The sequence below is a fragment of the Triturus cristatus genome, chromosome 11 (assembly GCF_964204655.1).
Source record: "Triturus cristatus chromosome 11, aTriCri1.1, whole genome shotgun sequence".
Classification (NCBI taxonomy): domain Eukaryota; kingdom Metazoa; phylum Chordata; class Amphibia; order Caudata; family Salamandridae; genus Triturus; species Triturus cristatus.
In genome coordinates this window covers 873,315,806-873,387,894 of record NC_140594.1, presented here as the reverse complement: position 1 = coordinate 873,387,894, position 72,089 = coordinate 873,315,806, and positions in this window count along the sequence as shown.

Sequence of the window (72,089 nt, the reverse complement as noted above, 5' to 3'; positions counted from 1 at the left end):
CCCCTAAACCTTAAAACCACCTCACCACCCAATACCCTTACCCACCCCTAGACCATAAAAACACCCTTACCACCCAAAACCCTTACTCACCTCTAAAGCGTAAAATCACCCTATACCCTATACTTCTACCCACCCCTGCACCCTAAAAACACCATTACCATCCAAGGTGTTTTCAAAATTGCATGTACTAAAGCATAGTTTAAAGGGGCAGTTGTTGTTTAAGTATCAAAATAGCCACCACAGACATTTTATGAAGATGTCAGTTTTGGTTCTCTACTCACTCCATGCCTCTTTTCAGATTCATACCGACCCCACTATTGGCTTTTCTGCATATGAACGCGGCCCATGTTACTCTGACTATGCCCTGTGTTGTAGTAATTGTGACTTTGTGGATGTGGTCAGTGGGTCTACCTGATAGCAGGTAGGTGCAGAATGTTAAATGTGTATTTTATGGGTGTATGCACGTATTGAACTGCCATGCAGGTATTTTAATTTTGTTTATTGTTTTTGGTCTGCGCTCACAGTAACCCAAGATCGCTTCTGAGTGCTGTAAGAGAAGAAGGGACAAACTGTGGCTTTTGAAACCGACAAGTAGAGGGACAAGGCCATCGCTAGTCTGAATCTCTGTCTTCGGATGGAGGTCTTTATCTCTCTTCTGTGTTTCATAAAATCTTATTCTAAGGGGCACAGAAGCAGGAATGAGTTCCAAATGATCACCCGATCCGTGTGGCGATCTGCAAAGGACACTTGTTGGCGCCTGGCCTCAGGTGATATTGTCCAGAAATACAATAAGTCCTTGGTGGCTTGGGGTGAAAAAAGGCGAGGCTTGTGAAAGTTATCCTAATGCAGAAAAAACAACTTCTATTTTCCTGCCTAAACTCTACAGATATTAGCAAGCATTGCCGAAGCCAATAGCCTGACTTTAATGTGCCAGCACATGGAAACACACACCAGGCATAAAAACAGTCTGCCTTCAATAGCACATTCAAGCCAGATCTATCTGCTTCGGCAAAAATGTGTGCATTCGTGAGAAAGAGAGAGAGAGCACGGCTTTTTGTGTGCAGGGGCGCCGCTACCAAACATGCAGCAGGTGCAGTGCACTGGGGCCCTTTGAGACCTGGTAATTATTGTATTTTACTACTGCAAAAACAGTGAAAGGGGCCATTTCTCTTGCTTGCACCAGTGCCCGTGGCACCATTGCTGCGGGACTGTGTGCGTGCACGGACGGAAGGACTCAGCAGTATCTCCTTTCACATCCTCTCTGCACATTCCCACGTCCTCCACCTGGACTGTAAACCAACCTCCAGACAGGGGTTTTGAGGTCAGGCAACGTCATGTGGCTGCGGTTACTGTCTCACCAGGAATACAAGTCTGAGCAAACATGAACGGAAAATCTTTGTTGGCCGTTTCTATTTTGATGTTGTTATGTAGACCCGGCCCTGCACCGGCAAGCACCGACACAAATTAAGCACTGGAAGGGCTTGGCTGGATGCAACAGAAGATGGCCGAAGGTCCTTAATGCTACTGAGCAACTCAACTGAATTCTTGGATTTTTAGTGGAGGGCATGCCTTCCCTCCATGTCAGCAAAAGACACACAATTGATGGACGGAATGCAGAATAAATCGAAACATTCACCCGCAGTCAAGAGATCTGGGTTAAATACATCATTCTTTTGCACACCATGCCACCCCAGTTTACACCTGGCCATATGCAAATAAGTCTTGACCCTGTGCCTCATGGGAACAGTCCAGCCCAAACTGCCAAGCCAGGTCCTCCCTGGACCGGAAACAAGCATCCTAGGACCGGTTTCGGGGTTTCACCCCTCTTCAGCCAGGATAGCTTGATTCTAGTGGCAGAGTGAGCCCAGGACCCACGTCTGGGCATACCTGGCGCACTTAGGGCGATAAAGCAAAAGACACACAATTGATTGACGGAATGCAGAACAAATCAAAACATTCACCCCGCAGTCAAGAGATCTGGCTTAAATCCATCATTCTTTAGCTCACCATGCCACCCCAGTTTAGACCTGGCCATATGCAAATCAGTCTTGGCCCTGTGCCTCATGGCATTCCGTCCATCAATTGTGTGTTTTTGCATTCTCGCCCTAAGTGCACCAGGTATGCCCAGACGTGGGCCCTGGGCTCACTCTGCCACTGGAAGCAAGCTATCCTGGCTGAAGAGGGGTGAAACCACGAAACCGGTCCTAGGATGCTTGGGCCCGATTCACAGAACTAACTTAAGACAAAATCCTAAACGTACTACTTTTGGTATTCACAGAAGTTAGGATTTTGTCTTAAGTTTGTCTTAAGACAAACTTAAGACAGACTTAAGACAGACTTAAGACAGACTTAAGACAGACTTAAGACAAACTTAAGACAGACTTAAGACAGACTTAAGACAAACTTAAGACAGACTTAAGACAGACTTAAGACAGACTTAAGACAGACTTAAGACAGACTTAAGACAAACTTAAGACAGACTTAAGACAGACTTAAGACAGACTTAAGACAAACTTAAGACAGACTTAAGACAAACTTAAGACAAACTTAAGACAGACTTAAGACAGACTTAAGACAAACTTAAGACAAACTTAAGACAGACCTAAGACAGAGTTAAGTTAGGATTTTGTCTTAAGTCTGTCTTAAGTCTGTCTTAAGTCTGTCTTAAGTTTGTCTTAAGTCTGTCTTAAGTTTGTCTTAAGTCTGTCTTAAGTCTGTCTTAAGTTTGTCTTAAGACAAACTTAAGACAAAATCCTAACTTCTGTGAATACCAAAAGTAGTAAGTTTAGGATTTTGTCTTAAGTTAGTTCTGTGAATCGGCCCCCTTGTTTCCGGTCCAGGGAGGAACTGGCTTGGCAGTTAGGGCTGGACTGTTACCATCAGGCACAGGGTCAAGACTGATTTGTGTGGTACTTTAAAACATGGAACCACATTGGAGGCAGGCCCCTACCCTGCCGACTTTGGTATTTAACAAACCGCAAATGACAAATGCGGTATGTACAAGTGTTTTTGTCATGTTTAACCAAAGAATTCACCGTATATATATATATATATATATATCATACTACATATTGAACCCTCGGGTTCCATGTTAGGACAGTAGCCATTTTTGTGATTGCCCTCACATAGGCCATGCTTAGGCCTAAAGGACACGTACACCTTCTGTGACTTCTCTGTGACCTGGGCAGCTTGGCTCCGCCACCCCAGGTCAAACTGGTCTCACGAGTTCCCCGTCCTCTGGCCACCTGTGATTAGCATCAGGGCTTGACACACCATAAAGTCTTTTCATCCTACACAAGCCTCCGGCTAATCTCTTTCACACCTGACTGTTCCTGCTTTATGGCTTGTTTCCCAAAACAGGAGATGCTCATGTTTATTGGGGCCTATCGATATCTGATGTGGGATCTGAGCCTTGCTGGGTAAATAATTACGGGCTGGCTTAACTGGAATGTGGGAAGGTCATCATGACTCTGCCTTTTCGTTTGCAATGTATACATGTGAATGACCAACTGCAAGAGAAGGGCGGTGTTGCCCAGAGCGTAACATTCTCCATAAAAGAGGAGACTGGTTTCTGTTCTGGAGACTGCCTCATTCAGTTGCTAAGGCTTCTGTGCGACGTAGTCTCACTCATTTAATGTTTAATAAAGATGTCTTTTTCATATTTCAGCTTCTTCTGCCAGTTTCTTTGTTACATTACCATGAGAGCGTCTTTTATAATACTACAGCAACAGGATAACCCGAAGTCATATGGTGCTATCCCTGGCACCGCTGGGGTCCTAAAATCCCCGGTACTTCATTTGCATATGGCCAGGTCTAAACTGGGGTGGCATGGTGAGCAAAAGAATGATGGATTTAACCCATATCTCTTGACTGGGGGGGAATGTTTTGATTTGTTCTGTATTCTGTCCATCAATTGTGTGTCTTTTGCTTTCTCGCCCTAAGTGCGTCAGGTATGCCCAGACGTGGGTCCTGGGCTCACTGTGCCACTGGAATCCAGCTATCCTGGCTAAAGAGGGGTGAAACCCCGAAACCGGTCCTAGGATGCTTGTTTCCGGTCCAGGGACGACCTGGCTTGGCATTTCGGGCTGGACTGTTCCCATGAGGCACAGGGTCAAGACTGATTTGCATATGGCCAGGTCTAAACTGGGGTGGCATGGTGACTAAAAGAATGATGGATTTCACCCAGATCTCTTGACTGGGGGTGAATGTTTTGATTTGTTCTGCATTCCATCCATCAATTGTGTGTCTTTTGCTTTCTCACCCTAAGTGCGCCCGGTATGCCCAGATGTGGGTCTTGGGCTCACTGTGCCACTGGAATCAGGCTATCCTGGCTGAAGAGGGGTGAAACCCCGAAACCGGTCCTTGGAAGCTTGTTTCCAGTCCACGGAGGACCTGGCTTGGCAGTTCGGGCTGGACTGTTCCCATGAGGCACAGGGTCAAGACTGATTTGCATATGGCCAGGTCTAAACTGGGGTGGCATGGTGAACAAAAGAAAGATGGATTTAACCCAGAACTCTTGACTGGGGGTGAATGTTTTGATTTGTTCTGCATTCTGTCCATCAATTGTGTGTCTTTTGCTTCCCTCCATGTCAAGGCTGTGGCACTTGTTGATGGAGCCACCAGGCTTTGACGAGCTCTTCTACAGACACTTACTTGTCAGACAGATGGGTACTTGTTTCCTGAAGCTAGGCCCATTCTTCAATGCCAGCGGTAAGAAAACACACTGCTACTCAAGAGAGGGCTCTTAGATGTATAGTCAACTTTTAATTTCAAATGATTTTCATCTCAGAATTAAAAAATTTGTCTAACATTATAGCTTTTGCCTAGCAAAGAAATGCTTCTCTATACAGTTACTTGAAAAACAAAAGTAGCAAATGTCATCATATCTTCAAAATAAAAGTATAAATTGCTCTTCATTACTGGTACTTTTGGATATCTCTTCACCGAGATACCACTTTTTCTCAGTGTCTGCAATCCACTTTTTAGCAGGTTTTATTGGTGATGTAATGGAGTCAAAATAGTAAACTAGCCTTTTTATCAAGTGGTTATGCTTCAAATCACACATTTGCTTGTGTATGTTTGCCTCAGAGGAATGTATATTTTTAATCCCTTGTTGTATTCATACAAGGATCTACACAAATTTGATTGCAATACTCCTTATTGCGCTGCAATATGCTAGTGTTTTTCCACAGGAGTGAGTGGATAAATAGCTGGTCCATATCTCCCCCGTAATAAGGTTGTCACGTCATCATAGTGACCTTCAACCTTTTGGCTGCAGACATGATGTCCTGCTGTCTATTTTGACTTTGAGACTGATTTGGAAGATCTTGCAGAATAACAAACCATAATATCTTTTCTCTTAAAACCCCCTATCTATTCTCTTGCAAAAAGATATCTACAGAACCTGCAATTATCAATCCTCTGATTGTTGATAACCCAGATAACAATATAATCTCTAGTGATTGCACTCAACATTGGTTTAGAGAGCAAAGAGAAAATTGACTCTTGAAGATCTTTTACAGGAAATTAAAATGATGAAACCTTTTGTAGTAGAAACTAATAGCTATTTGCGTAGGATAGAGGAAAAATGGTCTGTGCTAGGATTGAGGATTCTTCGATAACAATGATCTGGAATTCTTTCAAGGCAGCTTCAAGGGGATATATATTATCAAATACATCTCTACTAAAGAAAGGAAAAGCAGGATTTGAATCCCTTCAAGTTCTTAAATATATTAAATCATCAGAGCATGCTTACTTCACTCCTAAAAATAACAAAACTACTCTAGTACAATTAATAGTAGCTAAAGTATAATTTAATAAACCCTCAATAAAGAAAATATTGGGATAGCTTCTCAAAGTTAATGCTAGATATTACGGTGGTAAGAGAGATTCTTACTAGCAAATTATCCTACATTTAAAAGAAAAAAGCCTACAGTTAACTCAAAATGTAATGATGGAGGAGATGCATCTTTTACTGATATGGAGATTGCTGTTTTCTATGCCGAATCTATAGTCCCCATAGGATACTCCTCCCGTTTTGCTTTTGTATTCCTATTTATAAAAAGTTACATTGAGATGCCTCTCCCAGTTTAAATTCCTGCACTCTGGAAAACAGTTTGAAAATCGGAGCTTTACATCAAGCTCCTAAAATAACTTCCAAAAGGGAAATTCCTAGGTCCAGATGGGTTTAACGTGGAATTTTTTCTCCAAGTTTCAAAGTTATTTATTCCCAAGCTCTTTACTATTACTAACCACTTGATCTTAGTTAATAAGCCTGAGGGATCTTTTACTGCAGCCATGTTATGTCTGAATACCAAAATGGATAGAGACCTCTCTTCCTGTGAAAATTGCAGGCCAGTCTCACTAATTAATATTGACTATAAATGTTATGCTAAAGTTTTGGCTTTTTGGTTGGAAAACCTATTACCAGAGCTCATAGGACCTGAACAATCTGGTTTTATTAAAGGGCATAATCTTGCAGATAATTTCAGAACTTCTCTAAACATTAATAAATCCAATGGCAGCCATCACTCTGGATGCTGAAAAAGCCTTTGATAGAGTGAAATGGCCATTCCTTTTTCAATACCTTAAGTGGCATGGTTTTGGTAAAAAATGTATACTTTTGGTTTCTGGTCATCTTCTCTTATAATTAATGGATTCCATCTCCTTACCATAGGATATTCTGGAATGGTTCTGGTTACAATCTCAACTGTGCTAAATCTGGATTTAATAAATGTTGCACTAAGGAACCTTTTGAGACCTTGTGTTTGTTATGAAATTCTTCTATGATTTAGTGCTTAGGAATCTGGTACACTAATTATATTAGTGATACTCTAAAGAAAAAAAATACTGAAGAACTCTTATTTATGGTCACTCACTTTACTTTTGTTTTTTCGTGACAGGGCCACCTGGTACCTGTTAAAATGATGATTCTTCCTATTGTAATTGTTTTCCTTATGATGTTACCTGTTAACACTGGAAAAAAGATTTTTACTAAAAGCAATAGTTTACTCTCTACATTTTTATTGAAGGGGAAATAAGCAAGGATATCCATAGCAAGAATGAAATCATCTCATTCTAAAGGAGGGATTAATTTTCCATGGGGTAACTGTACTAATAAGGGTATCTTTATTGTTTCACAATTACTCTCTGCACACTCATTTTACACCTTTATCTACTCTTTTTGAGTCATATAATTTACCCAATAAACCTATTACTTTACTTAAGACCATTATCAATCCTCTTACGACATCACCCGCCACTTCAAATCCCTTAAGACTGGCTAATACTACTAATAATTTTCTAACAGCTACTTTCAATTGAGTTTCTCTTATTTATACGATGATTAGCTTCCTTATAATTGATAGAGATAAGTCGAAAAATGAGTGTTCATAGAAATGTGACATTTCTTTTAATTGGACAATTGCTACTTGAATCGAAATGTAAGTCAAAATGAGCTCCACTTCATGTTTAGCTAGTCTAACACAAACACTATACTTTTTCTACAATACGTAATAATATACCCCTATTCTAATGTTTACACTAATAATTCTTTAAAAAGATACATGCTGGTGTTTAGATGTGGGGTATATTTTACACATGATTTCTTTTGTGTGCCCTAAGGTACATGCCTTTTTGGTTAGACAACATAACATAACATAACATAACATAACATGGGTGATTGAAACCCTACTTAAGGAGAAACCACTATTCTTGTCACAGTGAAGTCACAAGCAACCTTAAATTAACCAGTGCACAACCCTTGGGTAGCGTGGCACAGAGCAGTCAGGTTTAACTCAGAGGCAATGTGGAAAGTATTTGTGCAACACTTCAAATAGTAACCCAGTGAAAACACACCACAAAAGGATCCATCACTAGTTGAGAAACATAGAGTAATTGGTATTAAGTAAAACAAGACCAAAATGACAAAAATCCAATCAGTAATACCAGAGATATGCAATTTGGTAGGTTTCATTGAAAATAGTACCAAAAGCACAAAGTGCCATCTGTGGATATCAGGTCACACCGGACTGGGACAAAGTCACAAGTTCAGGATGACTGGGATGGAGTGTGAGCCGGCTACAGGGACCCAGATAGGCTCGCTGAATAAAATATCATAAATCCTGATTTGCGGAGCGTTCCGAAGGGCCACATCAAAGATGAGTATCTTAGCAGAAGCGATGTGTCGGTATCGAGGTGTGGCAAGGCTGCGATGCGAGGTCCTGTGTCGATTTCAAGGATCTCATCGACAAGGGATGTGAGTGTCTGCTCTGAGGATGCATCTTGAAGTGGCGGTTCCAATGAGGCAGCAGGCTGCAATGCTATGTGGGTCTTTGTGACGAGGAGACTCACGCAGTGGCAGAGATATGTTGGTTCTGCTCAGAATAGCAACGCACATCAGGGGGGATGCGTTGGTTACGCTGGATCCACAGAGGCTGGCAGAGCACCTTAGGCCCACATCCAAGGGTCGAGGACTGGGGTGGCACCACATTGCAGGGTAGACTCACAGATGGCAGAGTCCAGGTCTTGGGGTCACGGTTCTTGGAACCTTCTCTCCCTGAGGATCAAGCCTGGAGGCCAGTAAACTGGCCCTTGGTGTCATTCTGAGGTTCTGGGCACAACAGATGCAGGTCCAGTCCTTCTCATCCCTGGTGAGACAGCAGCAGACAGCAGGGCAACACTGCAGGGCAGCAGTCCTTCAGAGCAACAGTCCAGCAGAGTGGCAGTACTTTCAGCAGCACAGCAATCCTTCCTGGAAGAGTATCCACAGGCCCAGATATGTACTGAAGAGTTGGCGTCTGAGGTCCAATATTTATACCCAGTGCCCTTCCTCTGAAAGGTGGGAGAAGCCTCTAGAGGTTTCCTTATAAAGTTCCCAGGCATCCTGCCTGTCCTGGCTCCACACTAACTACAGGGGGTATCCATACCTTTGTGAGGAGACAGGACACAGCTTATGTAAGTGTAAGTAGGGCTGCGACTGGCACCACCCTCCCACCCTCCCTGTGATGGCTCATTGAACAACACCTACGCTCTCTATTGTGTGTGCATGCCTAGGAGAAATGCACAAAACCCAGCTATCAGCTATACCCAGTCATGTGACCAAGAGACAGGCTACAGGCAGTAAATGGTTAAGGCAGGAAAACGCCAAAATCTAAAAATGGCAATTTCTAAATTGTAATTTAAAACTCGACTTTCCCATAAGTTAGGATTTTCCATTACAATTCCAAAGACACCAAGCATAAACTGGTTACATGCTCCAATTTGTAAATGACACCTTATTAAAGGTAATAAAGTAACTCTATTGCTATCCTATAGGAGAGGTAAAACTTAAAAGTACATGTCCAATGTTTTGACTACACTGCACCCTGCCCACTGAACTGCCCAGGGTCTACCCATGGAGTAACTTACATGTATTAAAAAGGAAGGTTGGGACCTGGCAATAGGTTTATTTTGCCAGGTCAAAATGGCAGCTTAAAATGGCACACAGGCAGCAACATCAAGCCTGAGACATGTTTAAAGTGTTATTTAAATGGGTCGCACAATCAGTGCTGCAAGCCCACTAGTTGTATTTAATGTACAGACCCGGGGCACAGTTGGTGCCACTTTAATAGGGACTTACACATATATTAAATCATCCATTTGGATATAAGCCAATTCTGTGATGTTAGAGGAGAGGGCACAAGCACTTTAAAAGTGGTTAGGTGTGGTAAAGTATAAAGGCAACAATAACTGGCATTTCGAATAACAGGAGGGTGAAGGGGAAATGTTTGGGGACGACCCTTCAGAAAGGGACAAGTCTAGCATTATTGATCTGTTAATAGCAATTGTGGTACAAGTTATGATTTCTGATTGGGAATAAAAAGATTAGCTCTCAGTTTAAGCATGGCGGAATTCAATTTTTATAATCACAGACTGGATAGGTATAACATACAATTTGTACAATTAGGAGTGTGGAAGCACATGATTAAACTGAAAAAAAGAGCAGAAAATAAGTTGTAAAGGCAATACAATTGTCTGTTATTAGGTCGGTGTGGGACAGTTTGTGAAATCAAGATCTGGGTGGACTCTGGTGGCTTTTCTATCTAGTAAATTGTCAAACAAGATGGATTCACCATCACTGGTGAGGGGGTTCAGTGGGATACTGTTGTAATGAAGAAGGACACTAAGAATATACTACTCAAGCCATGTTGGGTCTATGATGTCCCCTGGAGTGTGCTAATGTGTAGCTCATGGTTATGGGTCAGAGGTCATTTTACTGCAATGAGGTTGTGTGAGAGAAAAGGGCAGGGATAAAAAAAGATAATAAATGCACAAAGAGAATGTAGAGGGAGGGTCCAAGGGAAAATATTTATATACCTGGAAGAAGTGATTCCCCATCAACAATAATCAAAACACAATACTTATGGTGGGTGAGGGCATTCGTCCTGAAAGGGATCTCTCCCCAGAGGGGCTTTTTTGAGAGACACATTTTCACGACACTTTTGAGAGACCCGAGAAGTATTGTGTTTTGATAAAAAAAGATAAAACAAGAAAGGGAGAAAGTGGATTGGCCCTAGGGGCCTTTTTGCCTGTCTCACATGCTGGGCTCAGTTTTGCGGATGTTATCCATCCCCAGTCCTTCAGAAATGTATGCACACTGTGTGATATCCTTCTGTGAGTGTGTGGGGAAAGTGGTGTAGAACATTAAGTGTGATGGCTGTTGTAGTTGTTGAGACGATAACCCCATACACATTCGACCAGTGTCATCTGGTCTCAGAGTCTCTAAACAACATGTTCATGTGCTGCAATGTGCTGCATACATATTTGGGGAGTGCCTTTGTCATATCTCTGTCATGGGTGGTTAGTAGTGATAGACAGTTTTTATGTCTGCAGTTTTGTCGTAACAGCATATGTCATCTTAGTGACAATTTTACAGTTTGGAAGACGAAGTAAGGTCAGTCAGGGTGATGAGGTCCCTCACGCCTGCCACACTCCCTTTCTCCCACTCACCAAATTTAGAGTTCCCCAGCAGCCCTTCAGTGAACTTTGTGGATTTGTTTGAACCATGACAATAGCAGTTCAAACAAAACCATTTAAACAATGTGTGTGCATTTGTCAATAATGACAGACGCTTATACCAAACATTTAAAGGTTTTTACTTTTCCAAACACAAATTCCCAAAGTTTGTTATATTTACTGTCCCCTAGCTCCACAATATTCCCATATTTCTTTGGGCTGTCAGAGGATGATTTCTGCTGATGGAGTAATTTACTATGGAAGCTCAAACCTGGCAGCCCACTTAACTCAAAATTGGGCGGGAAGCCCTTACTCTAGTTTCTTATTCCACTGTGTTGCAGTGTAGATTGGAAATTAATGTGTTGTAAATAACAGAGATCAAACACTCTACTTGCTGCTTTTTGCCATTTGATAAAAGATAAGGTAGTCCTTCAGTACAATTGGCCCTTTTATGTATGTGCCAAGCAATGGATTAATTGATGATGTTGCCATCTTTGTGAAAGGCTAGTGTTAACCTATTGGCTAAGAGCTTCAAATGATTATGGGGAGTCATCTTAAATAATGTCATTTATTGTATGCATGCTGCTAGTCACTCAGGCTTGTCAGCAAAATGTATCACATCCGATCACCAACCCTGCATTATTCCAGAGGGGAGCTCCACAGTGGTTGTAGTTTTTTTGCAGGAGGCTAACATGGCACAAAATGTTGGGGGTGGGTAAGATGCTTTCCTCTCTTAGTATAAATAAGGCCAGCAGGTCATCTAGATACACACATTCCATGGCTGTCTACAGAAGTCGTTCTCTGCAGTATCTCACCAAATATAATGCTTGGGAGAGTTGTTTGGCTAGATGCTATCAGTACTTGTTAGGAACACTTACAATTCCGGATGGTCAAAGCCTTGTACACCACTCAAAGTTCTATATACTTTCTGTTATAGATTTCAATACTTAAGTGTGAATTGTAAGGGGTAGCATGTCTAATAAGCAATAGTACCTGGGGCGACCATTTTAACTACATGCACTTGCCCGCACAGTGATAATCGCAGAGACTAGCAATGCACAAAGTCGCTGTGTGTTTTATAAATTAAGGGTTGCATGTTGTTTATTAACATATATCTAGACACCTCTTGGCCAATATGCCAATGTATTTTCAAACGCGTTTCCTGCCCTTTAAACCCCAGTCTTCCCACTTGCATGCTGTCGGAGTTCTTGGTGAGAGGCAATGCTTTGCTTTTGTTTCAATTAATCATAGAGAATGAAGAAATTGATTCTACCAGAGCAGTCAGTCATGGAAGGGACAAATCGGGCTCTCAAAGGGTTAATATTTTATCCATGTATAGTAACAGTTTGGATGAACCGGAAGCTACTGCCATTCCCCTTAAGTCTGTTCAACCTGCTGCTGCCAATAGCTGTAATGCTAATAGGAAGAGAGGGCTGAGGCAATTTTTCTCTGTGTGTGGAGACTATATCTGACATAGCATCAGTATAATCTGTTTAGACAGTCATGTCATCATATGGCCATCTTACATTACATAGAAAGTTTGGACCACTCACTGCAATTACCAGTGTTGAAAAAAGGAAGCCTCATTCAACACACCCCAATGGTTTCTCAGCATCCAGCCAAACCATAGCTTCATCTGGGTCATCCCACAATATGTTAAACAACATTCATAGGTAGCTTCTGGATAGCAATCCAGGTACAAAACCCAACTATTAGTCATGTATTAGGCTTAAGATGACTTTGCTGGGATCTTGGTCAATATTTTAATTATAAAAGTTCTCAAGGGATATGGGTCTACAGCTAGAATCATGTAGTGGGTCCTTACCTGACATGGTAGAGGAGCCTAATGGTATCCTTGCTGAACTCCTTATACAGCTCCCCTGAAGATTCTACCTTTTGAACATCTTATGCAAAGTGGGGGAGATCAGATTTTTGGCAATGCTATAGACCTCACTTGGTAGGCCATTGGGTATAATGGCTTGAATGTAGAGAGGAGCTGATCTTGCTTGTTCAATTTCTTTGTTTGTTATTTCACCCTCCAGCAATGCTCTGCCTGCATCAGATAAAACAGGAGTACATATGTTATTAATACATTTTGATACTGCTTGGGATGTGTCTGGCCAATCAGAACGATATAGGTCCCAAAAAGGTTTGCAAAGGATTCTGTGATGGCCACTGGGTGGGTTAGAAGCATGTTAGTATAGTCCCTTATAGCAGATAATGCACACCTTGCCTCTTTCTGTTCAAGTTGGTCTGCCAGCATTCTGCTTGCCTTCTCTTCCTATTCCGATTGGCATCATTTCAGGCAAGTCAGGCCGCTGAAGAGTTGATAAGGTCAAATTTCTTACATTCAAGATCATTTCTCAGGTCTAACTTAGGAGTCCTAATGTAAGAAGTATTTATTAGTATAATTACCATTTCCAACATAGCTCGATTGCCCTTAATTTGTGCATGGAGAAGAGCAAGTCTTGTATTATGTTGCCTCTCATGAGTTCCTATGATGACAAGACTGAATCTGTATTCCTTTCCGAGTAGGCACATATTTTTTCTTTCACTGAGGCTTTTTACACAACCAGTTTGCAGATAGAGACATTTATGTACCACCTTTTGGAGCTCAGAGAGGCATGTCCTAGGTCAGTGCAATTTGCATTTGCACCAACGAGTGATCAGAGATCTGGCCATATCGTATGGAGAAATTGGATATTAATTTATAAATGGATAGATGTCAGAAAGGTTTCTAATAAAAAGTATGTGCCATGAAAGCAAGACTGAAAAGGGTATTAATTATCAGTTGGATGCGTAAGGGACCATGGGTTTACTAGGCCATGGTCCTCATTAAAGCACAGTAAACTGTTATGTGCCTGTTATATCTCTTGTCAGTGAGACTTTTCTGCCAGTGATAGGGTCTATTACTAAACTCCAATCACAGGTTTTGTGGAATAAATTTCCATGAGTAGGAGAGACAATGTGGAGAAGGGTTATTTCTGGGATTTTTAAGGGCATAGATCGGTCCCACAACCAGAGTAGAACTCATGTTGTTTACTTTAGCAAGCTATTTGTTCCTTGTTGGTTGTCAATATGCTACAGAGATTGACAGATGAGGGTCAACACTCTAAAACATCACTTTAAGGAAGAGTGGCATGTGTCAGTATTTGAATGGTCAGACTGTTGGAAATACACTGCTGCTGCTAATCACCTTCATTATCCAATCCCTCTTTATTTTTTTAGATGAATTCTCAGAAAGGTGCGTAAGACTTTTTTGTGTTTCAAACATTGTCCCATGACATTGACAATGAGTGAGCTCACGTTGAGAGGTTTACATTGGAACATCATGCGTTATTAACAAAGTCAGAATATTTCCCTACCCTGATGGATTAGTTTGTGAATGTGGGATGTGTGGCAGGACACTGGAGGAGTAAATAGGCGTTATTAACAAAGTCAGAATATTTCCCTACCCTGATGGATTAGTTTGTGAATGTGGGATGTGTGGCAGGACACTGGAGGAGTAAATAGGGGATAAGAATGTTAGTAAGGTAAAAAGGGATGCAGAAGCTACCATCAGGTGCACAACAAGGATGCAGTGGAAGGACAAGATGTCTTGTGGTGTGCAGTAAGGATCCCTTGGGACTATTAAAGACAATGTGGAAGTGTGAATGAGGTCAAGGTACGTAGTGGGCCAGGCAGTAAGGGGTGATGGAGAAAGTGAATAGAATGTTAGGGTGTCTTGAAGGATATTGGATTTGTCTACCCATGCCCACACGGGCTGAAGGAACTAATAAGAATGCCCACCTAATGTGGCGTGGTTGTCCTAACTCAAATCTAATAAGAGGAAGGCTTTTACTTTCAACCATACTTTAACTTTAACTCTAACATTAAATAGGTCAGTGCAACTGCCAACATCCCTCAGTCCTGCATACTGTTGTTGGTTCAAAGCTGTAACACCTGAGTGCATCCGAAAGGTGAGGAGGCAGATAATGGAGACAGAGCCTACTTAGAGAGTTTTAGGGGATTTCCAGAAGATGGGATAACCTATCATGTGGTCCGGCCTGGGTTGCAGTTGAACTATGATGTTAATGTTAAGCCTTGATAATTAAATTCCAATAGCAAAGCTAGCCAGGGGGGTAGTAGGGGAGGTATGAGTTGTTTGTTGAAATGTTGATCTTCATTGTGATTGTGATAACATTTGAAGTGACGTTCGTGTGTAGACCTCACTATGCACTCTAGAGAACTGATTTGCCATTACAACTGTGTTGCATTGAAGTGGATGTTTGTATGAGAGCTGTCTTAGCAAGATATTTCAAATGTTCAAGGCAATCTGAAGTTGTCCCTTTCTCAAGAGTTTTGTCTCTCCCCACTTTTGCAGATGCCTGCCATGTTCTTGTGATTGATGTTTTGACATAGTCCTATTCGGTCAGGGGCTATTTTCATCAGGGTTGTCTGTCTCTGTAGCACTCCCTTGAATTGATGGCTTAGAGGTGTCCATTTTATCTAGGAAATATGCTCCACAGCCTCTGGCTTGTAAAGTTCCCTGTGCTTTCCATTGATAGTTAGTAATATGGTGGCTGGTTCCAGCGGGCCAATTTGCCTGTCCCATTTGTGAAATCAGGGGAAAAGTATCAGGAACTGTTTTCATGTTGTAATTGTTTCCTGGGAGACGTTAGCTGTTACAAAGATCCAGTGATCCATGTAAGAAATGGCTCTATTCTGTTTTCTTGCTGTAGTGATTACTTGGCACATCTGATTAAGACGTAGGAACTTGTACTAGGACTTAATGGTCCTAGTACAAGTCATGTGAGTCCTTTGAAATGCCAATGGGGTATCAAAAATGTAATCAAAGTTCTGGAAGGAAAGTCAGTAGAAAGCAATCATGTCCTGCGATTTGAGTTCCTCTGAGATCTCCAGGAAGTGGAAATTGTTCAGGTGACTCCTTTCTGCCATTTCGATCTTTTTTGCTGTAGGTGCCACAGTTCCTGACCTAGATTTGGCCTATTGTCAAAGAAATTCATATATCCCAGTAATGCAGCTCTCTTCTTGTCTCCCAAGTCCATCCTAGATTGGCAGATATGTAGACCTACTCTCATTGATGTAACTTTATTTGTTGTGACCAATGTATCATCTCACATAGAGTCTATCGTTGTTTTGGTAGAAGTGAGTTCCCTCATTAACGTCTTGAGGGGAGCCACGGCCCTTTTTACCAGTTACCAGCCACAGCTTTTGAAAAGACAAATTGCATTGAGGATTTGTGGCATATGTTAGGTGGGGTTTTATAATATTTTCTATTGCATTGCACATGTTGGGCTTGTGTGGGGTTCCAGTGTGTGAGTGGAGCTTCCACACCAGGGGTTAGCATAAATAAGATGGCTGTAACCTGGCGCTCACAGCTCAGGTGATGAATGGTATTCATGGATTGTTTTCATAATGTGATGAATAGAAGAGGTTGAAACCCTATGTTCAATGGTGAAGGAGAACAAGGTCAGGTATGGTGTTGTACCCCAGTGGGATTGAGTTATCCGGATGGTGGAAAAAGCATTAATGTATTGCACTGTTCAGTGGGAGAGTGGAGAGCAGTTTTAAACTCTTAGCATCAACAGCAACTTTATGAATGATGAGAAGCTTGTTGGGTAAAGCAGTAGTGTGCACACTCCATCCCTGTCTGTCTCCTTCAATACATGTGGTTTCCGTTTAATGTTGCAATATGCAAAGTGTCCGTCAATCCACTCTGTTCTTGGACTCTCAAGGAATCCTGGGCAGCTAAGCAGTGAGTATGCTTCCGGGTCACTTGGATACTGATTCTTGCAACTGGCTCCACCCCTTTCCTCCAATGGGGCTACTGATGACCAGGGAGCTGTCACTGTGCACACTTGATGGGGCGCCAGGCACGTGTGCCATTCAGCAGGCACCCAGTGCTGGAAGTCTCTTCTCCACTCGCTCTGCTGAGGCATCCTTCAATCATATGTGTTACCAGGAAGCAATTGTCTTCACCACTGTATTCTCTGCAGGAGCTACTGGTACGCAAATCGACAGGCAAAATGTTATCCAAGTTCATTAGACTTCCACCAGCTGAGATCAGTAGATCAGGCATATTTAAATGGCGAAAGCAGGGTGGCTGAAACTTTATTGAGAGCTGGCCATTTTGGATTCAGCCATGCTCCAACTAAGATGGTGGGGATTTAATGGTACTTTTTTGGTGGAAAATTAAAATAATTATACATGTTCAATTATTTGTGATAGGGCTTCGCCATTTTTGTTCGATTGAATTGCATTGAAGTTAATGTCTGATTTTAACCGTCACAAAAAGGAGCACAAATACATGTTTACAACAAATGTTAGTCATATATAACTCATGTATTGGGGGTGGCATACTCATTTTAGGAATTGTGGTGAGTTATAAGGTGACTTTACTTTTGAATAATGGTGATTCACTGCACAGATTTTTTTTTTTTTTAAAGAAACCTTTATTACACAATAAAATACATACAAGGGCCTACAACCACCGAGGCCGGCCGCTACAGAGCCCGAGGGCCCGCAATGAAACGCCACACATTCAAATAAACCAGAAGCAAAGCTCCCAGCAGTTCGTGAGCACATGCAACAGGCCATGGCCATAGGCCAAGAGCAATCGGGAAAAACGGTTTCATTTTCTGTTAAATGCAAAACACACTCAAGGCAATGAGAGTCCAAAATAGCAGCGTGCGCTTCCCAGGACGGGGGACAATGTAGAGTATCAGAAGCAGTTCTTGACAGGAAGTGGCAGCGGGGGGCAACGGGAAGACAAAACCTGGAACACATTTCACACAATCCCGCAGAATGCGTGGCTAGGGGGACAAGGCAATATCGACCTCTAACGGCAGAGGCGGGGTGCAGATATGTCCACGATATGAATTCCATGGACCCCATACCTTCGTCAACTTCCCAGGCTTGCCTCTTGCCACATACACCGTCTTTTCCCTAAACATACACCAGTCCATATTCTCCTTCCATACCGCGATCGTGGGCGGCCTCGGGGAGCCCCACAGCTGTGCTATGTTACGCTTAGCCACCATGTACCCCAGAGTCACCCACTGCGTCTGTGCCACATTATAGTCATTCGGTTCCCAGACATTCAACAAACACCTCCTAGCCTCCGGCGACAGAGCATGTGCGTGACCTTCTCCATTACGGCGTGGATACCGTTCCAAAATCGCACAACCTCCGAACATTCCCATAGGACATGAAGAAAGGTACCCGACAGGCCACATCCACGCTTGCACATTCCATCCCTTGAGTAACCCATACATAGCAAACCGGGCCCCGTAACATACACTCTATGGAGGATCTTCAGCTGTACGAATCGTAAGCGAGCCGGGATCGCCACCTCTTTCGGGGAGGCCACCGCCGATACCCAGTCCTCATCGTCCAGTTCCAAGCCGTCGCCCGTCCATGCCTCCCGCAGACGGATCAGCAAGTCCGCGCGATCATTAATAAGTTTTTTGTAGATCAGAGAAATAGTGCTATCGGGCACAAAGCCATCCAACACTCTATCCTCCAGCGGGGAATATTCGGGGATAGCAGCAGCGTCCGGAAAGACCGAACACAGCGCATGGTAGACTTGTGCATACCGGAAGTACTCTCTATCATTTAATTTGTATTCAGTTTTAAGCATTTCAAACGTTTTGAAAGACCCCTTCGCCCAAAGATCACCCACCTTACATATACCAATCATATCCCATTTCTCAAAGCCTTTCGTTTTCCACAAACAACCCAGCCGCCCGGAGGCGTACAACGGCGTCGCCCGAGTCAAGCGATCCCTCCACCCCATCGCAGCATTCGCCGCATGCCACACACGTACCGCGACCTGCGTGGGTCCTGTCAACCGCGCATCCGGGGTCACCGAATACAGCGCCCTATTATAATCCCCACCCGGGAGCAGTAATTTATCCATCTCGAAGGCCGGGTTTAAGGCAGGACAGTATATCCCGTGGTTCACCGCCGCCAATTGAGATGCCCAATAGTATCTTTTAATATCGGGGACGGCGACCCCCCCATCGTACCAAGGGAGCGTCAACTTGGCGAGAGCGATCCGCGGCCGCCCATCCCAAAACAGTTGGCGCTGAAGACCCTCCACCTCACGAAAATAACGGGCTGGCACGACATCTAGAGTGTTTTGCAAAGCGTATAAGAAGCGAGGTAGCGACATCATTTTAAACAATGCCGCCCGTCCGAGCAGCGAGAGCGGCAGTCGTCGCCACCTCGCGACGTCGGCCTTCAATCGCTGGAGGGGAGGGAGAAGGTTTCGCTCATAGCGGACCGCGGGATCCAGAGAGATAAAGATTCCCAAATATTTGAACCCCTGTGTAGCAATCTGGATAGGGCAATCCCGCGGTAGGAGGGGGGCCTCGCCTGAGAGGACGTAAACACATGACTTGGCCCAGTTGATAACCAGGCCAGAGTTGCGACCAAAGGAATTCAATACATCCACCAATACAATTAGCGACTGTCGGGGAGAGGTAAGATACAGAAGGATGTCATCCGCGTAAAGGGAGACACGGTCCTCGAACTCCGGCGTCCATCTAATACCCCGCAGCGACGGCTCCCAATGCAACCAAGCAGCAAGAGGCTCCAAAGAAAGTGCAAAAAGAAGGGGTGATAACGGACAACCCTGCCGCGTACCTCTCCCCAGTGCGAAGGGAGCCGACACTCTACCATTCACAGCAACCTGAGCCAATGGGTCAGTATACAGTAATTTTACCCAACCAATAAACTCAGGGCCGAACCCGAATTTCGCCAACACGGCCCAAATATATGGCCACTCCAAAGTGTCGAACGCCATAGTAGCATCTAAGGATGCCAAGATGGCCGGCTCACGTATAAACTCCGCTCTAGCAAGCAAGCCGTGCAACCGCCTCAAATTCAGGGCGGTATTCCGATGGGGTATAAAACCGGACTGATCCTGATGAATCAGGTCGCCCACGACCCGAACCAGCCGATTAGCCAATACCTTAGCCAGGATTTTGGGTTCTGCGTTCAACAGCGAAATGGGCCTATAGGAGGCACAGCGATCTCGCGGCTTCCCCTCTTTGTGTATCACAACTATAGTGGCGAGACGTTGGTCAGGGGGAAGGAAACCCGCCGCACGTGCTGCGAAAAACATGTCCTGAAGATACGGCGCTATCTTATCGGGACGCAACTTATATAGTTCAATGGGAAGGCCATTGGGACCCACAGCCTTACCAGACGCGATCGAGCAAGTGGCCAAAGCAATCTCATCTGACGACAACTTCTCCTCCATCAGTGCTGCATCAGCCTCCGATAGGGTTGGCAGTGCGATGTCTCTAAGCAACCGATGAGAATCCTCCTCCGAACGCACAGAAACCGGAGAGTATACCCCGCGGAAGTAATCCGCGAAGCAGTCAACAATCTCCACGGGGTCAGTCACACGGACTCCATCCATTCTCTCCACCACGGGCACCACCCTGCTCGCTCTCTCCTTCTTATCCAACCAAGCAATCAGCTTTCCGGCCTTATCCCCCACATCATACAGTCGTCCTTGCTGCTCTCTACTCATCCCTTTAGCGGCATCCGTGACTAACGCTCTATAATCTGATTGTTTGAGGCTGAGAACGTGCAATTTCTCATCAGTGACCCCCTGCGCCAAGTCCTCCTCCATTTCAGCTATTTCAGTTTCCAGGCGAACCACCTCTGCTCTCCCGCACCTCTTAACATAGGAGATAAGTGACAAGGCCTGCCCTCTGACCACCGCTTTATAACCCTCCCATAGGGAGACAGCCAACGATACCGACCCCACATTATCGTGGAAGTAGTGATCGGTGGACTTGACCATCTCCGCGCGGATCTTAGGGTTACGTAAATACCAGGGGTTAATGGGCACTACTCTCCCCTCTGTCTCAGGGACAACCTTCAGTTGCAACCATACAGGGGAATGGTCAGAAATACCTCGGGCCAAATGACGCACTTCCCCAATCATCCCAGCTTGGATCGCCGGCATGAGCATGTAATCGAGTCTCGAGAGACTCCCGTGGGCCCCCGAGTGAAAGGTGTACTGCGCCTGTCCCGGGTGCATCAATCTCCAGCAATCCACAAGCCCCAAAGTGTCCAGAAAGCCACCCAACCAGGCCTGAGCCCTAGGGAGATCCCTGGGGAGGCGACGGTCCTCCAACCCGGATACAACAGCGTTAAAGTCACCCCCCAACACCAGAACCCCCCCAGGGAGTCCCAGGACCAGACGCCCCAAATCAGCAAATGTAGCCGTCTGTAACCCCAGAGGCACATAAACAGCAACGAGCGAAACAGTCCTACCCTCCCATCTCTCCACCCGTGCCACATAACGCCCCCTATCATCGTGAAGCACCTCGTCCACCTCCAGTGGGAGAGAGTCCCTCACCAAAATGCCCACTCCCCTAGAGCCAGAAGTGAAACCAGAGTGAGCAGCAAGGCGATAGCCCCTCTTATTTAGAGCATGGAAGGAGTTCCCAATCAAATGTGTCTCCTGCAGGAAAACAATGTCGGGTGAAATCCGTTTCAAAAACTGCAACACCACCCCGCGCTTGATCCTGTCCCCCAATCCATTCACATTCCACGAAAGGATTCTCAATCCCCTACCCCCCACCCCACTCCCGTGCATGATACCCACATCCCGGAAAGCACAACCCGGACAAGTCAGCAGAGAACTTCACATTGCCTTGCGAAACAAACAAACAGTCCCCAACAACCCCCCTCCCCCACAATCCCCAAACCACAACTCCCCCCTCCCTGCACCCCTGCTTGAGCCCGAACAGCCCCCCCAACTCGCAGTGTGCCTGTCGCCCTAACATATACCACGAAAAGAACCCCAGAAGGAGGAAAGGGCCCCAATAAGCTCCCCACAACCTCCAGGCATTTGAAGGGCATATTGTGTCTAACTAGTGTCCAGTGGAGCCAAGGTACAAAACGTCACCAGTCTAGTCCATCACCAGGAATCAAGTTCTAGTCCTGCTCCACCAAATCCTCTCTGCTCTCCGCCATCCGAGTGTCTCGATCCTGTCCCCGAGGCAGGGCATCCAACCAGTCTCCAACCGCCTCCGGCCGATCGAAGAAGTGTGAGCGACCCCGGAACTCAACCCGCAGCCTAGCCGGGAATAACATTGCGTATTTCAGCTCCATGTCCCTCAAGCGCCGTTTGATGCCCAAAAATCCCAGCCGTTGTTTTTGAACCGCTTGCGTGAAGTCCGGGTAAAAGCTGACATTAGAGTTCTCAAACTTCAGCGGCCCGGCCACCCTCGACGCCTGAAGGATAGCATCCCTATCCCGAAAGTTAAAGAGTCGGGCGATTATAGGCTGCGGGGGAGCACCCACTTTGGGCGCACCACCCGGAATCCTGTGGGCCCGTTCCACCGCAAAGAACTTGCTCAGTCCCTTGGGCGCGAGGCGATTGAGCACCAGATCCTCAACTAAAAGATCAGCAGCAGATTCCTCCGATCTTTCCGGCACCCCAATAATACGAACATTGTTCCGTCTAGCCCTGCTTTCGGAGTCCTCAAGTCGACGATCCGTCAGGTCACTGGCTAGCCGCAACCTACGGACCTCCGTCTGCAGGGCGGCCACATCCACAGTTAGGCACGACGCCGCTTGAGTCAAGGAGTCGACCCGTTCGTTAGTTTTTGACAGGTCTGCCCTGACCAAATTCACATCGATCAGGACCGCGTCCAATTTATGAGCCCGGGTATCAAACCGCTGACCCACAGCAGCCTTCATCTCCTCAATGGCACCCATGACGTCCTGCAAGGTCAATTCTGACGATGGGCCCGAGACCTCTTTGGACCTCTCAGGCGATTTATTCGAGCCACTAGGGGATCCCTTTGGCTGCGCATAACGATCCATGTTGTTGACCTGAGTATAGGCGCCCCTCCGGGTTGACTTAGGTTTCGACTTGTCTCCGTCTAGTCTCGCCGCCATCGTCCGGAGGCCACCAAGGCCGGCACCCGCCAGCACCAGGGACAAGGACCAGGTAGTTAATTCAATGGAACACAGCAGTCGCAGACAGGAAGCCCGTGTATAGTCCGAAAGTCAGGCCAGACACTCCGCCATCCGCGCGCCTCTGAAACACCAAAGTCCCTCAGCCGGTATCAGAAAACAAACTTGAAAACGAAAGTGAAAGTGCGGGGTACGTGGCAGGTCAAGCCCAGCATGCCGCTGTTGTTCACTTCGTACCCGGGCACCTCACCAACTCGAGATCGGGACCAAGGCAATAGCAGGCCGCAAACTTCGGGGCGCAACCATTCGGGTTCCCGGCGTCCGATCTGAATTTGGAAAACGGGTGGCACCTCAGCGCAAGTTCATCAGCAAAAGCCCGTCAAATTAACCAGGATTTAGTCAGGATAGACGTGGAAGGTTGCGGAGGCCCTCGAGAGCCGTAAGCCTACGCGGCCATCTTGGTTGCGCGCTAGGCTCCTCCCCTCACTGCACAGATTTGATGAGCCATCCTTGATAGAAAACAGTTTGGTCTCATACTTTTCTCACAGCAATTGTTGTTCGTTTTCCAGAATCTAAATGAGGATATGTTTTCTATAATTCCCCGAATATATTGATTACCATCTAATATGCTGTGTGGAAAATGTAGGTCTACCATCAGCGGCAGCATTCTGTCAGTTGATTGGCTGGTGTTCTAATGCGGTTTCACCATAGAGCTCTAATGGAGAACTGTGATTCTGCATTTCTGTATTTATGACAAATGTTAGGTACACATGAGTGCCATATTGTTGGCATACAGCAGTAGACGTTCAACCATTTCCTGTTATATTGTCATGGAAATACGGCTAGTGCTTCAGAAAGCTAAAATGATGATTCATTTTCTATGAATTAGCAGATATCCTCCTCATCCATATGAGAAAAAAGGTCTGGCATGCTGAGCAGGACATATTGTTCCTACAGTAGCAACAGTCTGTCAGCTGACCCCCCTGTGTTCTACTCTAGCTTCATAACAGAGCTTTAATGAACAGCCATACTATTGACATTCAACATTCATGAAACAGCAAGGTACCTTGGGGTGCCTCATAGCTGGAATAGGAGCTGTTGACACTTTCCCCTGAAGCAGGGTGAAGTAAGCGAATACTGGGGGGTTAGTGCAGATTTGAAACCTGCTGCTTCATAAGAGTAGAAGACAAAGTAAAGGTTTTGATCGTTTGAGGCATAATATATTTTTAAAGAGCTGCAAATAATTAATGAGAGCAGTCCCTACTGTAGTGCAGCATGCCCTTTTCTTCCTTAAATTAAAACAGTAACATTTGGTTGCTTTTCCTTTTTAATCATGCATACAAATGCATAGGGGCTGATTTTTGGAGAGGCAGGGAGCTATTTACAGACAGATATCCGATTTAAATTGAAAAGGTCTTCACTCTTATGGGTAATGAAACCCTCTGAAGGAGATGCTATTTAGACATTTCATTTAGTTTTATTCCTCCGAGTTCCGAGTTCCTTTTGTCAGTAATTGCTTCTCCCTCCGTGACTGTGCACTGACTTTAAAATAAATCGTATTGTTAGGTACATATAAGGAAATGATAAAGAATATTTCAAATATTGACTATAAAAATGGCTCTGTACACCTTAAAAATGCCCCTCTGTGTATCTTGTAAAGGACTGCATTCAAATATAATTATGTAAACACGTTTTGAAATAAATACCATTGTAAATCACTCAGAGTAATGAGGCAAATATTTAGGTTTAAATCATTTTTATTGCACTTTAGCACCTACAAATTGCAAACCACGTTTTCCACTTCGGCGAGAACTGTCTCATTAGCCATAATTACTAGCCCCACCAGAGAAAAACTGATTTATATAATAACCCGTCCTCCGCATTTACCTCCATAATATCACTCACCCAGTCCATGCAGGGCTATCAGTGGGTAGAGAAGAGAGGCAAAGAAGGACAAAAGAAACAGCATCACACACAGGCTTTAGAACACTTTGGCCCTGCTAGACTCATTCTCCCAAAGGAGAATCCTCGGTGAGTGAAGAATGACCCCACCCATCAGAACTCCCAAATAAAGAAAAAAAGCACCTCAAGAACTACCACAGTGTACAACACCCAATATCAACAGAGAACACACTTAGTTGTTATGTTATGTTATTTCTACTTGGTATAGCTTGATGACTCATACCCAAAGGCATGCGGCGCTGGATCAGCACAAAACATTACAAAAGCTAGAAGAAAGGTTCTAGCTGAGTTCATCTGGGTAATATATATTTTTTCCCTTTATAGTCCACTCTACGGGCCTTATTATGATGTCGGTGGGCCCACAGGCCATCTTATTAGTGGGCCCTCCGACATCCATCATAGTGATCTGACCACCGCATTACGATGCGGTTTGTCGGACAACAATGGACAGAGGGACTGACCGACGCCTCCGACAGGCTCAAGGAGGCCGTCTGAGCATCGGTCCGACCATACTTCGTACAATGGGAGCAAAGTCTGTGGAGGCACTGCTGTAAGAATTACTATGTCCCTCTTCCCTCTACCTTTACATGGCTGTCCTACCACCATGTAATGGCAAATGGAATTGGCCGTTGGGGGCCCCTAGCAGGGCCCCTGTCCCCCCTTGGCTTCCGTTATAGGCCCAGGGGGCACATGTGGCGCCCACCCAAAATCCATGTGCCAGGCACCCCATGGTGCGTGGTACAAGGTGCATGGATGTTTGAAAACTGCTCTTTTGCATTGTGGCTTGTGCTGCAGCCTTTTTCCAGGGCGCAAGCATGGTAAACATCATTTTCCCTGAATCCGGAACACTGCATGCAATCACAACATGGTCATTACAATGACTGTGTTGTTACAATGCATGCCATTTCTCGGCAAGTCGGAACAACGACTTGCTCTAAGGGTCAGAAGGTGTTGGATTTAAAATCCAGCACCTTCCCTACTGTTGCAAAGACTAGAGTTGGAATAGTAAATTATACTATTCCACCAACCAGCGCCCCCCCCAGAGCAAGTCCTAGTTCCGACTTGCGTTATAATGGCATGCTTTGTTACAACACGGCCGTTGTAACGACCGTGTTGTAATTGCATGCGGAAAAAAACATGCTTGGCATGGTGGCATATACCCCTAGCACAAGCTGCATTGCAAAAGAGCAGTTTTCCAACCACCTGCATGGTGGCTGCATTATAATTGGGCAGGTGGAACCATTGACATTTAGTTGGTCAGACACCTGCCCAATACGATGGCGGTCAGATGGTCGTCTGACGGCCATCATAATGAGGCCCTAAGTTTGGCAAAGAAACCAACAAAAACTACCATGCTTCTCTTTACCATCACACTTGTCGCTTCCATAAGGACCTTCTTCTTCTATTGTGCTTCAGATTTCGAGTCAGGAAAGAGAAGGAGTCTGTCCAAATGCTATGGCACTGTGGTCTTCTTTAGTGCCACCTGCAGTGTCCTTTCCCTCCACCTGTAAGTCATCAGAGTCATCATCACTGTACTCCATGTCACCACAGTGGCCCATCATGCTCTTTGCAGTAACTAAAATTCACCACAGCAATCACTGCTCATTTACTGAGCATTCAGTGCCACCAGGCCACCCAGTAGTCCTCTTACTTCCCTCAGTAGGGATTCAGGCAGCACTCATAGCACGATGCGTAGCAGACTCTGGCTCATCCCTCAACCTGCGTTTTGATCAGGGGTGGCTCCTCCACTAGGGCGGAGGAGTGTCACCCCACTGCTTTCTCGCAATGCGAGAAAGCGAAAACATAAAAGGGTAATAACATTTAGTTCTTACCATTTTATGTTTGCTTTGCACATTGCGGCCGGGCTGGTGGGTGGACAGGGCTGCTATGGTCTTTGAGCAGGGCAGGGGATGAGTGGTTTGCCCACTCCTGAGTGTGCAAAGACTGTTTGGTCAGCCCTCTCCGGCCACCCAAACCAGTTATGTTCAGTCTGCGCTTCTCCTGCAGCCTGCATGGAGAACATGCCCACCCCACTAGCCCCTGGCTGGGTGCCATCCCGACCCATCACAACGCTGCATGCTGTGTTGTGATTGGCTTAGGGGAGGGAGCCTGGCTGCCTGCTTCCTGTTCCTTGGAGGCAGGAGAGCAGAAGAGCAGGAGCAGAGAAGAGGCAGGACCTGGTGGAAAGGTAAGTTTAATTTAATTTTTTTATTTCCTCGCGATGCCCCGCAAATCCCCACCCCTTGCGCCTGCCCCCAACCCACGAGCAATGCCGGCCGCTACTGGTTCTGATAGCATTAGAGCTTGATCTCCACCAGCGTGAAGCTCTTTCTTGGTCTAGAAAAATATTAAGTCCTGTACATCTTTACAACATTACTTAACCCGGCATCCAGTACCTGAATATTGTTCACAGGCTTCACTTGACCTCCTCACATACTCTCCACCTTGTCAGTTAACCCCTCCAGCTTGCCTTCAGCCGCTTCCTCAAGTGCCGTCAGTTTTCACAGCCCGATTGGCTATCTATTCTTAGACTGAATGCAGTAAGGCTTGTTTCTATATCACTAACTCCTCACCATTGGCAGGATTAATGGCAGGCTCCTCATTTCTCTTACACACTGTCCCATGCAATAGAAAAAATCATTTTAGCATTGTCTCCTGTCTGTTATGGTGGGGTGGAGTGGGGTGAGGTTACAGGATAAACCGTATCTGTTGCATGTATGAAGTCTCAATACTTAACTTCTTATTCTAATTGTGCCATTTCCACAGATGCTGGCATTGTTTTTATTGACCATTAAAAGTCATAATTCAGCATTAAGTGATGCTTCAGTGACCTCCATGGCACTTGTTGGTTTCAAGCAATGAATGGCACCAGGGGATGAAAATCTTATTGACTTGCATACCAAACTTTGTCATCAGGCTCTATATTACATTCTTCAACTCAATTCTCTTATCCTCTTGAGACCACCTACCCTAATGCTTCCATCTTACCTCTAGTCACTGCCCTGCACACTGCAACTAGTGAAGGGTGCTTGACCGCATCAAGTGGCCACAGTGAGGGAGGCAATCCTGTGGGACTCTGGATTGGATCTCAGGGAGGAGTTATGGGAGTGGGTGTAAACCCCATAGTTTTAGGTAATAGAGATCACACAACCAAACTCACCCTACTGTCATGGAATGTTGCCGGGGTGAGAACAAAACTCACATTTGCCCAGTGGACCCAATACATAGAAAAGCATGACATCTGCATTCCACAAGAAACGTGGTCCCCTGTGCCCATCTTTATCTCTGGGTACATCACACACCATCGCCCTGCGATCACTAACAAATCTGGGCACCCAGCTGGGGGTGTACTAGTTCTAATAAAAATCGATCTTCACTGTTCTGTCAAAGAACTCAAGACTAACAGCTCAGATATACTAGCTGTCCAGATAAGTGCGGAGGATGGGTTGGGGTGGATCTTTTTAACGTGTACGGCAGAGGGACAAAAGCGGGAAGCACTTCATCCACCCTCCAGGAGTTGGAGAACCTTTTAGATGCTAGAAATACCCAATTACCATTAATGGTCGCAGGAGACTTTAATGTCACCTTCAAACCACTTGGGCAGGAGGACCTGTGTGATAGTAGGGAGGAGGAGGAGTTATGTCTTATTCCCCCTTTGGACCTTACTCCAATTAAGAAATGGTCTCAAACAGCTCTGCAGCTCAAAGCAATAACCCTCGAATTTGGTTTGAGGGCTACCAATGAGTGAACCAACTTTGATAAGTCAGGAGCAAATACTTTTAATTGGACCACTATTATGAGCCAAATTGATTATTTTCTGTTAGATTTGAGACTATGGCCCAAAGTTATTGACATGGTTGTAGGGTCCACTTCCGACAGCGATCATAATCCCCTTGAGTTAACTCTAATCTCTCCTTGGGTTAGACACCTAAATTCCATTGTTACTACTCTTGTCACCAGTGTAGTTCATTCCACTAACGATAATAGGCGCCTTAAGTGGGCACGTGTAGCAATGGACCAGGAGAAATTAGACCTAACTAACACCAACTTGGAGGCTAGAACTAGACTGATACTCAGTCTGCTTGAACCTACGGGTGATCTCGCCAAGATTGCTGACTGCCACACTAACTTTTTTAACTTGTTGGCTACTCATTGTAAAAGTCAAAGACCCTCACGGGGTGAAAAAAAGTCCCAAATCACAGTTTGCTTGGTACATATGAGAGCGGGGGACATCAGAAGCCAAGTGGCCACTGCAATTCGTTCAAATAATGTGATCCAAGTGAGGGAAACCAGGCGATCCTACAAAAAAGCGATTTCTAAGGCCAAAAAGGATTGGGAAGTGGAGCGTTGGTTACTGATCAGTGATGCTTGTGCAAAATAAGATACACAACGTTTCTGGCTTCAAGAAACTAGGGGAGGGGAAAATAGGTCCCAGACACCTGACAATAATATTGCTGTTGAGGCTTGTGCGATTTCTCCTTAAGAAATCGCAAATTACCACCAACTTCAAGTTGGTGGTAATTTGCGATTTCTTTGAAAAATGCACTTTTTGGCATTTTTCAAAGTGCCATGTGGCACACATACATGCCCTTAGGGCATGTATGTGCGCCATATGCGCACACATGCTAATTTCAGGGGTGCATCAGGGTGTCATCATGACACCCTTGAAATTATTCTCAATTTGCGATTAGCAAATTGCGATTTGCAGTTTGAGAATGACTTCCCATTCATTGCTATGGGCCTCCTGGCCCATAGGAATGAATGGGAAGGTATTTCTTAATTGCGATTTCGCAATTTGCTAATCGCAATTAAGGAATATTAAGAATTCGCAAAATATGTTTGAATATTTAAATACATACTGTTTTGCAATTCTCAAATAGCGATTCTCAAAAAATAGCTATTTGAGATTCGCAAATGGAGATTTTGATACATATGCCCCCAAGTTCCTAATGATTAACCCTCACCGATCCTTTAAGGCGAAGTTGTTTCTAGAGGGGAAACCTCTAGAGAGAGTGAGTACCTTTGACTATCTGGGTGTCACTCTCTCTGACGACCTTTCCTGGAGACATCATGTTAAGAGGCATAACCTCCAGCTAAGGCATATCTCAGGGGCTCTAATCAAAGAGCATACGTTTTAATCAAACAAGCCAATAGCCGCCCCTACTATGCAAAGCAGTGGGGGCAGCTCTCTATGGGGCAGAAGTCTGGTGGATTGAAAAACTGGATTCACTCTTAGTGACCGAAAATAAATTCTTGAGATCACTTTGCTACCTTCCACAGAGTACCCCCCTGCAACCGCTGAGATTGAACATGGGCAGATTTTCGATTGTACAAAAAACACAGCTACGCCCTCTGCTCTTTTGGCTGCGTTTAAAAAACACCCCTGAGCTGCACCCATATGTTGCTGCTTGGATGAGGTCTATGCGTTGGACCGCTATAAGAAAATTGGCTGGCTAACCAGGGTGAAATCGTTGTTGTCCACTCTAGGGATGGGAGGCTCATGGGATACCGATACTCCAGAATCTCTTCCTACAAAAGCCCAGGTCAAGAAATATTACTGGGACTGGGTGGCGCAATCCCTCATTTTCCATCCATCCGGTGGTCGCTTGACACTTGATATTATTGAGTTCAAGATGGAAGGCTCCTTTGAGCAATACTTGGAGGTTATCACAAATCCCTAGGATAGGAAACTCTAAATGCAATTTAGATTTGGTTCCTTTCCTGTTAACACTTTTGTTGCCTTCTGGTGTCAGCCTTCTTCCAGATCCCAGCTCTGTCCTGGCTGCTCTCTTGCAGCAGACTCCATCAGTCACATCCTTTTTGCGTGTCCTAGGTATCACTATTTGAGATCTAGGTGGATAGCTCCTGTTTGTAGACAGCTAGGCACACGCTGTCACAGTGATGCGTTACGTATCCTAAATTCTGATTCTAGCATATTAATTGTCTGTGCTGTTGTTAAATTTCTAGGCAAAATGTCGATCAGTAGGAGGTATGCATTGACCACGCAATTGATGTAACTCTTATGCTTTTTAATAGTCTTAAATGATTTTATATATGCTTCTAATTGGCTTTGAAATAATCTTAGAACTATACACCCATGACAGGTGATGACATTCAATCTTACAGTATAGACCTTTGCAGATACAGTTCTTTGATATAATCTTAGCTGTTTTTGCTACTTTTTTAAACTCTGTTTTATTATTTGCATTGGATGGTCTGAGCTAAACTAGTTTTTGGAAATTTTTTAATCAAATTTCGGTCTATTTGCACTTTAGGCACTGGCACCTTTAAGGCGTTGATTCGATAACTGTGGATAAGGCTGATTTTATCAATCCTGGGTACATGCTTTGTATGATGGTTATTAATTTTTTATACTCAATGCACAAGCACTTTCATGGACTTCTTTCATCCCTCAGAGTATTAGAAAGTCTGGACTCTCAAAGGAAAAATCTTCATGTCATTCCAGATTACTATTTTAAATTTGAATGTTTTACGATGTCTGTATTGTACTGTATGCATATGACATTTCTTCGGCCGCAACGGCCGAAAAAAAGTTATTGACTGACTGAAAATGTTATTTCTTGTCCCCAGGGCGCCATCATCTGTTTTCTGTGTCCGACTAAACAGCGCAAGTGCTTTTAAGGGCCCTCTCTCTTTCCACTCTGAGCACCTCATAGTCTTGCACTTCCTGAGCTGTGCCGGGCTTAACACTTTGGCCTCCACCCACTTTTGGGTTCTCGCTGCTAGAATAGGTCTCCACTGTTCAGTTAGCTTGCTGTGCTCTGCATCTGTTTGGCCAAGGTGGCAATGAACAAGGCTTCACCTGATGCTACTGTTGGTGCAGGCCCAAAATCACTCCCAATTGAGATTACATGTTCCCACATCTGCTGCTTGTTCTTGATGTCCTTTCAAGAGCCAGGGGAGATTATAGTGGGTGAGGATTGGGGACCTCAGCTAGGAACTACCACTGAGTCAACTATTTTAAAATAGAGTAAAAGCTGCCAAGAACATCACTGTTTTACAGCCTGGGAACACTGTGAATATATAATCCTAGCACATTGAAAGAAATGCTTTTGGAACTCATTTATTTAAGATACTTGTAGCAGCAGAGATGAGAAACATGTTCAGGTACATATTCGGCCACCAGCATAGTAAAGTATATGGGCCTGATTTACATTTTGGCTTACAGGACTTACTCCGTCAGGGCGATGGAGTAAAGTACTCCATCCACCTGAGGATGTACCCACCCTCATGTTTTAGGGATGTCTGCTGGTCCAGTGGACATCTCTTGCATTGGCAGGAACCGCTGTCACAGCAGTTCTTGTTAATGCATTGAAAGTTTGACAGACGGCACCATCCACATGAAGGAACCTTATGGCAAACATTCAGATTTTTTTCTATTTTCAAAAACAAAATCCCAATGCTTGAGTTTTGAAAATAATAAACCAACAACTCCCTCACCATGGGAGATTTTTTCCATGGAGTGGAGGATCATTTGATAGTTTTTACTGCCCCATTACAACCAGGTGTCGGACAATGAAAACTGGTTATTTGACCACCTACTCTAATCATGCACGCAGTCAAATGGCCAACCAAACCTCCAACTGCCGTTACTCTGTCAGGCAGTCGGAGGTGTATGTCAGCAGCAAGGATAGAGTAGTGTCCACCGCTTAGATATTTCTGTTCCACCTGACTCTAAATGAGGCAGGAAGAACTTCACTTTAGTAGAGAGGGTACTGTGTTGCCTTTGCAGTAGACTACCCTCTCCGGCAAACGCTAAGGGGGTCATTAGTATAGCGGGCGGATCACCCGCTAAAAATCACCGCCCACTGCACCCCGCCACATTACCATGGCGAGGGGGACCCCGGCGGATAGGAAGAGCGTCCGCCGGTTTTCCGCGGGTAGGCAATCCGCCCGATTGCCTACCGGGCGGAACAGCAGTTAATATGGTGGCGATGTCTGGTAGACACCGCCATCCATATAAGTATGCAGGCGGGGACCTGCCATTGCCGCCATAGAAAGGCAGGTGGTTTTCAACATTGGGGGACCGTAGCAGGTCCCCAGGGATTCTGGGGGGTGCACATGGGGGGTACCTATGGTACCCCCCTGCAGTTTCATGGACAACATGGCAGGCACCGCGCGGTGCCTGCCATGTTGTACATGGAAGTGCACGACATGCCTTCTGGGCATTGCAGCGGGCCGCAATGTCAGGAATGCAGGATGCGCCCACCAATGTGGCAGGCGCATCCTAATTTCACCAACGGGACCCCCGCACCAATAAAGGCAAAGCGCGTTTAGCGCTTTTTTATTAATCGCCGTCTATCACAGGAATTTATCGCCCTGGTAATGCATTATTAACAATGCGTTACTTCAGGGCGATAATATTCCAGGGAAATGGGCCAACATCGCTGGAAAACCAGCGATGTTGCACCAAAAACGGAGATAGCCTTGGTGATTCAATAGACGTTAAATTCCTGCATTAAGGCATAGTTAACGGGATTTAAAATATCGCTACCCCTCGTTGATGATATCACGAAGCTGGGGTAGCGATATTTTCCCATGGTGTTTTGTCAGGCACGCCTCCTTTGCATCTCATTAGAGATGCAAAGCGAGGCGTGAACAAAACGGGTGCTGAAACAAGGAAACCCGTGCTAGCGTGTCCTTGCAAATAATGCAATATAATTATCGCCGCTTTTTGGCCTAAAGCGGCCGCAAAAGCAGCGATAATTATGTCACCAGCCCATGATGATATGCCCCAAAGGTAGTGTATGTTTTTATGCTTTTCTAAGGTAAATCAGCAAGTCGTCCCAGAGATCAACAAAACTAGTTGTTTCTCTTTGAAACTGTATACCAGCATCCTGTGGTAAAAAAACAGTGATAGTTAAAAAGACCTGACCCCGTGCCCAAATATTTTCGATAGTTGCCTCCAGAGTCACCAGTGCCATGACACTGCGGGGACAAGCCCCTGCACTTTTTCCCTATAAGCATAGACATGGAAAATAGAACCTAATGACCCAATCACAGTGTATTCTAACTCACCTTGAACCCAATAACAGTGCATTCTAACTCACCTTGACCCCTGAAATTGCTTGAAGATTGCTTAACCAATATGTATCAACACATTTCAGCATAGACACAGAATGGGCAAAACCCTTTGATACTTCTGGCCCAAATCTATCGAAAAGAGTAAATAAATAGAAAAAAAAAAATGAAACATGAACAAATTAATATTACACATTTGCCTCTGACAAATAGGGTGAAAATTATAATAACACCAGAGCTATTTATTTCCTCCAAATGAAACTTTGCAAGTTCATCTTTGCAGACTAAATATTGCTGATGCACAACACTGCATAGGATGCCTTGCATTGATTCTCATCATCCAGGGCAGAGAAATGAAAGAGCTATAGATCAAACGGCGAGGAAGGCACTAAACTAAACAGAAACTATATTACCTCTCAGAGCTGTTGAAAGAAAGAGATGCTTAAAGAGATTACTTTTCAATTATTGATCACCAGCCCGCTGAATGGCTATAAGGAAAATGACAGCCTGGTTTCCAACAGTTATGAAGTAATGGCTTTCATTTGTTTGCTTCTTGTAAAGACCCTTTGACACAAACAGAATAAATTGCTTGAGTGACAGGTGAGAAGATTAGTGATTCCCTCTTGATGCTGAAGGGAAGAGCAGGAAAAGGCTAACACTTGATTTATTGACGACTCCTGCGGATACATGCAGTGTGAAACTCCCATCAGAATGACAATGGAAGTCCTCATTAATGCCCTCCTTAGAGTGATACTTACATGATCACTGTTAGTCTTAAACTGGCATCATTTTTTCCTGAGCTAGTTGCTCTCGTCGGGGCCACTAAACCAAGAGGCTGGTATTACAGAGATTGTACTAGGTTCTAGAGCAGTTTTGCACCCATTTTTCCCGGATACCAGCCGTAGCCCGTGCAGGTAAGAGCGGTGGGGCCCGGTGGTGGATTTCGACAGACGATGAAAAAGGAAAATTAAATAAATAATGTAATGACATTTGGACGACCTGAAAAAGAGACCTAAACAATATTTTTATGATTAAGGCTTGAAATAATGATATTTTGCACTGGCTGGTCACTTCCAAAGTGCTAAAAAAAATGTTGGTGTACAATTGCTTTGTTACCTTCTCTGTGATCTGGTAAACGTTGTGAAAAATTGCAGAGCACAATGTTGAAACAATCTGTTTCAGCAAGACAAGAGTAAGGTCTGCCACCAGAATCATCTGTCAGCAGGGCAAGCAGGCCATCTGACAACCTACCCCACCAAAGCAAAATCCCAAGAAATCCCTGAAGGGAACCTATCATGCTGGTTGACTATCTGTTGCAGCACTGACAGGCAATAGACCTCCTACCTTCCTCTCTTCTCTCAGGAAAGCAAGCTGACACCTCATCGCGGCATTGCCAAATATTGAAATATGGCTGAAGTGAGTGAATCTCAGGAGCCAAAAGAGGCATGACAGCTGAAATCCAGTCCTTCCACAAAGGCACCCTAAAAATCTCCGCAATAGAACCATATTATAAATAATAATCATGTAAATGATTTAATTGTTCCGCTGCTTAAATTATATTATTCATAATTGTTGATTTTTTTTATCATGGTTAGTTTTTTTGTTTAAAATTTGTTTCTTGAGATTTTACATTACATTTTACATATTGATATCTTTACATCATTATAATGCATTGACATATAACTACAGTTGGGAGCGGAGTGATTGTAAGTATAAGCATATTCAAATCAGGGATTGGGGGAGTAAGAAGCAATTTTGATCCATTCAGCTTCCTATTGTACAATCAAAAATCAAATGGGGGAATGGATCACTTGTACCTGCCACCAGGGTCCGTTATGTTCTATCTGTCAGTACTTCAAAAAGAGTACTTAGAAAACCCTCATTCACGCAGGTAGCTCATGCGGCGGTATATCTTGGTTCTCCGCCTCTGTTATGTGCGTGACAGCATCATTATAGGGTCTTTCTTTATGCTTCCTCCACCTGGAGGGAACCACTGGTTAGGTCTCGCTGAGCCCAGCGCATGCGCTGGCTCGGAGAGACATTTTGTATGTGACTTTTTTAAGTGCTGCTGGCTGGCCTAGCGCTTGCGTGCACGTGAGCGTGCACGCGTGCAGCCGCCATGCGCTAGGCCAGCCAGCAGCACTCAGGAACGCCTTTAGAGTGTCATCGCGATCACTTTCGCTTTCACAGCGATCGTGATCGCGATGACTTTCGCGTTTTTTAAGAGAGCATTGGCCGTGCGCGCACACAACTCCCGCTTCTCCCGCCGCGCGCGCGGCCAATGCTTGTTTTTCCTTAACTTTGGGTATAATCACTGCACCCGCGCTTTACTTTTAACATTAAAAGTAAAGCGCGGGTGCCGCGATTATACCAAAAGTAAAGAAATAGAAAAAACATCTATTTCTTTACTTTTGGTATAATCGCGGCACCCGCGCTTTACTTATAATGTTAAAAGTAAAGCGCGGGTGCCACGCTTATACCAAAAGTACCTATATATTGCATCTATCTCTAAATGGATCCCTGACAGTAGGAAAAAAATCACAACAACGCATTAGAACTGTAGGCTGAAAATATCCTTACATGGCTTCCAAAATGGTTTAAATATTAGTGTCTGGGTCCTAGGCCACGAAACACCACTTCCTGGGATGTCATTTGTGTGGCCAGTGGGTCATCTGATGCCAATTACTGAGGCACCGCCAGATGGCTGAAGTGTGTGGGGCGAGGGGGTGGTGCAGCGACTTCTGCTGCACTTAACATATTATTGCTGATGTGAGATCATGACGCCCTAAAAGAGGACATTTTGGAAAACAGGGGCAGGCGTTGCATTTTTTACATCCGATTCTGCATAGTACCAAAGGCAATTATTGTTTGCTAGCAGCAAAACCATCCTACATGGTAGAAAGACACTAGGAAACCATTCCCCTCACTCATCATGCACACCCCTGCCTCCCATACCTATCCATAATATCTCAGACAGTCATTTTCCCTCACATGCACCGCTACCCGTCACACATCCTTGATTCTCACATACATCCCTGTTTCTCACACTGCCCCTTTGCCTAAAAAAACATCCTCAACCATCAGGAAGATCCCAGACTCGCACACATCCCTTTTCCCTCACACAGTTATTTTGCCTCACACACACTCGTAACAATCATCAGGTCCTGAGTCCCAGACACACATCCCTGTTTCTCACATAAGCCCTTCTGCACATCCCTGCTTCTCACACACTTCCTTTCCCACACACACACCTGTGACCCTCGCGCACACATGACCCTGCACACACGCATATACAGTGACACTCCCACAGGTTCTCACTCCATCCTTATTTCTCTGAGCTACAAAAAACAAAGCATCCTTCAACATATGGAAGCTCGTCGGATATCAGAAGGATGGGAATGCGCAAACAAACAATCTTGAGAAAAGAAGTAGAGAGGTGAACTGTTTGCTGCCTCTGTGCTCCAAACATGATCCATCAGAGAAAGGCTGTCTAACAACGGGCCCTTCTGAACTCCCCCCCAACCCCCCCCCCCCCCCCCCCCCCCACAGCCCACACACACACACACACAAGGCAGTGCAGGCACCAGCTGCTGGACCCCACTGTGGGCATGGGCGGCACAGAGCTGTTTATAGACATGGCATTAGATCAGCGTGGCTTTCAAACTGCAGCTGAAGCATCACGGACTGAGGCCAGGACTTCAAAGAGCTGCGTAGACACTCGGCTCATGCCCAGCAATGCTTTGTACTGAAGACAGACGCGGGCAAATGCACCATGAGGCACATGCAACCGCGCTCAGCCTCACCCTAACTGTACTGAGTGACGCCCTACTGCACCTAGCGGCAAACAACTCCAGGAAGTGACACACAGTCCCAACGGCTGGCACGCGTACTAACTTAATAACTGTGCTGCGTGACACGCAGCTCCGAGTGGTACCCAAACAGCACATATCTGTCGTTAAGTGGTATTCAGATGGACCGGTGGCATTCAAGAGCCTACCAGGAGACAAGCATTACCAAGGGGTGCCCAAGTGCTTAGTTTGAGCCTGTGGTTTACGGTGCTCAGCACCTGCTCTTAACTGTCAGCACCGGCACTAATGACAGTGTACATGGTGGCACTGTCAGTGGAATTTAGAGATAAGGACAACACCTGTTTATTAATTCAATACACAATTAAACAAGCATTGGCATAGCCAATAGGTCTCGCCTTTGGGGCCTTATAAGTATTTAGTTATGCAGCACAATATCCTTTGTGCAACAACATCAACTGTTGCATGGCTAAACACATATAAGGTCCCAAGGGCGAGACCTATTGGCTATGCCAATGCTTGTTTTTCAGTAGCGATCAGAAATCAAGAAGTGAGTGAAAAGTGAGATGTGGTGCTCTTTTAAAAAGTGATCCTCATACTAGCCAAAAATAACATTTTTATTCCGTCTGGTGTATGGGAAAACTATATAAAAAAATTGTTTAGTGCAGCGATGGGCTAATTATGAGTCCACCACACTATGGTCGACGTGTTTCAGCCTGGTGTTCGCCCATGAAGGGTCATTGGGCTTTCTTCCGGACCTAAGAACTGTGCATAAATTGGATATTTACCAATTTAAGTAGCCAGAGTGAATACCCTGAAGTTAAGGTCAATAGTACCTGGAGGAAGAGACAGAAAGTGAATCATCATAAGTGTGATAAATTGTGTGAAGAATGTTGATGCTCATCAAGGTTCAATTTGAACATAAAGTAAAAAGTAACAACCAAGAAACTCTCATGATATGTAGAATTAAAATCGTGATGTTTGTCATTGAACAAACAGGGGACATTAAAAATTCAGAGAAGAAGAGAAATGTGGCAATCCTTTAACTCATAAAGCATACTTTAAAAAATGGCAATTCTTTAAATGCTGTTGATCATGGTTTTTATGAGCTGTTACCAACTATTACAATTAAACAATCGTGCATGATCTTTTTTCTTCACACATAAAATGGCAATTCTTTTGATGCTGTAGTACCTATTGTTATAACAGAATCTCTGGTTAACGCATGTTCATATGCTCTAGTCAGTATTATATGATCTCATGTATCACGGTCCGCAGTGGGATAATATAGCTGTACGGCATTTAACAATCATAGATGTCATAGACCCATCTCAAGCGCTGGTAATATTGCATGCGTCTACCAAAAAGTCTTATGAATGGAGCTCTTTTCATGAATGTTAAATTATTACGCGCTGTGTATTAATTGCGTCGTTTTTAGCGGTTCGAGGAGATTTAAAATAGCGTAATGTGTATAGAGCTGACATGGTGGTGTATACTGCCAGGGATATTCTACTCATGAATCACGAGCCTCGGTGTTTTTTAGCGTTCTCCTCTAGGGCGATGTTACTTGTTTACCTCGCACAAAATACAGCTTAATCACATTACTGTTGGATGCATACCTTTAAGAAGTCCCAATTTGGGCTTCAGGCGGGGCCGCTGGCAGCGCAGTACCTGCTATTGGATTTAAAATAAAATTACATTCGGTTCTATTCTAGGTACATTATGTGTCTTGCTGAGTGGGGTCCAGCGCTGATCATACCTCTTCGGCGGTGTAGGGATCTCAAGCGCAAGCAATAAATCGTCAGGGGAAGGAGAGTGAAGAAAGACTATCACGGGGCGATATTTTCATTGTGAATAAAGTTATTTAAAAAAAAAATATCTATGGTTTTTAACATCTGCAAATAAAGGGAGATCTTTTGCGTGAGTTAGTAAGATTTTTAGCTAAAGAATTTTAATTCACGTGTGGCTGTTGATTTCATGTCAATCATATTACTGAAAAAAGATGATTGTCTGATGACGCTAATGCTTATTTTAGGTTTATGGGGGACTGAGCGGATTGCTTGATCATGGGTCTCTGGGATTTTGCGTGTATCCGCTAGTTTAGAATGACATCATGATGGGAATTGTGTTATTTAATATGGTGGAGATGATATAAAAGATGTCTCTGATGTGACGTTGTTTTCCTTATGTTCAAGCTTAGGTTTCACTTTATACTGAGCCACGGTATGTTATCGTTTAGACCAAAAGTGTTCGTCTTGAGGCGATGCACCCATCTTTGCTCCTTTTCGAAAAGGATTTTCTCTGCATTCTGGATCGTTCTGGTCAGTGTCTCAATGATTACCCAATTGAGTTCGTCAGTAGTCACCGGTAGTGTCTCACATTCTGGTTGAGCTTGCCTCCGGTGGGCATGCATGAATATTCCGCTTTTAGGTATTCTTTCCCAGTTTTATCGTGTCTAGTCTTGTCTGAATGTGTTCCCATCTAATTGTCATCGGAGTCATAGCTGCCGATGTGAAACTGCGAACCGCCAACTATAGGGGTGAAACTGAGGGGGACGTTGGGGAGCTATCGGACTACGTGTCGGGGCAATCAATGGTGCGGGTGGTGTCATTGCCTTTTTACGGTGTAATGGCGCAAGGGCATGTTAGTACACATGTGGGTGGGGGCAGGAGTGTGGAGCCCCCATGGCAGGGTACCCTGGCATAGAAGAGGGGAACTCCCAGCCTGACGTTAGCATAACATTGGATTTAGGCATTCGGGTCCTATCTTGGAACTTCTGCGATGGACCCTGCAGGGGATAGAGGTGGGGTCTGGGATTGGGAGTCTGCTGGTGTCTCCGCCGGAGTTGTTTCGTGTGTGAATGTGTATAATAATTGTGCCTATTCTAAAGAAATGGGATGCTTACGAATTCCCTTTACTTCCTCCTCTCTCAGCACCTCTTCCTCCGCCTTTCCCCATTTTTTCATGGCTCCTACCCAGGTTGCTTCCGGGGGTCCTGTTGGGGCCCGCCAGTGCATGGCTATTCCCCTTTTTGCTAAGAAGATGGTGAGAGACATAAAGCGGTACTGCACTTTTTCGGTCTTCCGCCTGTGGAAGATCCCGAGAGCACACACTTCCCATGTGGACATAGTCATGATGTTGGTCATCACCCTAAGCGTCTGGTGGACTCGATCCCAGTAGTTTTGAATGGTGGGGCAATCCCAGAACATGTGCTTGAAGTCCGCTTTGAGGGTTTGACATTGGGGGTATACAAAGTGTGAGTCTGGATAGAAACGGTGGAGATGGTGTGGCGTGAGGTATGCTCTATGGAGGACGTTGAACTGTATGTTCCTAAAATGCGCATTCCTGGAGACTTTTTTGGGGTATTCTAAGGCTGTGTCCCATTCTGTATCATTAAACACCCTCCCCATTTCTCTTTCCCATGTCTGACGTAAAGGCTGCAATGAGGGATGAAGTAGTTCCCGAACGGCCTTGTAGAGCCATGTAATCAGGTGCCATCCCACTCCCATGTGTAAAATGGTATATATCAATGGGTGCGCCGGGTGTTCCCCCTCGTTTGGGTCCCAGTAGCGGCAACTACTGTCTATGAGGTGCCTATGTGTTAAAAATTGGTCTGGTGGGAGGTCATAGTGTTCTCTCATCTGGGCATATGTCCTAAGTTGGCCTTCCTCAAACAGGGACTCTACCTCCATAACTGCAAGGCCGTTCCAGACTTGGAGAGTGCCAGCGGTGTAGTATTTCTCCTCTCTGGGGAAACCTACCAGAGGGAGTAAGGGTGAGTACAGAGGTCTTCCTTTGGACATGCGGTGAATTCTCATCATGCATGTACAGACTATGAATATCTGGGGAGGCCAGGTACGCATGGGCTTGGTGCCCGGCAGCAGCATCCTATGGATTGCCGGTAGTGGTATGCGGCCCTCTTCAGTGGTGGCCTCCCCTGTATGTCGCTCCGCTGTCCAATATGACAGCCACTGCAGCTGGGCTGCAAGGAAGTATGCCTCAAAAGATGGCGCTCCCAGTCCCCCTCCAGTCGTGGGTAAGTATAGACAATGCTACCCTGTGTCGACTCCATCCCCAGATCAACTCGGTGAGAAAGGTTAAAGAATGAGCGCGGTGGTATAACTGGAAGACTGATGAAGTGGTAGAGTAACCTGGGGACCATATTCATTTTTGCCAGTGCCACTCGCCCTATAGGGGCTAGGAGCAACGTTTTCCAAAACCCCACTGCCGATCGTATTCCTGCCAATGCCTTACGATGATTCCCTTTGTACAGGTCCTCGGGGGGGGGGGGGGTGGTATAATCGCATTCCCAGATATCTGGGCGCCCCGGCGTTCCTTGCAAGTGTCTGAGTTCCGACCTGAATTTCGAATGGGGCCATGTGAGGACTCGGCGGGTATATAGTGTATTTCTCCCAGTTAAGTTCAAGGCCTGAGGCCTCCGCGAATTCCCTTAGCGTCAACCAGATAGGCGTTAGGTCTTGGGCAGCGTCTTGAACATAAATTAAAAGGTCATCCGCATATAGGGATACGCAATGCATTGTGTGTGCCAGTGGAATACCCCAGGTCTCGCCCTCTTGTAGCAGACGTATCGCCAGGGGTTCCGCCGCTAGGGCTAACAGAAGGGGAGATAGTGGGCATTCCTGTCTGGTTCCCCGTTCTATTGCGTACGCAGGAGAGATATATTTACCTATTTGGACTCGCGAGGTAAGGCTTGTGTAGAGGAGCTTTGTGTATGCCAGCAGTGTAGGTCCTATGTTTATTTATGGAGAACCTTGAATAAGTACGGCCATAATAGCGTATCGAAGGCCTTTTCGAGGTCTAGTATTAAACACGCCGTGTTAGGGAACTGCGCTCTCACTCTGTCTTGGATATGGAATAGTCTACATAAGTTCTGCGATGTGTTACGCTGAGGGATAAACCCGCATTGATCTGGGTGGATCAATGGCGTCAGGATTTGTGCATACCGGTCTGCTAGTAGTTTGCCCAGTATCTTACAGTCTGTGTTTTGGAGGGTGATTGGTCTGTATGAAGAGGGGAGTGTTGGATTTCTGTGCGATTTTGGGAATGTAACTATGATCGATTCTCTAAGGGAACCTGGAAGCTCGCCTTAATCTAATGCGTCGTTATACATGGTAACCATGTGCGGGGTCAATCGGGCTGCAAAGGTGCTAAAATATTCGAGTGTGAAGCCATCCATCCCTGGCGCTTTTTACGTGCTAACGCTCTAATCGCCTGGGAAACTTCTGCTGGCTTAATCCTCACTTCCAGCGCTTTTTTATCCGCAGGCGGGATTTGGGGCAAGAGTAATGGGCGCCGGAATCTAGTGGTCTTTTGATGGTCACACTGCTCTGGGGCCCGGTGAATGTTAGAATAATAGTCGTGGAAGATGCGCAGAATATCTAGCTGTGAATGTCAGAGGATACCAGCCTTGTCCACTATTTCAGTGATTGGTTTCACCTCCAAATCTTGCTTGGCGAGCCAGGCTAGGAGTGTCCCACTCTATTACCTTCCTGGTGGACCTTGGAAGCATAAACCCTAAAATTATATTTGCAGAGGTCTCTCAGCGCCTCCGCGTGATTTGTTTTGGCGATGGCTACTTGTTCTGAGGTGGCCTCGTTCCTGTCAGCTTTTTTAGAGAGAACCGCTAGTGCTTGTTATGCCACCTGCAATGACTTCTCTAGTGTTCTGCACACCCCTACTATTTTCTGTATGCAATGCCCCCTCGCTACCACTTTGAATGTGTCCCATTCAATCAGCCAAGATGACGCCGTACCCGCGTTTAGTGCGAAGTGCTCCTGGATGTGTTCCCCGTGCTCGTGACTGAACACCTGGTCTGTGAGGCAGTCTCGTGGCCATTTCCAGGTGGGTATGGGGGGGTGAGGCAGCTTACATTTAAGGGTGCATCGTGATCTGATAGCCCCCTCCTCAAATAATCCATGTGCTGTACTTTTGGTAGTAGTGTGATGGAGCAGAGAAATCTATCCAGGCGCACTCTTAGGTTATGTGGAATGGAGTGGAAGGACTATAGCTTGGCAGTTGGGTTTCGCACACGCCATGCATCTGTCAATGCCCAGTGTTTCACCCATATGTTAAAAAGTTCCGTCTGTTTATGCGCTGGTGAATGCGCTGGTGGGGGGTGGGATCCGTCTAGGCTAGTGTCCAGAGCGCAGTTGTAATCCCCGCCGAGTAACCACGGGACTAGTGTGTGATGGGTTTGCATTCCTGTTAGGCGACTCCAGAAAGGGGCTTGTTCTACATTGGGGGCGTATATACTCCCTATCAGTATGGGCTGTCCTTCTAATAATCCTTCTACCACAGCATATCGTCCCTCCTTATCTACTATACGTGTCTGTTCCTTGAAGGGAATCCCAGGCCCGATCCAGACTAGGGCCCCCCTGGCAAAAGCTGAGTACGTTGTGGCGCAGATAGTACCCCGCTATTTCTTACGCAGGTGTTCCACTTCGGTCGCTGTCAGGTGTGTCTCCTGCAGGAGGGCTATGTGTGCTTGCTGTCTCTTTACATAGGCATATACTGCATAACGCTTTCTCGCTGTGTGCATGCCCCGGACATTTAATGTGATGAGTTTTATGTCGATATTCGGGATACTAGTGGTCATGTCGTTAGTCGCCTAGGCAGGGGCCGCCTATGTGTTGCTCTGTTGGGCTTTCAGGACCCCCCCATCAGTGTGGCCACCCTCCTTGTAGCTTGCACCGTTCCATCGGTTTGCTCCTGTAGGGGTTCTAGGGAAATGTTCAAAAAGGGCGAAATTTAACTGAACATTGTGAAACATTCCCAACTGGAGGGACCTATCGCTCGAGGCAACACATCCAAACTGTACATCTCGTACTGACTTTAGTTCGTTGTTAGAGGGGGTGGCTGAGCTTCCTCGTTGAGAGCTGACGCCATGGCTGCCCGCTTCATGAAGATGAATTGAAGATGCCTGGGGATGTCCTTGCATCCCTTCCTACTCACGGTTTTCTGGTCTTGGATAGTGCTTTGGAATGTTCAGGATACCGTTGCGGTGTATCTCACTGCGCCATGAAGGTGTTTGTTTGTCGGATAGTGTGGTTTAGCGGGGCTCTCTCTCCCTCCACCCCTCCTCCTCTGACAGTCTCTAATTTGGCCATCATATCAGTGTGTCTGCTGTCTATGGGGTTACCATCGGTGGTGTGACTGAACCATCTCAGGAGGTTTGCGCGTCACTGATGTCCTCCTCTGAAGTGAATAGGTGTGGACCTCTGTCTCTGTCCGAGCTTTCCCCCGTCAGTCGTGCCCCTGCCACTGCTTGAAGGGCTCTCCTGCGTTCCACTATTATTTGTTCCAGATCGGGGGAGCTTTTGGTAATGGGGTCCGATCGTTGGCTCAGTTGCTTAAGAGAGATCCGCTTGTGTTGCTGTCGCCGCCGGCCAGAGGGCTGTTGATTCTGTGTGTTTCTGCATCCGACTAACTCCCCCAGGTGTTGCTCCACCCAGTTTCCCGCTTCTGTCGGGTCCGTAAAGAAATGTGTGGTCCCGTCGTGGATGATCTTGAGGCGGGCTGGGAATCAGAGTGTGTATTGTATGTTCTTTTGGCGCAGGGTGCGTTTCACCGAAATGTAGCTCGTTGTCTCTGAGCGGCTTGAGAGTAATCTGGAAACAACATGACCAGTTTGTCCTCCACTCTGAGCATTCCCGCCTGTCTAGCTGCTCACAGCACGGTGTTTCTGTCTTGGTAATAGAGCAATTTTAGCAAGAACGGTCGGGGTGATGATCCCGGAGGTGGTTTACGGGCCGGGACCCTATGGGCCCTTTCTACTGAGAAGTACGGAGTTAAGTCCTGCGCCTGAGTGAATGTTTTGATCCATGTTTGCGCGTAACGAATAGTGTTAGACCCGTCTGCCCCCTCTGGTTGATTCAGGACGCATATGTTACTTCCACGGGAGCGTCCTTCCAGGTCGTCTGCTTTGTTTTCTAGGGCCTTCACTCTGGTTTGTAGCTCTTTGATGGCTTCCTGATGCATCTGTATTTGTGGTTCCACGCTTTGGATCATTCTCTCCCCATTTTCGACTTTATCCGTGAGTTTTCTGTGGTCATCTCGCAGTAAGTTGAGGTCCATGGCTAATTCGCCAAATTTGCTCTCCATGGTCACTCGGGAATGCTCGATTGCCACTAGGACTTTGTCCAATTTGATTGACATGCATTCTGTGTTGGGGGCTCCCCCACCGACTGCGCGATTTTGGGGACCGGGGAGAGTTGTCTCTCTATTGTTACGGCTGATGTTGTGGCTGTTATACGTTGTCGCCCCATGTTGTTTCGGGTTCGTGTTAACCCGTTTCTATGAATCTTTATGGAGAACCTTTAGAGTTCACAGCCGGCCGGCGTCAAGATCCGCAGTTACCCTCTTCATGTGGTAGGATTGTTCTCTCCCTGTGTTATAGGGTCACTTCATTAACAGCACAATCTATGGTAGTAACATCCACTGGCTATAGCTCGGTTTGTTCAGTTCTGAGCTGCTGAGATTTCACCCAATAGATTCAGAGCTTTAGTTGGCCCAGACGTCCGAAAGGGGGAGTTGGGGGGTATTATATTGCCGGTGATGATGAGGCCCTCCCCTGGCTTCTCACCGTGGTCCCCCGTTATTTAGCGGCCCACAGTCTTCGTAGTGCTGGTAGAAATGATGGTTTGCTATTTAGTGTTCTGTGGGATCCTGCTCCGGTGGGTGTCCGGCTCTACGACTACCTTCGGCATCCGAGTTTCTAGGAGCTTCCGGTCCTCTGGGGAAGCCTTCTGCCTCAGCCTTGTGTACCCCCTTGACTAGCAATCTCTCTCGGCTCTATCGGGACCCTGATGTTATGTAGGGAGGAAAAGGAAGGAGGGCCCCCCCTGTGTGATCTGGGTTCCCGCTGCTCACCTCCTGATATGATGTCTCCTGGATCTGGTTTGGGGGGGTAAATGCGAGGAGCCTGGCATCGTAACGGGCTGTCCCTCCTACCCATCGACAGGGCACTCGCTCCGTCTCCTCCCAGGTAAGGCTCCTGCTCCGGTTAATTGCGAGCCGGGGGTCCCTGTGCCCCACTCACTGTGTGTGTCGTTGGGCGGGCGGAGGAGAGGAAAGAAGGGAAACCAACAGCACCCAATCTCTCCTGCAATCGGCGAGGGCCTGCAACAACGCCCAGGGAAGTCCCCTCCTCACCGACACTTCTGCGCCATCCACTCCTCAATACCTTCCGGTTGGAGGGTTATTCGTCCTTGCGGGTCTCCCCTCCACGCGCCTCGTGTCCCGGCACCGAGCAGGGGGCGCTCACCTCATCTGGGCGGCCCAGGGCGAAGTACCATGCATGTGAGGTAGGATGTCCTCAATTCTGGCGTCCGGTTGCAGCGGGGCCACAACACTTCGTATACTGCTCCGGAGACCTCGCCGATCTTGTGGCGTGTTCTCACCCGGTGCTTGCAGCGTCTTCCAGGCACTCAAATAGGTTTGCCCAGGCAGCTCTTCCATGGCGCTACAGTGGTTCCGGGTCTGGTCGCTGGGTCGTGCATTCTTGGGTCGTTCCGCAGCCGGCCGTTATTGGCTGGTGGCCGCCGCCATTTTGAGTGCGTCCCGGGGCCGCCGATCTGGTCTTGTTTTGCGCTAGTTGCACCTGTTGGCCCGCATTTCAGATCGCGGCAGGAGCGCCTGTGATCAATGGCAGCTTCAGTGCAGGTTTTTGGTGAATTTCAGGCATTGTTGGTTGCATCCAATCTGTGCAGGCCACCGAGCAGAGCAATAGGAAGGTGCGTCCGCCATCTTGGCTGGCTTGGCCATGCCCCTTTTATCATGGTTAGTTATACTATTAGGTATGTATATATTAATTACATTGTTAAATTATTTTTAACATTTCAATTGAATAATTATGCTATTTAATATTTGAATTATTAAACCATTCAATTAGGGTTGTTTGTTGTAATATATTGATTCACTAACATTTTTCATATAATTTCATAATTTTTGTGGATTGCTGGTTGGGAAGTTTATTTATGGTAATGTTTTTTCAAGTTCTTTAAATTGGAAATAATGTTGAAATTGGCAATGTTTTCACGAATCTATTGATTATTAGTTTAGGAGAGTTTTTGGTTGTTAAAAGAAATTATTTTTCATGAATATTTTTAACTTTTTTATATTAGTTAATAATGTTATGGTATTTAAAGATATATTTCTTTATATTTATAAGGTATGTTTTCAACACTTTCCCCACTGTTGCTTAAGTTGGAGCTGGGATGGTACATTTGATGCTCCACAGTCCAGCACTAACCCTACTATTCCTTAGACTGGAATAGGAATAGTCAATACCAAGGTCCTATACATTCACCAATGTTGCTTAAGTTGAAATGGTATTAGCAATATCCTCCCTCCGATGCCCAGCATTTTCCCTACTGTTGCTTAGATTGAAGTGGGAATAGTACATTTAGTTTTCAAAGTGCAGTTTTTTTCCCATTATTTTCAGTTTGAAGAATGAATTGTAAATGTTATTATTTTTCTGGAGTTTAATTGTTTGTTTGAAATTTTATTTTTAGTTTTTGTGTTTGTTATTGTTGATTTTTGAATCTGAGTGTTTTTGAATTTGGCTTTCGTTTTAATTTAATTGCTGTTTTTTAATTTTAGTTTTTAAAATTGAGTTTTGTGGATTAATTTTACATTGTTCATTTATAGTAATATAATATTTTTAATTTCATCAGTGATTTGTTTGCATAATATTAATTAAGAATGAGTTTGTAAAACATCAATTTTGCAATTTTAGTTATTTCGTATTTTAATAATTAATAATATAATAATTATATTCACTTATATATTATTAATATACATGTAAAAAAAATTAAGTATACTTAATTTTCATATTATCTCTCTCTCTCACTTTGTTTTCCAATCTCTCTCCCTCACTCTCTCTCACTCTCTCTCTCTTTTTCTCTCTCATGGCAGCCACCATTTTTACTGCCTCATAACCGGACGGGGCTTTCTTTCTTGGATACTATTGGTGAATATTGGTACCTCCGCGAGGCCGAAACGCTACTGGCTGGAAGCCTTCTGACCAAGTTTCATTGCATATATATATACATATATATATATATATATATATATATATATATATATTCACTGAAAAAACCATAGGTTTTAGACATGTTATAGCTAGGAATTAGCATTTAAAAAACCCTAGAAATTCCCTGAAAAAACCATAGGTTTTCAGGGCTGTTATAGTTAGCTGGACATTTCACTCGTACAAAACCATTGAAATTCCTCCGTTATAGTTAGTTGTACTCACTATAACTCGTGCGCCCGCAATCCACTGCTGATGATGTCATATTTCTGCTCTGTATTTTACAGTGAGTGATGAAAGTTTATACTAGTGTATGATGAGGTGTATCTGATTGTCACGTGGATGATGTCATCAGTGATGTCATCAGTGATGTTATTTGAGATGTCATCAGTGATGTCATCAGTGATGTCACTGACCATGTCATGAATTATGAAATATGTGACATCATCAGCAGTGGATTGCGGGCGCTCAAGTTATAGTGAGTACAACTAACTATAACGGAGGAATTTCAATGGTTTTGTACGAGTGAAATGTCCAGTTAACTATAACAGCCCTGAAACCTATGGTTTTTTCAGTGAATTTCTAAGGTTTTTTAAATGCTAATTCCTAACTATAACACGTCTGAAACCTGTGTTTTTTTCAGTGAATTTCGAAGGTTTTTTAAAGGATAATTTTTAAATGTAATAATAGTTAATGTATTTTTTTGATACTGATTTTCTACATTTTTTTAACTGTTTATTCATACATATTTTATTTTTTTAATTACATTATAAATTTTTAATATAAATGGAAATAAAAATGTTTTTTAAAATATTGAAACTGAAATATTGTTTTTTTGTTGAATGTATAAGTGCAGAACTATAAGTCTGTTGGTTAGTTAGGGGACTGCATACATAGGGGATAGAGGTTTGAGGCAGTCCATGTGCTAATGCCTGGCTCGCTGCATGAGTACTAGTACTGCAAGGAGAGTGGCTGGGTGAACTTATAAGTGTTAGAATTACTTTTCAGGATCAGTGCTGGGCTCAAAAATGCAGCACTGAGGTATCTCCTGACAACAGGTGAGTAAATTGGAATTTGTAGTACGGCTGATTTTAGAGGAATATTTTAAAGTTTCAAAACTCCACACTTAGAAGAATTTCCAAGTGAAACCAGTTAATATTAGCCTATGGAAGGAAATTAAAGTTACTGGTAAGTACGGTTAGGATTACTTATCAGGATCAGTACTGGGCTTAAAGATGCAGCACTCAGGTCTCTCCATGTTCACGGGAGTACTATTAAGCAGGAACAGAGGTGGGAGCACACCGCTTCACCTCCCAGCAAGGCTCGCCCCTGGCATTGTGGTAAATGCAGTTTCAGTTACTTGCTTGCTTCAAGAGTGTTTGAGTGTTTTGCCAGAGTTGGCGCAAATAGTGCTGAACTCTAGACACGTGTTTCTGGTTCTTTAACCATCATCAGTAGAGATTACAGTCTTTCAAATGTGGGGTTTGCTGAGTAGGCTACCAACATATTTCTCAGGTCAGGTACCTCTCACAGGCATGCGGGTGCTTCATCCACGAGCTTGTCAGCTCAATGACTCAAGGGAGTACTACTAAAAAGGAACAGGGGTGGGAGCACACCGCTTCACCACCCAGCAAGGTTTGCCCATGGCATTGTGGTAAATGCAGTTTCAGTTACTTGCTTGCTTCAAGAGTGTTAGAGTGTTTCACCACAGTTGGCCCAGATGGTGCTGATCTCTAGACACGTGTTTCTAGTTCTTTAACCGTCATCAGTTGAGATTAGAGTCTTTGAAGTTTTGGGTTTCCTGAGTAGGCTGCCAACATCTTTCTCAGGTCAGGTACCTCTCACAGGCATGCGGGTGCTTCATCCATGAGCTCGTCAGCTCAATGACTCACGGGAGTACTATTAAATAAGAACAGGGTTGGGAGCACACTGCTTCACCTCCCAGCAAGGTTCGCCCCTGGCATTGTGGTAAATACAGTTTCGATTACTTGCTTGCTTCAAGAGTGTTCGAGTGTTTCGCCAAAGTTGGCACAGATAGTGTTGATCTCTAGACACGTGTTTCTGGTTCTTTAAACGTCATCAGTAGAGATTACAGTCTTTGAAATTTGGAGTTTGTTGAGTAGGCTGCCAACATATTTCTCAGGTCAGGTACCTCTCACAGGCATGCGGGTGCTTCATCCATGAGCTTGTCAGCTCAGTGACTCACAGGAGTACTATTAAACAGGAACAGGGTTGGGAGCACACCGCTTCACCTCCCAGCAAGGTTCGCCCCTGGCATTGTGGTAAATGCAGTTTCAGTTACTTGCTTGCATCAAGAGTGTTTAGTGTTTCGTCACAGTTGGCGCAGATAGTGCTGATTTCTAGACATGTGTTTGTGGTTCTTTAACCATCATCAGTAGAGATTACAGTGTTTGAAATTTAGGTTTGCTGAGTAGGCTGCCAACATCTTTCTCAGGTCAGGTACCTCTCACAGGCATGTGGGTGCTTCATCCACAAGCTCGTCAGCTCAATGATTCACGGGAGTACTATTAAGCAGGAACAGGGGTGGGAGCACACCGCTTCACCTTCCAGCAAGGTTCGCCCCTGGCATTGTGGTAAATGTAGTTTCAGTTACTTGCTTGCTTCAAGAGTGCTGGAGTGTTTCGCCACAGTTGACGCAGATGGTGCTGATCTCTAGACACGTGTTTCTGGTTCATTAAACGTCATCAGTAGAGATTACAGTCTTTGAAATTTGGGATTTGCTGAGTAGGCTGCCAACATCTTTCTCAGGTCAGGTACCTCTCACAGGCATGCGGGTGCTTCATCCATGAGTTCGTCAGCTCAATTCATCACACGAGTACTCTTAAGCAGGAACAGGGGTGGGAGGACACTGCTTCACCTCCCAGCAAGGTCCGCCCCTGGCATTGTGGTAAATGTAGTTTCAGTTACTTGCTTGCTTCAAGAGTGTTCGAGAGTTTCGCCACAGTTGGCACAGATAGTGCTGATCTCTAGACACGTGTTTCTGGTTCTTTAAACGTCATCAGTAGAGATTACAGTCTTTGAAATTTGGGGTTTGCTGAGTAGGCTGCCAACATCTTTCTCAGTTCAGGTACCTCTCACAGGCATGCGGGTGCTTCATCCACGAGCTCGTCAGCTCAATGACTTACGGGAGTACTATTAAACAGGAACAGGGGTGGGAGCACACCGCTTCAGCTCCCAACAAGGTTCACCCCTGGCATTGTGGTAAATGCAGTTTCAGTTGCTGCTTGCTTCAAGAGTGTTCGAGTGTTTCGCCACAGTTGGCGCAGATAGTGCTGATCTCTAGACACGTGTTTCTGGTTCTTTAACCATCATCAGTAGAGATTACAGTCTTTCAAATTTGGTGTTTGCTGAGTAGGCTACCAACATATTTCTCAGGTCAGGTACCTCTCACGGGCATGCGGGTGCTTCATCCACGAGCTTGTCAGCTCAATGACTCAAGGGAGTACTGTTAAACAGGAACAGGGTGGGAGCACACCGCTTCACCTCCCAGCAAGGTTCCCCCCTGCTATTGTGGTAAATGCAGTTTCAGTTACTTGCTTGCTTCAAGAGTGTTTGAGTGTTTCGCCACAGTTGGCACAGATAGTGCTGATCTCTAGACACGTGTTTCTGGTTCTTTAACCATCATCAGTTGAGATTATAGTCTTTCAAATGTGGGGTTTGCTGAGTAGGCTGCCAACATCTTTCTTAGGTCAGGTACCTCTCACAGGCATGCGAGTACTTCATCCATGAGCTTGTCAGCTCAATGACTCACGGCAGTACTATTAAACAGGAACAGGGGTGGGAGCACACTGCTTCACCTCCCAGCAAGGTTCACCCCTGGCATTGTGGTAAATGCAGTTTCGGTTACTTGCTTGCCTAAAGAGTGTTCGAGTGTTTCGCCACAGTTGGCGCAGATAGTGCTGATCTCTAGACACGTGTTTCTGGTTCTTTAACCGTCATCAGTAGAGATTACAGTCTTTCAAATGTGAGGTTTGCTGAGTAGGCTGCCAACATCTTTCTCAGGTCAGGTACCTCTCACAGGCATGCAGGGGCTTCATCCATGAGCTCGTCAGCTCAATGACTCACGGGAGTACTATTAAATAGGAACAGGGTTGGGAGCACACTGCTTCACTTCCCAGCAAGGTTCGCCCCTGGCATTGTGGTAAATACAGTTTCGGTTACTTGCTTGCTTCAAGAGTGTTCGAGTGTTTCGCCAAAGTTGGCACAGATAGTGCTGATCTCTAGACACGTGTTTCTGGTTCTTTAACCGTCATCAGTAGAGATTACAGTCTTTGAAATTTGGAGTTTGTTGAGTAGGCTGCCAACATCTTTCTCAGGTCAGGTACCTCTCACCGGCATGCGGGTGCTTCATCCATGAGCTTGTCAGCTCAGTGACTCACAGGAGTACTATTAAACAGGAACAGGGTTGGGAGCACACCGCTTCACCTCCCAGCAAGGTTCGCCCCTGGCATTGTGGTAAATGCATTTTCAGTTACTTGCTTGCTTCAAGAGGGTTTGAGTGTTTCGTCACAGTTGGCGCAGATAGTGCTGATCTCTAGACATGTGTTTCTGGTTCTTTAACCATCATCAGTAGAGATTACAGTGTTGAAATTTAGGTTTGCTGAGTAGGCTGCCAACATCTTTCTCAGGTCAGATACCTCTCACAGGCATGTGGGTGCTTCATCCACAAGCTCGTCAGCTCAATGATTCACAGGAGTACTATTAAGCAGGAACAGGGGTGGGAGCACACCGCTTCACCTTCCAGCAAGGTTCGCCCCTGGCATTGTGGTAAATGCAGTTTCAGTTACTTGCTTGCTTCAAGAGTGCTGAAGTGTTTCGCCACAGTTGACGCAGATGGTGCTGATCTCTAGACACGTGTTTCTGGTTCATTAAACGTCATCAGTAGAGATTACAGTCTTTGAAATTTGGGATTTGCTGAATAGGCTGCCAACATCTTTCTCAGGTCAGGTACCTCTCACAGGCATGCGGGTGCTTCATCCATGAGTTCGTCAGCTCAATGACTCACACGAGTACTCTTAAGCAGGAACAGGGGTGGGAGGACACTGCTTCACCTCCCAGCAAGGTCCGCCCCTGGCATTGTGGTAAATGCAGTTTCAGTTACTTGCTTGCTTCAAGAGTGTTCGACAGTTTCGCCACAGTTGGCGCAGATAGTGTTGATCTCTAGACACGTGTTTCTGGTTCTTTAACCATCATCAGTAGAGATTACAGTCTTTCAAATTTGGTGTTTGCTGAGTAGGCTACCAACATATTTCTCAGGTCAGGTACCTCTCACGGGCATGCGGGTGCTTCATCCACGAGCTCGTCAGCTCAATGACTCAAGGGAGTACTGTTAAACAGGAACAGGGTGGGAGCACACTGCTTCACCTCCCAGCAAGGTTCACCCCTGGCATTGTGGTAAATGCAGTTTCGGTTACTTGCTTGCCTAAAGAGTGTTCGAGTGTTTCGCCACAGTTGGCGCAGATAGTGCTGATCTCTAGACACGTGTTTCTGGTTCTTTAACCGTCATCAGTAGAGATTGCAGTCTTTCAAATGTGAGGTTTGCTGAGTAGGCTGCCAACATCTTTCTCAGGTCAGGTACCTCTCACAGGCATGCGGGGGCTTCATCCATGAGCTCGTCAGCTCAATGACTCACGGGAGTACTATTAAATAGGAACAGGGTTGGGAGCACACTGCTTCACTTCCCAGCAAGGTTCGCCCCTGGCATTGTGGTAAATACAGTTTCGGTTACTTGCTTGCTTCAAGAGTGTTCGAGTGTTTCGCCAAAGTTGGCACAGATAGTGCTGATCTCTAGACACGTGTTTCTGGTTCTTTAACCATCATCAGTAGAGATTACAGTCTTTCAAATTTGGTGTTTGCTGAGTAGGCTACCAACATATTTCTCAGGTCAGGTACCTCTCACGGGCATGCGGGTGCTTCATCCACGAGCTCGTCAGCTCAATGACTCAAGGGAGCACTGTTAAACAGGAACAGGGTGGGAGCACACCGCTTCACCTCCCAGCAAGGTTCCCCCCTGGCATTGTGGTAAATGCAGTTTCAGTTACTTGCTTGCTTCAAGAGTGTTTGAGTGTTTCGCCACAGTTGGCACAGATAGTGCTGATCTCTAGACACGTGTTTCTGGTTCTTTAACCATCATCAGTTGAGATTATAGTCTTTCAAATGTGGGGTTTGCTGAGTAGGCTGCCAACATCTTTCTCAGGTCAGGTACCTCTCACAGGCATGAGAGTACTTCATCCATGAGCTCGTCAGCTCAATGACTCACGGCAGTACTATTAAACAGGAACAGGGGTGGGAGCACACTGCTTCACCTCCCAGCAAGGTTCACCCCTGGCATTGTGGTAAATGCAGTTTCGGTTACTTGCTTGCCTAAAGAGTGTTCGAGTGTTTCGCCACAGTTGGCGCAGATAGTGCTGATCTCTAGACACGTCTTTCTGGTTCTTTAACCGTCATCAGTAGAGATTACAGTCTTTCAAATGTGAGGTTTGCTGAGTAGGCTGCCAACATCTTTCTCAGGTCAGGTACCTCTCACAGGCATGCGGGGGCTTCATCCATGAGCTCGTCAGCTCAATGACTCACGGGAGTACTATTAAATAGGAACAGGGTTGGGAGCACACTGCTTCACTTCCCAGCAAGGTTCGCCCCTAGCATTGTGGTAAATACAGTTTTGGTTACTTGCTTGCTTCAAGAGTGTTTGAGTGTTTCGCCAAAGTTGGCGCAAATAGTGCTGATCTCTAGACACGTGTTTCTGGTTCTTTAACCGTCATCAGTAGAGATTACAGTCTTTGAAATTTGGAGTTTGTTGAGTAGGCTGCCAACATCTTTCTCAGGTCAGGTACCTCTCACCGGCATGCGGGTGCTTCATCCATGAGCTTGTCAGCTCAGTGACTCACAGGAGTACTATTAAACAGGAACAGGGTTGGGAGCACACCGCTTCACCTCCCAGCAAGGTTCGCCCCTGGCATTATGGTAAATGCATTTTCAGTTACATGCTTGCTTCAAGAGGGTTTGAGTGTTTCGTCACAGTTGGCGCAGATAGTGCTGATCTCTAGACATGTGTTTCTGGTTCTTTAACCATCATCAGTAGATATTACAGTGTTGAAATTTAGGTTTGCTGAGTAGGCTGCCAACATCTTTCTCAGGTCAGGTACCTCTCACAGGCATGTGGGTGCTTCATCCACAAGCTCGTCAGCTCAATGATTCACGGGAGTACTATTAAGCAGGAACAGGGGTGGGAGCACACCGCTTCACCTTCCAGCAAGGTTCGCCCCTGGCATTGTGGTTAATGCAGTTTCAGTTACTTGCTTGCTTCAAGAGTGCTGAAGTGTTTCGCCACAGTTGACGCAGATGGTGCTGATCTCTAGACACATGTTTCTGGTTCATTAAACGTCATCAGTAGAGATTACAGTCTTTGAAATTTGGGATTTGCTGAGTAGGCTGCCAACATCTTTCTCAGGTCAGGTACCTCTCACAGGCATGCGGGTGCTTCATCCATGAGTTCGTCAGCTCAATGACATACATGAGTACTCTCAAGCAGGAACAGGGGTGGGAGGACACTGCTTCACCTCCCAGCAAGGTCCGCCCCTGGCATTGTGGTAAATGCAGTTTCAGTTGCTGCTTGCTTCAAGAGTTTTCAAGAGTTTCGCCACAGTTGGCGCAGATAGTGCTGATCTCTAGACACGTGTTTCTGGTTCTTTAACCGTCATCAGTAGAGATTACAGTCTTTAAAATGTGAGGTTTGCTGAGTAGGCTGCCAACATCTTTCTCAGGTCAGGTACCTCTCACAGACATGCTGGTGCTTCATCCACGAGCTCGTCAGCTCAATGACTCACAGGAGTATTATTAAACAGGAACAGGGGTGGAAGCACACCGCTTCACCTCCCAGCAAGGTTCCCCCCTGGCATTGTGGTAAATGCAGTTTCGGGGACTTGTTTGCTTCAAGAGTGTTCGAGTGTTTCGCCACAGTTGGCGCAGATAGTGCTGATCTCTAGACACGTGTTTCTGGTTCTTTAACCATCATCAGTAGAGATTACAGTCTTTCAAATTTGGTGTTTGCTGAGTAGGCTACCAACATATTTCTCAGGTCAGGTACCTCTCACGGGCATGCGGGTGCTTCATCCACGAGCTCGTCAGCTCAATGACTCAAGGGAGTACTATTAAACAGGAACAGGGTGGGAGCACACCGCTTCACCTCCCAGCAAGGTTCCCCCCTGGCATTGTGGTAAATGCAGTTTCAGTTACTTGCTTGCTTCAAGAGTGTTTGAGTGTTTCGCCACAGTTGGCACAGATAGTGCTGATCTCTAGACACGTAGGTAGGTAGTAAAGCTTTATTTCGATATAGAAACATATCATAAAAGCAAAACATGACAGCATAAAAACAATGGTCGAAACAAAGCAATTTACAATTCATATTACCATTAAAAACATTTCATATTTACACGGGATAATCTTAAAATTTATGAAAAATGAAAAAGGGACACTTTACTGTATCGTCAGTTGTTTAGCAGATCTTATGCGCCAAGCCCAGCCTAGGAATTTAGCCAAACAAATGGCAAAAAAGGGTCTTGTATCTGAGAGCAGTATTCTTATAGCTTCCAGATGTGAGCGAGTTCCCAGGCTCTTACAAAGAGGCTTCAACCACCTCCGTCTAGGGGCCATATAGACTCGACACTCAAATAGAAAGTGTGCGACAGATTCGATTTTTAGCTCGCAGAATGGGCAATAGGGTACAGTTTGCAGTGGTGGTTTCCAGGTAGAGGTAAACTGACATAAAAGTAAGACCCCAACCCTGAATTTGAAATATAATGCCCTATCATGTGAACTGTGAATCAAGTCCAAATATGGTTCTCTGGAGGGGATATCTTTAACCATCAAGAAGTTGGCAACAGATCTTGGGTGATTTGATTTACCAAGTCTCTCGTTATCCACCCAAGACCAGTAAGCCTTCTTCAGTTCTTGTTTAGGAGGTGCTGTTTTATTCTCCCACGCAGCTCCCAGACCGAGCTTGTATAATGCCCTCTTGACCTCTCTGAGCCAGGTGATCTTATGCCAGCCAGGTAAGGACAGTACATCTTTTAGGGCGTCTGCATAGCTGTGGAGTTCGGGGACGTTCCAAATTCTAGACCATAGTAGTAAGGGGCGTAATTTAGCTTGCTCGCAGATTGGACGGGTACCTGCGTCCAGCAAGAGGGGGATTGTGGGGGTGCTCTGGGGTAGCCTCATCAGATCTTTGTGAAATTTATTTTCTAGGTGGGCCAAAGTATCCACTCTCTGGGTACCCCAAAGTTCTGCGCCATACAGTGCTGCACTCACAACCCTACCCCTATAAATATCAAGAAGTGCCCCAATAGGTTTTATGGAGGAAGCACGCTGCTCTTTAAGTAAAGCACCAACAACCCTCTTATGGGTTAGAAACACTTTTTGGTGATGGGCCTTCCAGCTCATACTATCACAAAGACGTATGCCTAGATAGTCAAATTCTTTGACCCGTTCTAATGTGACAGAGTCTAGAGTGGGGGGTTTAACAGATTTCTTAGGGGGGTTGAGGACAAGAAATTTGGTCTTGCCAATATTTATGGCCAGTCCCTTGGTGTCACAGAAGGCCTTGAAGCTGGAAAGTAGTGACTGTATGCCTGCAGGTGATTTCGAAATCAGGAGGGTGTCGTCCGCAAACAGGAGCGTCGGGATTTTCCTTCCAGCCAGGGATGGTGCATCTGCAGGATGTTGAAGAAGGTGCTCCACCACTCCATTGACGTAAAGCGAAAACAGAGTGGGGGCAAGCACACACCCCTGGCGGACGCCCCTGTCTACTGGAATACACGGGGTTTTTTCTCCCTGGGCACCCCATCTGATTTGGGCAAAGTTGTTTTCATGGAATTTTATCAGCAAGGCCAACAAATAGGGAGGTAGACCTAACTCGTCAAGGACCTTCCACAATAATGCTCTTGGAACCAGGTCGAAGGCTGTTTTTAAGTCTATGAAGACTAAGTATAAGCTGCCCCCTCCTAGCACCACTACCTTCCAATAGAGCATTAAAAGGCGGAATGTCTGCTCGACGGTGCCTGTCCCTGATCTAAAACCCGCTTGGAAATCAGACAATATCTGATTTTCATCCACCCACTCCAGAATCCTGCCCAATACCACTTTCCCCGCTACCTTTTGCGTCGAATCCAGCAAACTGATGGGGCGGTAATTGGCTGGGTCTTCCCTGCTACCCTTCTTGAAAATGGGGACTACTTCAGCGCCCCTCCAAGAGTCAGGGAAAGACCCCCCCAACATAACCTCATTAAGAAGAGCAGCAATTAATCTGCTCCAAAATGGGGGATTATTTTTTATCAAGTCGCCCGGGATCCCATCAGGTCCTGCCGCTTTGTTAGAAACAATACACCTGATTGCCTTCTCTACTTCCAAGGTGGTAAATAGGACTTCATTTGGTGGGAGATCTGTGGAACTGAGCCTTGGGAGCGGGTCTGGTTGCGGAGGCCCTATCTGAGCCGAATACAATTTCGAAAAGTGGGCAAACCAGGCAACACCAGGGATATTACAAGTCAGTTGTTGATCAATGGGCTTGTCTCTTGATCTTAGCAAGTCCCAGAACCCCTTAGCATCTTTCCTTGTGCTCGCCTCCGTTAGGTCACGCCAAAAGTTGAAATCATATGTCCGCTTGGCCTCAGTCACAGTTTTCCTATAAAGTTTCCTTGCAGACCTGATGGTAGCTTGGTCTTTTCCTTTTACTGCAGCAACAAGATCACCCTTAGCAAGTCGACACTTGGCTGTGAACCACTTTTCACTTGTTCTCAGGGCCCCCTTTGAAGCAGTTCTGGAGCTGGGTTTGGGAATGATGAACAGCCCACTTAGTGCCGTTACAGTCTCCGTAAATAACGATAAAAACATCTTGCTATCGCTATTCGTGCTATCAAGCCTAGATTCAGCCTCTAGTAAGATGGTTTCAGCTTGTGACATCCTAGCCTCATCCGCTGAGACTCTTGCCCATTTAAGACGTCTGCCACAGTTTGAGGGAAGAATCTCATGTGAAGCTTTCCATAACTGATTAGTAGCTTCTTGAGACCCAGTTTGCCAGGGGACAGAAATGGTTAAAGCGAGAGGGTTGTGGTCGCTGTCACAGGTCTCTATAACCTCCATGTCTTGATGATATGGCCAGAGGTTATAGTTGAGCATAACAAAGTCAATTCTGGATGAGTGGCCCGTCCTATTGTATGTATGGGCACCCATGGGATCTGATTTAGAACGCCCATTCGTTGCTCTCAAGTTATGCTCCATGCAAAGAGCATTTATATCGATCGCCTTTTGTGTCCATTTAGGGATCGGTTCGAGGTTCAAAATAGGGATGCCCCTCCTGTTATCCTCCTCGTTGGTATCCAGAATATCTTCTTTGGCTAAAGGCTCAAAACAGCAATTAAAATCGCCTGCCAGCAGGACGAGAGAGTCGGCGTCACAGGCAGACAGGTAGTTACTTAAGCCTAAAGAGTTTAGAGATCCTCCGTTCCTAATGCCCCTTAAGTAGAGATTAAATAGTTCTAGTTTCCTTCCCCCTTTGTAGTGCACTGTTAGCCATTGAAGGTCAGGTGTTTCGGTGGTCCTTTGAGAAACACTGAGGTCTAGTGCTATGTTGATCCAGATGAGAAGACCACCGGATGGCCGTCCTTTAGAACCTTGGTGACATACAGCCGGAACATGGAAGGTCGAAAACCCCACTCTATGTCTAGGTTCCTGGCACCATGTTTCCTGTAGCAAGCAAATGTCATAGGGTGCCAGGAAAGTGTTCCATTCCGGGTTATCAAAGTTACGTGCAAGGCCAGCCACATTCCAGCTTAAGACCCTCAGTGAAGAATCGCCTGGGGAGGCAACTCTATCAGGCAGGTCGATCTCCATTGGATTAGATTGTACTGGAGGAGGGGGGATCGAACAGGGGCTGTCTGGCCTCGTTTCCACTCTTTTGCAATCTAAAATGGCCATTTTGATCGATTCCATGGCCCGGGGCAAGAGAGTCAGAAGCCCGGCTTGGCTAGTTGGAGGGCCGTTAGTTGGATTTCCAATTATGTCTATACCATGTGGAGACAATGCTTTTTCTAGTTGTGGGCATGCTGGGAACATAGAAAGTCAATCGACCTCCTCCAGGCCTCCAAATCTATTGTAGGTTGAAAGGCCATTCCAGTGTAAAAGAGTATTCTTTTGCCTCATGGGATGGGTGTTCCATGGGTGGTGCTGCACCAAGGACCAGTTATCCGCTTGGGTATGCAATTGGCGTGGGGGGTAAAAATAGGATAGCGGCCTTGGTATGACTAAAGAATCTTCACTAGTTGGCCAGGAACAGATATGGTGCGCCGTATGTGGGTCTTCAAAAGTTACAACTACACAGTCCCCTTGCTTAGATTTCTTGGTTAGGCCCACCCAGGGTATTCTACGGACCATCATTACTCGGCTTCTTTTGCCATTGGGAATCGGTCTGTTGACGTTAAGCCAGTGCATAGTTTTATTTTTCAATGACCAGTGGTTTTCGTGTTGGTCAGTGCCAATCACAGGGATGCCTGTCAACACGACCACATAGTCATTGGCCTCTGGTGGAAGGTCTATATAGCCTCCTCTAAAATTTTCTTTTGGACGAGGACCCTGGGTTTCGGCAGGCTGGGGTCTGGCGGATGCTACCAGGTTTGGATTTACTTTTCCAGGCTTAGAGTTCCGTGTGGGAATCTGCGGTTTGGTAGCCTGAGGTTTAGCGGTTATGGAAACTTGATCCACAGCCACAGTCCTCGGCTTAGGAACAGGCCTTACAGCAACAGGTACTGGTGGGGGGTGCTGCTCAGCTTGCAAAACAGGGGCTGGCGAAAGTGGGTCAGATAAGGACACGCCCTGGTTTTCGAGACTTCTCAGGCCAAGAGTGGCCAGAGCAATAATGCTCTTCTCCATCTCGAGTAGATTGTTTTCTATCCTAGACAATCTTAAGTCGAGTGGTGAGAGAAGTTTTTTTAATGTTTCCCAGACTTGATCTATAAATTCCTTATCATTCCTTCCCTGGTCTTGTACCTGCGCCCCCTCGTCTACTGGGGTGGTGTTGGCTGGACCCTCTCCCATACTTTGGCATACTGACTGTGTGCTCAAGGAACCCTCAGGTAAAGCATTACGTGCCTGAGTGTTGGTCATTGTGAGCTGGTGGGAGACTGCGACCTTTGCCTTTTTACGAGAGTAGGCTGAGCGTAATTGGCGTTTTCTTTTGGGTTGTGCACCACTAACACGGGAAGTAGTTGGGAATGCTTGGGAAAGGGGATTAAGGGTGGGGGTCTGGGCGTGAGAAGGTGCAGCGAAACTTAGCTCTTCTGTAATGCGTGATTGTTCTAAGGGCGGAGTGAGGGTGGAAGTAATCGGGGGCTGGTGTAAATCAACCTGGGTGGTAATACTATTTGGGCGGGCAGGGCGTGCTGGAGTGACAGCAGAGGCTATATGTCCTAGGGATGATTTTTTCGAGAGGGCAATTACCTCGGACAGCCTACGTGCAGCTACCAATTCTAGGGATACCCGGGTTTGAAGTTTAGATATTTCTTCATCGATGGCTATATTTGTGCGGGTGATGAAGTCGTCCATAGGGCCACAGATTTGTGGACCACCTTTGGAGGCTTTGCTACGTGTCATCCTAGTACTCATGGTGCTTACGATGAGATCAGGGTCGTCATTCGACTTGCTAACTAGGGAGCTTCAGTTTAAGCTAACCTGTCTCAGCACGATGATACAATAACAAGCAGGTTAGGAGCAATAAGGGGGATGGGCCTGGGCCGTCCTCGAACGGCCTCAAACGGCCCGCTCTTAGCCCGGTCTTCGCCCCGGCCGTTGCCCCGCGCGCGTCCCGCGTGCGCGTTGTCCACACAAGCTATGAAGGAAAAACAAGAGGAAGGGGCGGGAAGAGGACCAGCTGCGGCCGATCCACGCCGCTAGGAATGCTGGTCCTCGCAGTCCCGCCTCTACCCCTGTTGACCAGATGACAGCTTGCAAGGGGCGCGTTGGTGCTCAAAGCACGTGAAGGGAGGCAGAAAGGTTGTTCCCCAGAGAGAGTCTAAGCCTACAAGCGGCACCCGCGAAGCGGGGGCCGCGAGGCGTGGCGAAGTGGCCAGACAGCAACAACACAGAAACAGCGCTTCTTTGCAGGAAGGGTCCCAAGGCTCACTCACTCCACACAGATTTTAAAGAGGAGGAGGAGGGGGCGGGAAGAGGACCAGCTGCGGCCGATCCACGCCGCTAGGAATGCTGGTCCTCGCAGTCCCGCCTCTACCCCTGTTGACCAGATGACAGCTTGCAAGGGGCGCATTGGTGCTCAAACAACGTGAAGGGAGGCAGAAAGGTTGTTCCCCAGAGAGAGTCTAAGCCTACAAGCGGCACCCGCGAAGCGGGGGCCGCGAGGCGTGGCGAAGTGGCCAGACAGCAACAACACAGAAACAGCGCTTCTTTGCAGGAAGGGTCCCAAGGCTCACTCACTCCACACAGATTTTAAAGAGGAGGAGGAGGGGGCGGGAAGAGGACCAGCTGCGGCCGATCCACGCCGCTAGGAATGCTGGTCCTCGCAGTCCCGCCTCTACCCCTGTTGACCAGATGACAGCTTGCAAGGGGCGCGTTGGTGCTCAAAGCACGTGAAGGGAGGCAGAAAGGTTGTTCCCCAGAGAGAGTCTAAGCCTACAAGCGGCGCCCGCGAAGCGGGGGCCGCGAGGCGTGGCGAAGTGGCCAGACAGCAACAACACAGAAACAGCGCTTCTTTGCAGGAAGGGTCTCTAGACACGTGTTTCTGGTTCTTTAACCATCATCAGTTGAGATTACAGTCTTTCAAATGTGGGGTTTGCTGAGTAGGCTGCCAACATCTTTCTCAGGTCAGGTACCTCTCACAGGCATGCGTGTGCTTCATCCACGAGCTTGTCAGCTCAATGACTCACGGCAGTACTATTAAACAGGAACAGGGGTGGGAGCACACTGCTTCACTTCCCAGCAAGGTTAGCCCCTGGCATTGTGGTAAATACAGTTTCGGTTACTTGCTTGCTTCAAGAGTGTTCGAGTGTTTCGCCAAAGTTGGCAGAGATAGTGCTGATGTCTAGACACGTGTTTCTGGTTCTTTAACCGTCATCAGTAGAGATTACAGTCTTTGAAATTTGAAGTTTGTTGAGTAGGCTGCCAACATCTTTCTCAGGTCAGGTACCTCTCACCGGCATGCGGGTGCTTCATCCATGAGCTAGTCAGCTCAGTGACTCACAGGAGTACTATTAAACAGGAACATGGTTGGGAGCACTCTGCTTCACCTCCCAGCAAGGTTCGCCCCTGGCATTGTGGTAAATGCATTTTCAGTTACTTGCTTGCTTCAAGAGGGTTTGAGTGTTTCGTCACAGTTGGCGCAGATAGTGCTGATCTCTAGACATGTGTTTCTGGTTCTTTAACCATCATCAGTAGAGATTACAGTGTTTGAAATTTGGGGTTTGCTGAGTAGGCTGCCAACATCTTTCTCAGGTCAGGTACCTCTCACAGGCATGTGGGTGCTTCATCCACGAGCTCGTCAGCTCAATGATTCACAGGAGTACTATTAGGGAGGAACAGGGGTGGGAGCACACCGCTTCACCTTCCAGCAAGGTTCGCCCCTGGCATTGTGGTAAATGCAGTTTCAGTTACTTGCTTGCTTCAAGAGTGCTAGAGTGTTTTGCCACAGTTGACGCAGATGGTGCTGATCTCTAGACACGTGTTTCTGGTTCATTAAACGTCATCAGTAGAGATTACAGTCTTTGAAATTTGGGATTTGCTGAGTAGGCTGCCAACATCTTTCTCAGGTCAGGTACCTCTCACAGGCATGCGGGTGCTTCATCCACGAGTTCGTCATCTCAATGACTCACGGCAGTACTATTAAACAGGAACAGGGGTGGGAGCACACTGCTTCACCTCCCAGCAAGGTTCACCCGTGGCATTGGGGTAAATGCAGTTTCGGTTACTTGCTTGCCTAAAGAGTGTTCGAGTGTTTCACCACAGTTGGCGCAGATAGTGCTGATCTCTAGACACGTGTTTCTGGTTCTTTAACTGTCATCAGTAGAGATTACAGTCTTGCAAATGTGAGGTTTGCTGAGTAGGCTGCCAACATCTTTCTCAGATCAGGTACCTCTCAGAGGCATGCGGGGGCTTCATCCATGAGCTCGTCAGCTCAATGACTCACGGGAGTACTATTAAATAGGAACAGGGTTGGGAGCTCACTGCTTCACCTCCCAGCAAGGTTCGCCCCTGGCATTGTGGTAAATGCAGTTTCAGTTACTTGCTTGCTTCAAGAGGGTTTGAGTGTTTCGTCACAGTTGGCGCAGATAGTGCTGATCTCTAGACATGTGTTTCTGGTTCTTTAACCATCATCAGTAGAGATTACAGTGTTTGAAATTTGGGGTTTGCTGAGTAGGCTGCCAACATCTTTCTCAGGTCAGGTACCTCTCACAGGCATGTGGGTGCTTCATCCACGAGCTCGTCAGCTCAATGATTCACGGGAGTACTATTAAGCAGGAACAGGGGTGGGAGCACACCGCTTCACCTTCCAGCAAGGTTCGCCCCTGGCATTGTGGTAAATGCAGTTTCAGTTACTTGCTTGCTTCAAGAGTGCTAGAGTGTTTTGCCACAGTTGACGCAGATGGTGCTGATCTCTAGACATGTGTTTCTGGTTCATTAAACGTCATCAGTAGAGATTACAGTCTTTGAAATTTGGGATTTGCTGAGTAGGCTGCCAACATCTTTCTCAGGTCAGGTACCTCTCAGAGACATGTGGGTGCTTCATCCACGAGTTAGTCAGCTCAATGACTCACAGGAGTACTCTTAAGCAGGAACAGGGGTGGGAGGACACTGCTTCACCTCCCAGCAAGGTTCGCCCCTGGCATTGTGGTAAATGCAGTTTCAGTTACTTGCTTGCTTCAAGAGTGTTCGAGTGTTTCGCCACAGTTGTCGCAGATAGTGCTGATCTCTAGACACGTGTTTCTGGTTCTTTAAACGTCATCAGTAGAGATTACAGTCTTTGAAATTTGGGGTTTGCTGAGTAGGCTGCCAACATCTTTCCCAGGTCTGGTACCTCTCACAGGTATGTGGGTGCTTCATCCACGAGCTCCTCAGCTCAATGACTCACGGCAGTACTATTAAACAGGAACAGGGGTGGGAGCACACTGCTTCACCTCCCAGCAAGGTTCCCCCCTGGCATTGTGGTAAATGCAGTTTTGGTTACTTGCTTGCTTCAAGAGTGTTCGAGTGTTTCGCCACAGTTGGCGCAGATACTGCTGATCTCTAGACATGTGTTTCTGGTTCTTTAACCGTCACCAGTAGAGATTACAGTCTTTCAAATTTGGAGTTTGCTGAGTAGGCTGCCAACATCTTTCTCAGGTCAGCTACCTCTCACAGGCATGCGGGTACTTCATCCATGAGCTCGTCAGCTCAATGACTCACGGGAGTACTATTAAACAGGAACAGGGGTGGGAGCACACCGCTTCAGCTCCCAACAAGGTTCACCCCAGGCATTGTGGTAAATGCAGTTTCAGTTGCTGCTTGCTTCAAGAGTGTTCGAGAGTTTCGCCACAGTTGGCGCAGATAGTGCTGATCTCTAGACACGTGTTTCTGGTTCTTCAACCGTCATCAGTAGAGATTACAGTCTTTCAAATGTGAGGTTTGCTGAGTAGGCTGCCAACATCTTTCTCAGATCATGTACCTCTCACAGGCATGCTGGTGCTTCATCCACGAGCTCATCAGCTCAATGACTCACGGGAGTATTATTAAACAGGAACAGGGGTGGGAGCACACCGCTTCACCTCCCAGCAAGGTTCGCCCCTGGCATTGTGGTAAATGCAGTTTCGGTTACTTGCTTGCTTCAAGAGTGTTCGAGTGTTTCGCCACAGTTGGCACAGATAATGCTGATCTCTAGACACGTGTTTCTGGTTCTTTAAACGTCATCAGTAGAGATTACAGTCTTTGAAATTTGGGGTTTGCTGAGTAGGCTGCCAACATCTTTCCCAGGTCCGGTACCTCTCACAGGCATGTGGGTGCTTCATCCACGAGCTCGTCAGCTCAATGACTCACGGCAGTACTATTAAACAGGAACAGGGGTGGGAGCACACTGCTTCACCTCCCAGCAAGGTTCACCCCTGGCATTGTGGTAAATGCAGTTTTGGTTACTTGCTTGCTTCAAGAGTGTTCGAGTGTTTCGCCACAGTTGGCGCAGATACTGCTGATCTCTAGACATGTGTTTCAGGTTCTTTAACCGTCACCAGTAGAGATTACAGTCTTTCAAATTTGGAGTTTGCTGAGTAGGCTGGCAACATCTTTCTCAGGTCAGCTACCTCTCACAGGCATGCGGGTACTTCATCCATGAGCTCGTCAGCTCAATGACACACGGGAGTACTATTAAACAGGAACAGGGGTGGGAGCACACCGCTTCAGCTCCCAACAAGGTTTACCCCTGGCATTGTGGTAAATGCAGTTTCAGTTGCTGCTTGCTTCAAGAGTGTTCGAGAGTTTCGCCACAGTTGGCGCAGATAGTGCTGATCTCTAGACACGTGGTTCTGGTTCTTTAACCGTCATCAGTAGAGATTACAGTCTTTCAAATGTGAGGTTTGCTGAGTAGGCTGCCAACATCTTTCTCAGATCATGTACCTCTCACAGGCATGCTGGTGCTTCATCCACGAGCTCATCAGCTCAATGACTCACGGGAGTATTATTAAACAGGAACAGGGGTGGGAGCACACCGCTTCACCTCCCAGCAAGGTTCGCCCCTGGCATTGTGGTAAATGCAGTTTCGGTTACTTGCTTGCTTCAAGAGTGTTCGAGTGTTTCGCCACAGTTGGCGCAGATAGTGCTGATCTCTAGACACGTGTTTCTGGTTCTTTAAACGTCATCAGTAGAGATTACAGTGTTTGAAATTTGGGGTTTGCTGAGTAGGCTGCCAACATCTTTCCCAGGTCCGGTACCTCTCACAGGCATGTGGGTGCTTCATCCACGAGCTCGTCAGCTCAATGACTCACGGCAGTACTATTAAACAGGAACAGGGGTGGGAGCACACTGCTTCACCTCCCAGCAAGGTTCACCCCTGGCATTGTGGTAAATGCAGTTTCGGTTACTTGCTTGCTTCAAGAGTGTTCGAGTGTTTCGCCACAGTTGGCGCAGATAGTGCTGATCTCTAGACACGTGTTTCTGGTTCTTTAAACGTCATCAGTAGAGATTACAGTGTTTGAAATTTGGGGTTTGCTGAGTAGGCTGCCAACATCTTTCCCAGGTCCGGTACCTCTCACAGGCATGTGGGTGCTTCATCCACGAGCTCGTCAGCTCAATGACTCACGGCAGTACTATTAAACAGGAACAGGGGTGGGAGCACACTGCTTCACCTCCCAGCAAGGTTCACCCCTGGCATTGTGGTAAATGCAGTTTTGGTTACTTGCTTGCTTCAAGAGTGTTCGAGTGTTTCGCCACAGTTGGCGCAGATACTGCTGATCTCTAGACATGTGTTTCAGGTTCTTTAACCGTCACCAGTAGAGATTACAGTCTTTCAAATTTGGAGTTTGCTGAGTAGGCTGCCAACATCTTTCTCAGGTCAGCTACCTCTCACAGGCATGCGGGTACTTCATCCATGAGCTCGTCAGCTCAATGACACACGGGAGTACTATTAAACAGGAACAGGGGTGGGAGCACACCGCTTCAGCTCCCAACAAGGTTTACCCCTGGCATTGTGGTAAATGCAGTTTCAGTTGCTGCTTGCTTCAAGAGTGTTCGAGAGTTTCGCCACAGTTGGCGCAGATAGTGCTGATCTCTAGACACGTGGTTCTGGTTCTTTAACCGTCATCAGTAGAGATTACAGTCTTTCAAATGTGAGGTTTGCTGAGTAGGCTGCCAACATCTTTCTCAGATCAGGTACCTCTCACAGGCATGCTGGTGCTTCATCCACGAGCTCATCAGCTCAATGACTCACGGGAGTATTATTAAACAGGAACAGGGGTGGGAGCACACCGCTTCACCTCCCAGCAAGGTTCGCCCCTGGCATTGTGGTAAATGCAGTTTCGGTTACTTGCTTGCTTCAAGAGTGTTCGAGTGTTTCGCCACAGTTGGCGCAGATAGTGCTGATCTCTAGACACGTGTTTCTGGTCCTTTAACCATCATCAGTAGAGTTTACAGTCTTTCAAATTTGGGGTTTGCTGAGTAGGCTACCAACATATTTCTCAGGTCAGGTTCCTCTCACAGGCATGCGGGTGCTTCATCCACGAGCTCGTCAGCTCAATGACTCAAGGGAGTACTATTAAAAAGGAACAGGGGTGGGAGCACACCGCTTCACCAACCAGCAAGGTTCTCCTCTGGCATTGTGGTAAATGCAGTTTCAGTTACTTGCTTGCTTCAAGAGTGTTTGAGTGTTTCGCCACAGTTGTCGCAGATAGTGCTGATCTCTAGACACGTGTTTCTGGTACTTTAACCGTCATCAGTAGAGATTACAGTCTTTCAAATGTGGGGTTTGCTGAGTAGGCTACCAACATCTTTCTCAGGTCAGGTACCTCTCACAGGCATGCGGGTGCTTCATTCATGACCTCGTCAGGTCAATGACTTACAGGGAGTACTTTTAAACAGGAACAGGAGTGGAAGCACACCGCTTCACCTCCCAGTATGGTTCGCCCTTGGCATTGTGGTAAATGCAGTTTCGGTTACTTGCTTGCTTCAAGAGTGTTCGAGTGTTTCACCACAGTTGGTGCAGATAGTGCTGATCTCTAGAGACGTGTTTCTGGTTCTTTAACCGTCATCAGTAGAGATTACAGTCTTTGAAATGTGGGGTTTGCTGAGTAGGCTGCCAACATCTTTCTCAGGTCAGGTACCTCTCACAGGCATGCGGGTGCTTCATCCGCCAGCTCGTCAGCTCAATGACTCACTGGAGTACTTTTAAACAGGAACAGGAGTGGGAGCACACTGCTTCACCTCCCAGCAAGTTACGCCACTGGCATTGTGGTAAATGCAGTTTCAGTTACTTGCTTGCTTCAAGAGTGTTCGAGTGTTTCGCCACAGTTGTCGCAGATAGTGCTGATCTCTAGACACGTGTTTCTGGTTCTTTAACCGTCATTAGTAGAGATTACAATCTTTCAAATGTGAGGTTTGCTGAGTAGGCTGTCAACATCTTTCTCAGGTCAGGTACCTCTCACAGGAATGCGGGTGCTTCATCCACGAGCTCATCAGTTCAATGACTCACAGGAGTACTTTTAAACATGAACAGGGGTGGGAGCACACCGCTTCACCTCCCAGCAAGGTTCGCTCCTGGCATTGTGGTAAATGCAGGTTCAAATACTTGCATGCTTCAAGAGTGTTTGAGTGTTTCGCCAAAGTTGGCGCAGCTAGTGCTGATCTCCAGACACATGTTTCTGGTTCTTTAAGCATCATCAGTAGAGATTACAGTCTTTCAAATTTGGGGTTTGCTGAGTAGGATGCCAACATCTTTCTTAGGTCAGGTACCTCTCACAGGCATGCGGGTGCTTCATCCACGAGCTCGTCAGCTCAATGACTCACGGGAGTACTATTAAACAGGAACAGGGGTGGGAGCACACTGCTTCATCTCTCAGCAAGGTTCGCCCCTGGCATTGTGGTAAATGCAGTTTCAGTTACTTGCTTGCTTCAAGAGTGTTCGAGTGTTTCGCCACAGTTGGCGCAGATAGCACTGATCTCTAGACACGTGTTTCTGGTTCTTTAACCATCATCAGTAGAGATTACAGTATTTGAAATGTGGGGTTTGCTGAGTAGGCTGGCAACATCTTTCTCAGGTCAGGTACCTCTCACAGGCATGCGGGTGCTTCATCCGCCAGCTCGTCAGCCCTATGACTAACGGGAGTACTATTAATCTATTAAACAGGAACAGGGGTGGGAGGCAATGATATCCTATGGAAGGAAATTCAAGTTACGGGTAAGTGCGGTTAGAATTACTTTTCAGGATCAGTACTGGGCTCAAAGAGGCAGCACTGAGGTCTGTCCTGATGACATGTGAGTAAGTCGGAATTCATAGTTCCGCTGATTTTAGCGGAATATTTGTAAGTTCCAAAACTCCACACTTAGAACAATTTCCAAGTGAAACCAGTCAATGTTAGCCTATGGAAGGAATTTCAAGTTACTGTTAAGTATGGTTAGAATTACTTTTCAGGATCAGTACTGGGCTCAAAGATGCAGCACTGAGGTCTCTCCTGATAACAGGTGAGTAAATCGGAATTCGTAGTTCGGCAGATTTTAGATGAATATTTTAAAGTTCCAAAACTCCACACTTAGAAGAATTTCCAAGTGAAACCAGTTAATGTTAGCCTATGGAAGGAAATTCAAGTAACTGGTAAGTACAGTTAGAAGAATTACTTTTCAGGATCAGTACTGAGCTCAAAGATGCAGCACTGAGGTCTCTCCTGATAATAGGTGAGTAAATCGGAATTCGTAGTTCGGCTGATTTTACTTCAGTCCAGTATATATAGAGCCAATTTCCTACACCATGCCCTCCCTTCACCACTGTGCATACACGCCCTGTGCCACGTTTTAAGTTGGGGAAATAATTCCCCTTCAATCCTGAGGGTCCATAGAGTCCAACTAGCCCATTAGATACCTCCAGTAAGCGCCACAGAGCTGCGTAGCAGAGAGATGTTAAAAGGCGCACGGCCTGCACCACCTCTCTGCAACGCAGCGCAGTGGCAGTTCCTGGAAGCACCTGGTGGGCTACTTGGCCCCCAGGGTCCCTCAGGATTGAAGAGGAATTATTTCCCCAACTTAAAACACGCCACAGGGCGTGTTTGCACACGTCACCTCAGGCCCCGTCCCCTCCCTTCACCAGTGTGTAAACGCGTTTTAAGTTGGGAGATTAAGTCCCCTTGAATTCTGAGGGTCCCTAGGGTCAAACTAGCCCACTAGGTACCTCCAGTAAGCGCCACAGATCTGCGTTGCAGACAGGTGTAAAAAGGGTCGTGGCCTCTGAACACCTATCTGCAACGCAGCTCCGTGGCGCATACTGGAGGTACCTGATGGGCTAGTTGGACCCCAGGGACCCTCAAGATTGAAGAGGAATTTATTCCTCAACTTAAAACGCACCACAGGGCGCTTTTGCACAATGGTGAAGGAAGGGGGCGGGGCCTGAGGTGACATGTCTGCAAACACGCCCTGTGGCGCATTTTAAGTTGGGGAATTATTTCCTCTTCAATCCTGAGGTCCCCACCAGATACCTCCAGTATGCGCCAGGGAGCTGCATTGCAGAGAGGTGTTCAGAGGCCATGCCCCTTTTTACCACA